At 34.0% G+C, this 72,089-nt stretch overlaps 2 protein-coding genes and 1 long non-coding RNA gene across 3 annotated transcripts; 1 reads left to right on the plus strand and 2 right to left on the minus strand.

The window, feature by feature from the left end:
- Nucleotides 1-10,896: 10,896 nt before the first annotated feature.
- On the minus strand, nt 10,897-13,137 carry LOC127852150 (uncharacterized). The gene is made up of 4 exons (XM_052385982.1): nt 12,875-13,137; nt 12,488-12,544; nt 11,720-11,840; nt 10,897-11,604 (listed from the first exon to the last, which is right to left on the minus strand). Exons 1-4 carry the CDS (start codon nt 13,122-13,124, stop codon nt 11,211-11,213), a joined length of 822 nt encoding a protein of 273 aa, XP_052241942.1. The 5' UTR covers nt 13,125-13,137; the 3' UTR covers nt 10,897-11,210.
- Nucleotides 13,138-15,488: 2,351 nt separating this feature from the next.
- LOC127852513 (octapeptide-repeat protein T2-like) lies at nt 15,489-15,839 on the minus strand. Its single transcript, XM_052386471.1, has one exon. The coding sequence runs from the start codon at nt 15,837-15,839 to the stop codon at nt 15,489-15,491; it is 351 nt and encodes a 116-aa protein (XP_052242431.1).
- A 6,378-nt stretch (nt 15,840-22,217) lies between these two features.
- LOC127852922 (uncharacterized) lies at nt 22,218-26,180 on the plus strand. The gene is made up of 3 exons (XR_008036361.1): nt 22,218-22,327; nt 25,196-25,355; nt 25,579-26,180. It is a non-coding gene; the product is annotated as an uncharacterized LOC127852922 (long non-coding RNA).
- Nucleotides 26,181-72,089: the final 45,909 nt, after the last annotated feature.

Here is a 72,089-nt window from a genome sequence, read left to right on the forward strand (position 1 = left end):
TTAATTTAATTGGCAAAATAAAGTATCGAATAGTCTTTTAAGAAACTCACAGTCACATTCAGCAAAACGTTTTTATAAGTTTTAATGATAAAACTTGACAGCGGCGAATTTCCTATTGTTGTTGAGGTAGTTTTCTTTGAAATATATACTTTTGCGAGTTTGAGATGACAAACCACTATAAGGGGTCACATCTTTCCAAATAAATAATGTCTTTGCTGTACATTTGTGTTGAGTTTCATTGAACACACTTGTATGAAACAAAAAAGACAATAATCGCTACATGTTACAACTAATGATTTCGATTAATCAGCCATCTGTAAATCACACATGTGACACATACTAGTAGCGAGAAACCAAAGGCAGACAACCAAATCGTATACGTATACGAGTTTAAGGGTTGCGAAATCATTTTCCTTGCATTTGGTTTTTCTTGTATTAAAAAGTCTTTCGCACACACCAGCGCACGTTGTTCCTGAAATACCGGTTTAACTAACTGCCCAGTGCGTTTTATTTTCACGAACTGATCTTTAACACCGAAATCGCCAAATTCCGAAATGTTTATTCGAACATTGTAACACATTTTGTCAATTGACATTTGCAATTCTGATTTACCTTCCGTGATGTTGTTCAACTTAAACGGTCGTACATTTGTATATCTTTTCATAAAACGCATATCCGGAAATGTGTAAATGGTTTCACTTACAACTTTTGTTCGCTCATTATTTACAAACACATACATAATGTAAAGGTTTTGGTACATGCGATTGGCAAGATGAAGAGCCTTTTGGTATGTGATGGATCGAGTCCTGCTGGAAAAACGCCAATCCATCAGAACAACGCCGATTACCTTATCGATCCAGATACCATAATCGATATCAACTTTGTATTCATCTTGAAGATGAAAGGCTACGTCCTCTGCCGCATTAAGGTACTCGTACATATGTTCACGAAATGAAGTTTTTGAGACTGATTGAACATTGAACATTATACTGACAAAAACATTCTCCATCTGTCGGAAGATTGGTGTACAACCTTGATCCGTTGCGATTGTTAACGTGGGACAAATCAGCTCTCGGCAGATTCGCTGAAAGAAAGTTACTTAATATAATTTTTAATCACGTGAAATGATATTAATTGTGAATTAAACAAACTAAAATCGAAACACATAGGCGCATCTCATTTTACGTTTCAGAATTGCACATACGATATATTCTTCTACGTTTAATGGAAAAATGCACATAAAGGTAATTTCCCGAGATTTTATTCTTCGAACGAAGAAGTTTAGAGTGACCTAGACATCATGATGGTGTCGTTTTCGATCTAATTATTGTTTAGAAGTTTTACTTGCCAAGTCTTTTATACGGTTTCTCGGTAGGTTATCAGTGTACCCACTTAAAACATTTTAAAACTTGTTGCTTATACAACGTTTTCTTCATAATTATACATTAATAACTGTTCCTCAAACATATTGTATTGAAAAAAATCGTGATAACGCGAAGGTTTGCATTTTCAGTAGAAAATAAAAAAACATGCACAGTGCAAAGAAATAACCCTGGTTTTGCAGAAATTATGGGAATTGTTTCTAATATACATAAATGCTAACGGTGTGTCCGATATATCGAATTTTAAAGAAATTGGAACACGCAATTTTAACATCAGCAAATAGCAAAGAAATAATACTTTCAAGCACGTTATTAAAAAGCGGATCGAAACACGTATGTTTGAATTATCTTACATCAACGATGTCGTATACATAATTGTTGGGGCATTTCACACTAGTCGTTATGTTCAAAAATTCATTTAACGTTGCTGTTGTTTCCAGTGTGCCCGTCTCTTCAAGATTGAGTTCCAAAATGAATTCAGGCCTATTGGGGTAAAACCTGTGACATTCTCTCACAAATTCACTCGCGTTGTCATGGTAACACCTGTAACAACCGGCGTTCCAAACAGTCTTAAAAACGAGCTTCTGCTGGTCTCGAATTCGAACCGGTAAAGGATATGCGTCACAAATTGTGTTGCAATTTGGCAAGCTAACACTTGGTTGCTTACAAATAGGAATGTCTGCAAAGTTATTTGGTGGTCGGTACAGTATGTTAAAGTACGGAAGCTTTTCGGCAATAATTAGAAGAAATAGGTCTTGAATTGAGGCGGTAAATTCGAAACCAGACCAATTATCAGTCATTGTACCTATCACATGAATAGTAAAAGATTCAAAATCGTCGATGTTCTCATTGCACGATAAATACATTTTATTTTTGTAAACGAGTCCGGTTTGGTTCGAAACCACTGGAATAAATCTATTCATTCCATTAATCGAGTCTTCGTTTGGTGATGTAAGTACTGCCTCGTCAGGACATGTCGCAGCCATCCAATATGAGTTAATGGAAAACCCCGGATCATATACAAGCGAGTCAGAAATGTGTCTTTCTGAAATGCATTGTTCGTTTTCTTTAATAGACTTTGCCAGTAGTGAATATTCATAAGTCAAAACATTGTGAAGACGTATGGACGTTAGTACTTTGCGAAGTTCTGAGATGTTTTGAAAAGTAGAATTGAAGTCGACGTAACCTCGAAACCAATAATCCGGGCAGCACGATCCTTTCAAAGTACATATATCTTCGCAAGAGCATTTGTAACAGCAATTAACCTGAACCTTTTCATTTAACACGTCCGCCGAAGTGAGACAAAATTCGGCATATCCACACAGTGAAACATGCAGCTCCATTAAATCTAAAAGAGTATCGACGCTAACCAAACTTCTCTTTTTTTCCAAGTAACTTTTATCCTCTATAGTCTGCAATGTTGAAAACGCATTGTTCATGAAAAGAAAGGAAATACAAGTTGCTTTTATGAACATTAATGTTGTATTCATCTTTGAACGACGAAACCATTAAATGTGAATAGTTACAAATAACACTATCTTTTATATGTAATAATGATTTTCGATGGTTATCAAAACGCCATGTTCATGGTGTGAACAACCCGATATCTGTTTAGGCAACATTATTGGTTGTTAGGAGTTTCAAGTTACAGTGATATTCATTGGATATACCGAAAGTATTTTTAATATTGCATTCTCACATGTTCTTTTAAACGTACTGTTTGCGGAGTATAATGTTGCCAACACTTCTGATACGAATCTCCATTGTCTCGAAGAACAAAGCCATGTATAAATGTTAAACATGGAATGAAGCTTCATGTATCAATATCTCATACATAACTTCATTTGCAAACCAACATGTGTATACATGCGATATTTATTGCTTAAGGATAAAAATATCGCGTATCATTTCATTAATAAGACCTTAATGTTCCGTAGCAGACATATAGATGCACTAAACGCAACATTCCATGCATCATTTTAATACTGAAACCTTATTTTACCCATCCAATTAATAATTTTAGAGATGAATGCTTTGCACGGACAGTTCCTAGTCGGTGATCCCTTTTTATATTATGTTTATAGATGGGTTTCTCTTATAAAAGTAGTAGATAAGAAAAATGATTTCTTTTCTGATAGAATATCTTGACTTTCATTTTTTGCTATTTATACTTAATGTCATCAACACAATTTCACTTTTCAAACGTTTAAGACGACACCATGGAGACATGGCAAACTTGCTCCGCATTTCTGCATCACACATTTTCTTTACGGTGTTGCCAAATTAAAAACAAGAAGAAAAACAAAACTGAGGTGTTTATTTTTAGGCATATATATATATATATATATATATATATCTCAATTGCCTTTAAACACGTCTTAATACTTTTTACTCATCAACAACAGTGTTACATGTAGCAGCGCACAATGCTCATCCTCGTTTCGACTGTAATAAACTGATATCTTCATGTCAGGAAAACATACATGACGTATAGAGGTTCCGATTCAATGATTGCATTATGAAGTATTTACATTTAAGAACCAGTTTGAAAAAATATCATAAAATAGCATATATTTTTATACTTAATATTGAACATCGAACTGATATGCTATACTTGATCTGGTAATGGGAATTTGACTGTATGTTCTATGTGTTCAATGTTAGTAAGCAAATGTGTCAAATAACTTAACAAGTAAGAGAGGGCATACAAGTTAGAAAAACTATAAACAGATTTTTGAGTGAACACGTAAAGAAATTGTATTCTTGTTAGAAAATGCACATGCGTAAGAGAGAATACATACATGTTACAGAATGCACACGTGTTAGAGAGAGGGCATTCAGGATAGACAGTGCATATGGGTTAAAGGGAGTGCAAATAAAGTTAAACAGTGCATATATGTTAGAGAGAGCATAGCGGTAAGGCAGTGAATACATATTAATGAAAGTACATGTAGGTTAGATGTATTGTATTGGATACAACGTGTCAAATTCCATTGCATTTCAATTGTTGAATGAGGTTCGGTACGCTTCAAAATGAGTTCTGTCGAATGCTTAGCGTTACGATATTGTTGTACTTCTTTAATTTATTTTGAATTCATTAGACTATACAGTTATTGGTAAAGCTATTTATGCTACAAAAATATAGAGCCAATGACGTGTGCCATTTTCTTCATCAGTTATTTCATTAACATTGTTGTTAAAAATTAAATTAAAACAAAACTAAGATGGTCTTTCGCCTGCATGTAGATTATTCAACTTCCTGTAGATAAACATGTATGTAAGGACTTCGTTCTTACTCGGAAAAGTGGAAATGTTAACGTAGAGAAGTTCCAATTCCGACTCGATTAATGCGTTATCAATTATTAACATTGAAGAAAAATATTTAGTATTATTTCAAACATATTGAACATACTGATCGTCTATGGTTTTAATTTGGTCATGGTAATTTGGTTGTATGTTTTATTTTAATGCCAGTTAGCAAGTGTGTCAAATAACTTTCGAATATGTATTATGATAATGTTAAAATGTTAAAGAGTGAATACAAGTTAAAGAGAATACTTACAGGTTAATGATATGTATGCAGGTTAGAGAGAGTGCATACAACTCATAAAGTGCACAAGTGTTAACGATAATGCATTCAGATTAGGGAGTGCACATGTGTAAGTGTGAAAACATACAAGTAACTGAGTGCACACGTATTAATTTAATTGTGTGAGTAGCATGAGGGGAATAAGAGCGCATAAGGTAGAGAGAGAGTGCATTAAGGTTGGATTTATTGTTTGTGTAAAAACTCATTTGATTTCAATTACTAAGTATTGGAAGAGGATAGGTCCACTTCGAAATTAATTGTTGTTTTGTTTGCGTGACTGTTATAATTTGGTAATTGTATCATTTCATCTCTTGTTAAATTACTTTTAATTAATTAGACTTTACATTACCTACTTAATCTATTTATGTTACCCAATTATAGAACCAATATCTTGCGTAACTCGCTGTAATATTAATATTAACCTAATCATTCAACATATAACCAATCCTTGACAGATTTGAATGCTCATGTTCGCTACATATATCATATTGTCGTTATTTCCAATCCTAGTATATATAACATAAATATCATGGGTAGTTTAGTGGTATAGTATAAATTACAATACAATGAGCGTGGTGTCAATCGAGGCCTAACTATCGAGGGAGAAAATTAACTATACCTAGACACATGCGTACGACATTTATTTTTATGATAACGAACACAGATGTTTCATTTGTTAACATTAATTTGTGTAGAAATGTAGCGTGATTTTATTGGAAATAAAATCGATACAATCAGTGCTGATTGTGTTGACAATTTTAGCGCTAATATTCAATGTTATATTATACATTTGATTAAGCGTCTACCGACCCATATATATCTGTTCGACCGGATAAGGCCTGTATAATGTGATAGACTGGATAATATTTTTATTATTTAACTATAAGATTGTAAATAGCTTAGTACGGATGCGTATTAAGATGAGAACTTTAGTACCTTAAGTATAAATAAAAATCGCCCTTCAAATAGTTTGAACGAGTAAGAATCATAATCTGACCACTATATTTAAAAAAAAGTTTATGCATTACAGTACGTCTGTAGTAAATGCATTTAACAATAACACTACTGCTTTCTTTACGAAACAAGATTTTTAAATTTGACCATGGGACCTTGTTTTGATGCATCATAATCATAACTCGAACTTAAACAATGTATTATCAAGATAAACATTCCTACCACGTGTTATCAAGACTTATTCATTCGTGTTGTTTTCAGACGGATAAGACATATTTTCTATTAGGATTTGACTAGAAACCTCGTTTAAAGCTCCACTTGATCCAAATTTGAAACTGAAATGCATATTGTCAATATTGGAATTCGAATCAGTTTCCTCAATTATATCAAATTCATAAATGTGGCTTCTAGAGTCATAGCAATTTATGTTTTCTACGATTCGGCCAATATAACAAAAACTGAGTATCTCACTACATGATGCTTTGTCTTTTAAGCTTTTAAAAAAGGCTAGTTGTAGGTGATATTTTTTTTGTATACATTTCATCGTGACTTAGGGAGTTACAATTATGATTTCCGTGGTTTGCATCCATGTTTTGAGTGGTTGACTGTTAATTAAATTCTTGTATAGCTATTTGATTTTAATTGTTATGCTATAATGCTAATATGTATTCATAATGTGTTCTTAAGTTATTTCTGGGTCATTCGTGAAGTGTGAAGTTCTATAAAGCTAGTCAAAGTCCCCATAGCTTTTTATTTGCCGTGTTGGCGGTTCTCCAAGTTGTATTCATTTGTGAGTGTGTAACGTATTTTTGTTGTGTCTAGTGCTTCTGTGCTGTTTTACACCGTTTGACGATTTCGTCACTTGAAAAAAGACCATGTGCAGTGAAAAGGGTTTTCTCCTTCTGTCACTTTGCTAACAATTTACTTTGTGGCATAGGTTTTTAGTCCACATGATCCTTAGCACACATGCCGCCAATGGTGTCAATGTAAACATTCTGTCCAAGTTACATCAAGATTGAATCATAAATGTGGCATCTGAAGTTGTTACGAAGTTACCTTAACCGCTCATCTCATTTTCGCGCCTTGTTAATTTGATTTGAAATTTAGCCAATGTATTGTAAAGATTAAAATACGGATTATTATGTTTTTTATATCAAGATTGAGTCATAAATATGGTTTTAAGGGCGGGAGTCCAGGTTCTATATCGGGTGAACACGTTTTTAAACCAGCTTGACCAGTCAAAATGGGCATAGATATTGTCAGTATAAACATTCTAAGTTTCATAAAGATTAAATCATACATGTTGCTTCAAGACTGGTAACAATGTATTTCTTGTGACGTTGTGTTTACCATTCTTAATCACAATTCGAACTGCAAAGTGAATTGTTGTCAAAAGGGTGTTGACAAGTAGTTAAGTTTTTAGACAGCAATACTACCAGTATACATTACATCCGGAATTTAAGTTAGTTAAACCTATTTATTTTAGCTCGAAAGCCTAAGGCTTATTTAAGACGCTCTCGAGAACTTTCCTGGGGCTAGTACCAGAACTCGGTGTCTATGGAGGAGATCTAAAGAACTGTTCCAAAGTGGGGACCAAACACGTGACCTCCCGATTGCTAGGCTGACACCATATCCACATCACCAATATGAAAGCATGTTTTGAAACGGAAAATGTTGTTCTGTGTTTTGTGTTTTTGTGTGCGTGTCTTCGTGTGTTAAAAAATAATGTAACTAATTATAATATATTATAATTATACTAATTATACTTACTATTCAAACAATATGAATATATTAACATATAATACTAATAACTTTAAAATCTATACCATGCTCGTTTTAACAGATTTCCGATACTTACGACAATCGGACACTAAAATTATGTCTGTGGTGTTCGATGCACGCTTCTGGTTTTGGCATTGATGTTTTCATTTTCTGTCTGTATTCTGTGACGTGTGTGTTGTCTTTTGTTAGTGCTGGGGTAAGTGTAAGGTTTGGCTAGCCCTCAAACTGATTTAAACTCAAAGTGCTTTGCACTCAATTTTCTAAGACGGTTCTCTCATTTTTTATAATTATATATTTACAATTAGTGTTCTGTTGTAATAGTTATGCGGAAGAACATGAATAGCTCTCCAGATATATCTTCTGGATCCGAGTTACAATGGTTGCTATATTATATATACTTTAGTGAAAGCAAGTCGAAGGGCCGTAAATCTGAAAAAAAACGCCTGGTCGCAGCCAAAAGTCATATCTTTATGATCATCTAAACATTAAATTCATTTGTCTTTGAAATCTAAGGAAAAAGGTACATAAACTGACAAGCTAATTGCTTAATGTCTCTCACATTATGAGGGCATACAAAGCTCTAATGAAGGCAACGCTGGTTATAATAATTGCATATTTACAAAACGTACAATACTTAATACAATCTAGTTTTTTCATTAATCAATATTTAAAGTTCAAAAGTCGAAAGCTATACAATGTCCATTATATTTTGCATTTATATTTAAGTATGATCCTGACCTTTTAATAAGGGACGCGCTTTAAAAGCGATACGCCGTCTCTACATGATGAACATTTTGAAGCGGACACAATCGGACACATACACTCGAACATTGCAAAAGTTATATCGATATACTTCATTAATAGATTTATCAAATTTTGATCAATGGTTTCGACTTTTGAACTATCGTTCGGAGTCAAAAATTGTTAAAAAAAATTCTTATTTGCAATCAAAAACTGATCTCTCCCTTTGTAGTCGGATACGAATTATAGTACACTTCATTGTATTTTTGTTTGGATTTGAATTTTACTAAAGTTCTACATCTAGTAACTTTGTGATTTTATTGATTACGAAAAATATTATACAATACTTAAAATCACGATGTTCTGTGGTTGTTCTTGTTAATATGTTGTTTGAGTTATACAATCGTAAATATGATACTTTACGCCTTGCTTTAAACATATTTTAGTACCCCAAACTAATCGTGCAAAAGGCATAGATTTTTAAAATGTGTCACAATGAAATCTTTTAAAAATGGTCGTTGTAAACAAATAGTATAACAACGTTACACCTATGATAATAAAGCGCAAAAATAAATTTAATAACACTAAAACAATTTACTACCCGTAATTATACAAACTTTACTTAATACCTTCACGTATTGTTACATTTGGATTGCTAGTCTAATGACATTACTAACATACATGCCCGTTAATTCAGCAATATAATATAAAGGACTTTTTATCGTTATAAATCAATACTATGCATCATTTTAAGAAAGTACGATTTGAAGTTAAACGCGATGGTTTTGAAATCGAAAGTTATTTCGCTTTTGATTTGTATAAGTGGAATAAACCGTTCTTGAAAATTTCTACCTCAAATATATTAATCAATTAACGATAAAACAATAACTTAAAGATAAGCGACATCCTTATTACACTTACGAAGTAGAAAAAAGGGCAGTGAATTGTAAGGACAGCCAAGTGTGATACCCTCACATCACTCGAATATAGTCATTATATACATGGATACCTATATCAATCATTCGTAACTCGTGTCGATATTTTGAAAATATCTACAATGGATTATAAATGAAGCCCGAAGTGTTAAATTCAAAATTAATTTTACTGGATCTAAGGTGAGGAATTTAAATATTTTAATTTACCGATGTTGATTATGTTAACAACGAGCCTACACTGTTCATGCAGAACATGCCCATGACCCAGTTTTCTAACGTGTTTTTGTTATTTCCATGCATTACTACTTTCGATTTATTTAAAGTGAAATGCATAATGTAAAGTTATTATACATAGTGTTACATAATATTGTAATGACTTTACAGTTAGCATAATTATTGTCACAGGTAAGGAGTTTATTTTGTTAGCATATTTTGTATTGTGACGCATTTTCGTGTTTTTTTATTAGTCGTTGTTTGTACCTTTCGAAATCGAAACTACAAGAGTCATTATCTGTGCTTATTTCATCTATAACCGTATCGTTTAAATAAATAGTGTATAGCTGGAAATTCAACTCAGTGAATTTGAATATTCCGCATTGACATCAGCGGAAATTCCACTTGTGATTATCTTTGGGCAAAACCGAATTGATCGGCAAAACCCGTACCTAGTCAATCTTGCTCGAGTTACTTTTTGTTGTTGCACGGTATACATGTTTACTGTATGGTAACTTGGGTTGATTAATAACAGATAGGCCCCTAAAACATGAGTGTTTCGTCGTCGAATTACATTAGATAAAACACAAGACAAGCGAAAACCTCTTGCCTTGCAAGCATACGACATATTTAAATAAAACCGACTTAAAAAGAAATATCACACAACATGACAAAATATAGAGCAGATGAAATAATAATTACAGATTTGAACATAAAATATTAGTATCTATAATCTAATAATATTAAAAATGCATGCTAAAGTACATTCAATATATTTAACGCTTTTCGCATCCTACACATAAGTTTGTTCATTTTTTTTTATCCTTACAATATTGTTTCAAAAAGTTAACAGTTAATGGCTTTATTGATTATCGTCTGCTTGATACCCTTCACAACACACAACTCAAATAGCAAGTCACATAGCCTTACGTGTATGACGCAGAAATGTGTAAACTTTACACTATACTGTCATAATTGCGGGTTGGAGTAAAAGTAAATGTCAGTGCAAACAAGAACATTTGTTTCACACAAAGTTTATTAGCTTATCAAGGAACGACTGCTTTGAATGTTAAGGTCATATTCGGCCAGATTATGTTTAATGTATGATACGCAGTTTTACCGATGGGATTTCCAAGAGGCAGTTGGGAATTTTATAAGCTAAACTTTGCGTTTAATGCACTTTGTACAAATAACGATCGCAACTGAAGTCTTTCACATATTTTTAAGCCCAATGAGCATTTTATTTTAAACATATAATATGCACTATAATAATGAACAATCAAACGTATAAAGTATCGCTTTGCTTAATAACATGTTCGCCTATTTTCAAAAACAGTGATGTGACATCCTTTTTTATGCAAATTACACTCTTGACGTCAGTTATGCGAGACATGCTAGAACGCATAACAAGGAGCGCATTCAAATAACCGCGTCCTTTTGAAAATAATAAACTAAACATCGTGATTAGAAATGCTATGCACTTAAATATATACATGAATGTATTATGCATAATAAAAAAAACATTATTTTATCATTAACAAGTGTCAAAATACCTTATCTAGCGAAAGTTGGGATTTGTAAAAAGCACCCATCACTCTATAATCGTCAGCTGGTTTATGTAGGCTGTTTGTAGTAAGACGAACTTGTGCACAGCTTTCCAGGGTCCTGAGATTGTGGAGAAACAATGCATAACCGTTCATCGTGGCATTTTCCATCGTGTAGCTCAGTTGAACCAGAGGTGCCGGGTTGGTAAACGATATATGTTATTGAATTATCGCGGGGATCAGATCTAGCTTCTGTGGTGACGCCAGTATAATTACTATCGAACGGTTGCATCACAGGTGGTGTGCCCATGTCCGTTACTTTGTATAATTGTTCGGGTGAAATGTTGTTTTCTGTTTCATTTATTAATTCTGTCTTTTCTGTAGTTAGTTGAGTATCAGAATATACTGGAACAAGGGCAGTTGAAGACGACTTCGCACGTTCTTCTTTTTGTTTTCTATTACGTCTACAATAAACATAACGTAATAGTATAATAAAGATACACTATACTGACGTGTAAAACAACATGATATTAAAGTTCAGATATCTTTTTGGTGCAACATGTTAGTGTTGATACTTACTGATTCTCTCTGCGCATGCAGAAAGCCACCGCCATCATAACTATCAACGCAGCTAGACATACAAGGCCGGCGATGACTGCATGGTTTCTTTCCCGAAGCATTTGCTCGTTTTGGAGTGCTCCTAAAATTATTTACATTTAAACATTAAAATGTTATAAGCTTCAATTTAAATTAAATTGATACTTATACACACTTGCCATGCTTTAAAATCCTAATCCATTTTTTAAAAATGTAGTAAGTTTCATATTTAAGTACTTTCTGTTATATACTTGTGTTAATATGGTTTCTGTCAATTACACTATATATGAGAAAAAACAAGATTTTGGAACGAAACGTTTTGTCAGAAATAGTCAGCCAGGTGCTTTATATATTTGCATCGCTGAGTGGTCAATCACTGGTCTGAAACGGCCCTTTCTCGGGGCATTAGTATTTTTAATGAACGCAACGAGAAAAAATCTTATTTTTTTAAGTTACCAAATTTTGGCCTTCTTAGACTTTGATCTGAAACAACACGGTCTAATACTACGCGTGCTATATATCGATATGTCACAAGTTGTAATAAACTAGCTAAAACATAAGGTTGATCAATACTTTTTATCTGAAATGACAGTTTGGGGACCGACAAAAAGAGATTCTATTCCTCGAAAAAATTGACTGAAATGGCTTTTGACGGTTTCAGACCAACTTATTCTGCCACATATTTAGAAGATGTCCTTCTTTGAATAGTGTATATAACTGTTCACTTCTTAATCAATTCGTGCTACGTACGCGTAAAGATTTCTTGCGACTGGTCCCATGTTTTTCTTTGTTCTTCAAGTGCCTTATCTATAAAAAAATGTATCAACGTGTCTTTCGCTTTATAAAAACTAACATGGTAGACAAAACTTTTGTAACATTACATGAGCAGTGTGTTCGATAGAGACCTACTTAAAGTTTGCTTTGCGAAACCTCAAATAAACACACCTAAACGTTATTACGAAACGTGTTGATAGAAATAACTAATAAACCGGGAGGCATGAAGCTATACGTATATGAACAGCGGCTACGCTCGTGTGTGTCTTTATTTTTACACAGTATAACTTAAATATATGACTTTACAATAAACCACCGAAATCGAACCTCATTTGTGAGAAAAAAAAAGGTTTAAATATTTACCCGTGCAGTATTTCATGCACCCATGCCTCTTGCTCGCCGGGTCACAGGGGTTCAACTTCTCAATTTGGGCTAAAGCGTCACAAGAATAACAGTCCGAGTCGGCTTCCGTGCGTGCTTCCGGCGGACCAATGCATACCTCGTAACCTACGTTGTAACATCTTGTCAGTCCGCAGGGGATATATTCTGTTGCCCGATTGACGTTACATTGACTGCATACGAATAATAATAATACTAATAATAAATTATTCATCGCTTACAAGCAATAACTCTGTAACACTCTCTTGTAAAGTATTCATTTATCTCTTTCAAAGTATGTGTGTATTTATATTTATTATCTACCCCGTCAAGTTCGTCGGAAAACCCGGAAAAACATATTCTGCCGTTATTAAAAGTTATTGAAATAAACACGTTGAAATTAAAATAAGTTGCATAGTTGTTAATATAAACAAGTATTTCAGTTATATATACGCACAATCCAAATAACGTTTCTTCGTCACCTCAGGTAAATCCGTTGGAGTTTTCATCGGTATTTTTAACCCCTTAAATTTCGTCGGAAAACCCGGAAAAATATATTCTTCCGTCATTGAAAAGTTATTGCAGATGAAATTAAAATAATTTACATAGAAGTTATTATAAGCAATAATTTAAGTTATAATAACACACACTTCAAATAACATTTCTACTGAACTTCAGGTACACTCTGTCAAATACACATTACGATTACGTCTCTTTTTAATTTTGGGTAAACCCATTGGAGTTTTTATCGGACTTTTTCTGTAAGCGTGTTAAGCGAATTGTATTATCAAGAGGATTGTTTATTAAATAGCCTATATTGATATCACGATAACTAGATACATTTATTTCATAGGTGAAGAACATTTAACCGTTTCATTTAGCACAAACACCACTGCCTTAAACTATTCGTTCAATTAACAGAAAACAAGCTTTAGAGCATTCCGATCTACCAATATTGTTAAACTTCAAGTTGACATCGACCTAATTTTGAATTAGAATAATTCAAATCTGCTAGTGTATAATCTATTTCATGGTCAATTGGATTTAACGTTTTGGTCTCGCACCAACACCACTTGCTACATCATATTTGTACCAACACAGTCGTTGCGTATGACCGTCCCAAATCCTTCAATATCATCCGATAGTACTTCGATATTAACATTTGCCTAATTGGATCTAATTTCTAACAGTTCAACTTAAAGACTAATTGCTGAAGTAACCAATGTGCTAGTTGTAATTTATATTAAACGTACTAAAATGTGTATCGGACGGTAAAATGTTCTTTACAGATCAGTGATAGTGTTTTTTATATGTATTTTCTTAAATTTTCTCATTTTAAGAAATCAAACCAAACAATTACCGTCAGCGGTACACTAATTAATTTAAATTATTATATTTCCTCTAACCGATTACAAAGGTTACTGAGCGCATACACAATATCCTACTATTTGCACTATAATGGAGAGATATCACACTCAATGTGTATTTCCAATGTTGATAATTTGTATACATGGTACAAGGGAACGTTTTTAGCAATTTTGATAAGGAACGAGCAAACGGATCCTCTTCTTCTAAACAACAAAGACGCGTTTTCTTGTTTAAAACATATACTAGGCATTATATTAAGTAAGTGCCATGTGAAGTGAAACGCGAGGGCCGTTAGCTTTTGAAATCGAAAGTGATTTCTCTTTTTTTTTAATGCGGAATAAACCGTGCTTGATAATTTCAACCTTAAAGCTTTACAAGATAAAATGATAGAACAACGACATCAACGTCATTCTAATAACAATACTTAATAAAAAAAGTGCAGTTAATTTAAAAAAAAAAAACAACAACAGAGAGGTGTGATTTCTACAAATCACTCGAAAGAATGTAATAGATAGATACTGTTCGTAACTTTCGAAATCGAAATTACGCAAGCCACTACCAGTGCTTATTTCTTCAGCTGGAAATTTCACTGTGAATATGACGTACTGACCTGGGCCCGTATTCACCAACCAGTTCTTAGACTTTAGTCTAAGAATAAAGAATATTCTTTAAATTGGATATTCAAGTGTTGCTTTATTTCTGAGTCAAACTTGGCATTAATCACCTCTATCTACATCATTCTTCATGAAGAATGCTTTGCTTATGGCAAAGTCACCAGTGGTAGACTGTAAAGACTCAAACACTGAGCATGATTTTCTTGTTCTAAGTCTATTCTTTATTCTTATGTTTAAGAATCGGTTTGTGAATACAGGCACTGAATATATCAGTCTGTCCGACTATTTTCTGTCTGTCTGTCTGTCTGTCTGTCTGTCTGTCTGTCTGTCTGTCTGTCTGTCTGTCTGCATGTCTGTCTGTCTGTCTGTCTGATTGTCTGACTGTCTGTTCGTCCGTCCGTCTGTCTGTCTGTTTGCCTTCTGACTGCATGCCTGCCTGTCTCCATGCATACCAGCCTGCCTGCATGCCTGTCTGTCTTCCTGCTGCCTGCATGCATTCCTTCAATCCTGACCGTCCGTCTGTCGTACTTCTGTCTGCATGCCTTCAATCCTGACTGTCTATCTGTCTTCCTGCTGCCTGCATGCCTTCAATCCCATATGTCTTTTTGCATTATTGCCTACCTGCGGCCTGCCTGCCTGTCTTTTGTTCTTTTGTCCTTGATTCCCTGCCTGCTTGCATGCCTCCCTGTATCCCTACCTGCCTGCCTGTATTCCTTCCTGCCTGCATGCCTGCCTGTCACCATGACTGTCTGTCTCCCTGCCAGACTCCCAGCCTGCCTGAATCCCTTCTTCACAGCCTGCTTGCATACCTGCCTGTCGACCAGCCTGCCTGTCTTCCTCCTAGCATGTTTACCCACCAGCCTGCCTGCTTGCTTGCCTGCCTCGGAGCTTACCTGCATGCCTGCCTCTCTCCATTTCTCCCAGCCTTTCTGTCTACCTTGCTGTTTACCTCCCAGTCTGAGGAACATTGTTTTTATTACATATGTAAGTTACCATGTTGTGTATTACATTTATATAATTTGAACTGGTAGACGACAAAATGTAAAGGAACTAACCTAATTGCATACTATTTTAAGTCACTTTAAATGTACTACCTTTACAAACACTACTTCGTCAATTTAAAATTTTGTCAAATTGTGCAAGGCACTTTGGTTAATATAATCATAGTAGACATCTTTAAATTGAAAAACGCCCATAAATTAGAAACATGAATGTTTCGTACATTTCTTTGTCTGTTTGTATGTGTTAGATTGAACTTGTTTCTTAAATTTAGGGGACCTTCCCTAAGGGGGTCCCATCGATATCCTTTAGACTGACTAGCATATTATATACACTTCAAAGTTATCGAATGTATCTTGTTGATTTTAATATGGTGTTGACTATTAAAACATTGTTTTAAATATTTGTAACAATAAGTATTGATTCAACTTTTAATTGATCGCAAGGCAGAATAGAAACAATCCGTTTCACGCGAACATATGTCTTTAACAACACCTTAACACTTTAGTCATGGCATAACAGTTAAAACTAAAATATGCAAAATAGTACCCAAACGTTTCCAAATTCCTTAACTCAAGTTAACCTACACAAATTACATATGAAGCAAAGTGGAAAGCACTACTTAACTTAAATACTTTTAAAATCAAAACTTTTCTGTCAAGTCACATAACTTACTGCAGATGTAATCAAAGCGCTGAAGGCACTAAAGTTGTTCGCTGTTGCATAATCTTAGAAGCAACTCAATTTTCAAACTTATGTTATAGCTTTTTATATCGCAAGTTTGAAATGAACACAACCCATTCACATTTTAAAAGAGTGTGTCTTAAAGCACAGGTCGAGATGTTTGTGACTTTTTATCCTCATATTTATGTTATAGCCATAACTTCGACAAAATAACAACAATATGTCTCTTTTTTTCACAATTGGTTGCTGCACTGGCAACCATCTGTATAATTTTGGTTGCCTTGCTAAAGAATAACAAGCCTGTAATCATGTTCATGTTGTGTTATGTGTATCTAATACTTTATCTATTTTCTTTAAATTATTGAGAAACAATTTTGCCCACATGACAGACTTTTAATGCAGAATTAAGCCCCGTTTTCCCTGAAAGCAGCCAATATGTACAGAATTCAATGATAAACTGGCCAATGTCGTCACACAAGCTGTTATAAACACTAGACTGACCAATATGTCACACAAGCTCTTAAACCTATTGTTTACATAATTACAGGCTGTCTGCTGCAGTGTACCAGGGAAGTATAAACAGGCAGTGGTAATCGTTTCTAGCGTAGTGACTTGCAGTTACCGTTCTTATCGTAGTAAAAAACAGACTGACTTACAAAACTTGCTCTGTAAAATTAGTCGTGAGCTAACGCTCACAACTAAAAATGAGAACACAATCAGGATTCACAACAAATTTGTGTTGAAACGTCAAACGCATCTTACCTTTTACATATGTTTCTTTTGTAATCTTAAATGAACACACTTGCCAAATTGTAACGCTATTAATTGTTTTCAGACAAATATTTTATATTAAAATATAAATGCGAAATAATTATTATGGTAATATATGATTTTACCAAAAGGCTAAACATAGAGAAAATACTATCAAACATAATCACACGCACTAATTGTTCAGGCAAAGATGGAGAAAATTCTTAGCAAATACAGCCTTATGAACCCGCAAATCTCCACTTAATATAATACGTAATATAATACTATTTATAGATTTAACTTAACCAAGACTTCCTCTTTATATCTCTTTATTCCCTCTTAATCATAAGATTCCGAAACCATGTTTCTTTCAGTAACAGTTTTTTAAATGCAAATTATTGAATCTTCATGTTTGTTCTTATGACTGTAAATGTATGTTCTCAGAAATAAAAGCGTTATAAGAACACAAAAAGAAGACTTTTTACTCATATGTTCGTGAACTTGAAACTTTTGTCTTTGTTTTGCAAACGTCATGATTATCTTGTTATGCTCTTCATATAAGTGAAATTTTACTTTGTCGTACATTTGCTTTACTTAGAACAATGACGTTACTCGCATATATATATAGACTGTGCATGACTGTGCATGATAAGTGTGATGCTTATAGGCGCTCCTATAATAATAGGATATGTAATAATACATTGAACAATTAGTAAATATGTTCAGTTAATAAACACGTATAATCCCACAACATATTGGCATTCAAATAAACGCATACAATTATTGTTTTTGGCACATTTCGAAGTCAGTATATCTGTATACGTGCTCTCAAATATGACGCCATAGCCTAAAGTGTATCGTGGCGACACTGTTTAGTAAGTTCAATGGATTAAACCAATACTGCATATTTAATCGCTGAATGCGTGTTTGAATTAATAGTGCACGACATTTTATTCATACTATATAATCTCACTCTTCAAATACGATGCGCTTTATCTGGTTATAAACACATTGCGGTTTAAGCAAAAAGTTAGCGAAAATGTAAGCTGCAGATGTATTGAAAATGGTCCTGCATGCAACAATTTGTTGGGCTACGATAATATTGCAACTATGATTGTAAGTAATCGTAGCCATGACTTGTAATTTGTGTAGCAAAATTAGATTATCCATCTTTTTTTTTAATGAAACACCTATTTGTTTTCACTTTATTTAATGCAAACTGTAAATACTTATTCGCAATCACGAGTCACTACGTAACTAAAGTCAACCGCGGTTGTCTACTTAAAGCATAAATCGCTGTTATAGAATCCAATGCAACTAAGTGATCGCAATAACTGCTCGTTTGACATAGAAATGATTCTTTATCGTCTGAGTTTTGGGAAACTACAAATCCAACCGCAAGGTCTTCCACAATTTCGACATCACCGAAATTGTATAACTATTTGAACGTCGAAAAGTGTTTGTTATTAATGTAATTCATCAAATAACAGGCCAACTTAAGATTTAACTCTGCTTCATAGTTTTATGGGCTTATTATTTTATGTTTTTGAGTAAATGCATATAACACATGTGTTTGATTATATACCTCAATTATACAATAAATGACGGAGTGTGCATCTGGTAAATTGATTAAGAAAACGGAAGCTTCTCAAACTTATGGTACGGGCTTAAAACTACTAGCCGATGAAGTTTTTACTTAAACCTCTACCCGTTACGGTTGCCCTTCCCCGAACAAAGGCTTCCAAACCTTGATATGCAATACATATTTTTTCGCACGTATACAAAGGCATAACGACTTAATTAAGAGCCGGTCTGTTTCGGCGGTACAAATTTTGTATGGGTCGCGATTCAAAAGTTAGTATTTTCAAGTTCAATTATCATATTTCCAATGACCGGCGATCACGCACAAATGGGGAGCAATAATAAATATGCAAAAAGGTTACTGCAACCTCTGTTTAGCCTTGGGGTTTTATCGGTAACCTATTGGAATTGTCCTATACATTTTGAAAGGGAAGCTTAAACGATGCTTAGCCTCAGCTAAAAAGCGAGCTACGATTTCGGACAACTGATATGTGGTTGATTAAGATCGACAAAGAAACTAATGGAAATAGTATTTTCGGAGACGAGCGCAAAGTTATGTTGTTATATCACTGATTGTAGCGTCATTTTGCTATGTTCTAAATAATTAATATGTATTTTAATAAATAGTGTATAGTTTTTGGTTGTGAGCGTTAACTAATTTAGAGAGGCCGTTTTGCAAGTCCTTCTGCTTAAGCTACGCTAGAGACGATCACTACAAGTCAGTCTGCTGTTAACTACGCTAGGAACGATAACCACTGCCTGTTTATACTTCACCGGTACACTGCAGCAGACAGCCTGTATGTAAATAATAGGTGCAAGAGCTTGTGCGACGATATTTGCCAGTCTAGTGTTTATAACAGCTTGTGCGACGACATTTGTCAGTTTATCATTGAAATCTGTACATATTGGCTGCTTTCAGGTAAACGGGGCTTAATGCTGCATTAAAAGTATGTCATGTGGGCAAATTGTTGCTCAATAATTTAAAGAAAATAGATAAAGTATAAGATACACATAACACAACATGTACATGATTATAGGCTTGTTATTCTTTAGCAAGGCAACCAAAATTCTAAAGATTGTTGCCATGGCAGCAACCAATTGTGAAAAAAAGATACATATTGTTGTTATTTTGTCTAAGTTATCTCTATATTTGATATTTGTGAGGAAACAGTAATACTGAACATTTACCATGGTCTAATATAGCCATTATATGCATCTTTTGACGATTAAAAAACCTGAAAATTATAAAGCCTTGCAACGCGAAACGATTGAATAATTTGGAGAGTTCTGTTGTTTAATTTTGTGAAACTGCGAAGATTGCTTATATAAAGTATAAAATACGTCTTGCAGACGTACTTGGCAGGATGGTCGAGCGGTCTAATTGGTGTTTACTCCAGGACTCCGGCGGTCACTGGTTCGAGCCCAGCTGCGGGCTACTTGTTTTTCCTTTTTTAATTTTATTCTTGATTTTTTTACTGGAGCTTTTTAGATCCAATGTTTACATTTATCAATATGATGCATTTAATGACAAACTTCAAAACATGCCAAAATCTGTGAAAAGGCCCCTTTAAGACACACTCTTTATAAATTTGAATGGGTTGTGTTCATTTCAAATTTGCGATATAAAAAGCTATAACATAATTTTGAAAACTGAGTTGCATCTAATATTATGCAATAGCGAACACCTTTAGTGCCTTCACCGCTTTGATCGGTTAAGCAATAGTAAGAGAATATTTAAAATACAGCAGCATGTTTAGAAATAAATCCTACATGAATGTGTAATCCCCGGATCATACGAATTAAGGAAACCTAATATGCGAAGTAAAACATACACAGTAAAGTTATTAAATAAATTACGGTAACCATTTAAAAAAAATCCAGAATATTTTTAAATAAGACATTTAACGTTATACCTGTACACTTATGTTAATGTCACATTATTTTCTTAAATAATTTCTTAAAACTTTTTTTATTTCGAAAACATTATTATTTTATCTGTTTGTTTTAATGCTTAATATACACTCTGACCATGCCAACATCGAACATAGGACTTTACCATTGAAATTTATCCCCATTAGTAACTTGTCTTATTTCTGTACTATGCATAATTTTATTAAATGTTTTTAGGACGATGCATCATTACAAAGGTCAGACATGTGATAACCAGAAAGTATTATAATGCGTGGAATTTTGAAATATGTGTATATATGTAGATATAAATATTTAACATTAATGCAATTTTTCATCTTCACCACTGTCTGTGTTTCTGATTAAATAATACACGACAGCTTCAACATGCTATTTCAACCAGGCGAATGTACACCAACATTAGATACGATCTGAATACATGTTTGTTGTAAACATATAAAAAGGAAAGTTAAACTAGTATGCTGCTCTTATTTGATAAAACGTGGACCTTATACCCATTAAACAATATATACGCTAAAATCGTAAGAAAAAATATTTACCTCCACGATACAATAAGCACAATTTAATAATAAAGATATTAGCTGTTTAAAGTTGTGTTTGTTAAACAAAGATTAATTTACACAAGGTGTCAATCATTCACTCGGTTTATAAAACGTTTTATAAACAACAACACATTGCCTTATTAACAACTTATAATCATGTCTGGACGCATACAAATCTACGGCGAACAAAGTGACAACAAAAAGGTTTATTAACCCTATTTATGTGTACCATTCACAAAAGGTTTTGGATTGTATTTCCACACGTGAAAGCCATCTTTTGTGTACCCGCTTCACCCATACGTCGTTGATAGAATTGTAAAGGCTGTAAAATATAATTCGCAAGTATACTTTTTATTTGACAGGAAAATGTATAAATTTTAAAAGACGGGACAGATAAGGGGCACAGCTACAATTATGTATGCTAATAAAGTGCAGCGAAGACATGTTGCTTCAAGGTACTAGCAGCTTGAATCATGTAACCATCATATAAAAGTCTAAAATTCAATATATTTGTTTGGCAGTTAAAAACGGTGCAGCAATTGAATGACAAGTATGATGTTCACCATTACGCGATTAAAATAATGCATCCTCAACCACAGCCTAAAATAAGGCATATTTGATAAATACACGTACGTTTTGAATACTTCGTATTTCATGTCTTTATCTCATAAACCGTTAACACATTTACATTATTTGTGTTAATGTTGTTGTTGATTAAGAGGTTGATATTGATGAATTAACTGTTGTTACTGTTAAAGTAAATGATGAAAAGGAAGTTTATAGTAACGACGATAATTATGATAATGGGATAATGAGGATAATGATGATTGATAATTATAACAAATGTTTCAGTGATGATGATGCTTATTACGATGCAGATGTAGAAGAAAAAGATGATGATCAAGCATTAAACCCAGGGCGCCAAGATAGAAGCTCGAGTACTAATCACTCGATGCCGGTAACCATGTAAAGTACGATTATTTCGTTATTTTATTTACGCCATCTTCGTGCTTTGTCGTATGTATAAATAGCTTTATATAATCTAGTATCATACTTAGGAGCAGCGGGTCGCACAGTTTTGCGTAAGTAATAACTTTCTTCATCGCAATAATCTATATGAAACAATATATTTTAGATTAGATGCATGTATATCAGATACTGTTAACTTTATTTTATAAAATTATATTTTTCCTTTCATATTTGTTTGTTTATTAACAGAGATATAAAAAAAATCACGTATTCATGTTAACTTGTACATATAAATGGTGAATAAATGGTGAGTGACTGACTGGGATTCCTTGACATGTAGCTCATTTTAATCGTTTTTGGGATTCCACACTAAAGTTTCTCTACACGTCTCATAGCTGGTTTCCCTATGTTTAGTGATTAAATTCGAGAAAAAAAGTGAGAATTAGGTAGTGTCTTCGTGCAATTGAATGTATCAAACTATTCAAAAAAGGTTTATATGGCGAGGCGCTTCATTTAATTGCTAAAACAATTCTCAAAACGCATTTAACATTATGTTATTCTGCGTAATTATATGGAAGCTATTTCAAATGTTTTCGAAACTCGAAGTAGTCTTTAAAATGTTATGCCTTGCAAAACAGTGTAAACAGCAAAACGACACTAAATGGCTCGATTCCAATTTAATCCGCATGTTACAAAATCCTGTAGCGAAAAGAAGATTTGGTTCTAGTATACATTCAGGTTTGATAAAAAAAATGCAAAAAACAAAAGTAAAAAGACCAAATTAAAAAAGGCTAAGAATGACGTACATTCTTCTTAACTAACTTTTATAGTATAGACTTATTCAGTTAATCTTAACAAGTAATCTGTGCTTCATTCAATTGCTGTCAATATAGCGTATATTTATATATGTATAAGAATGCCCCATAGTAAAGGTATTAAACATATTATATGTGCAACAAAATATTCTCAAACAATGAATTTCTTAACTTTCGTGTCATTCAAATGACCTTGTATCATACGGTTTTATTCTTTTATAAGGTTTATTCGAACTCCTCCATTAAGCATTAGTCTATGATACATAGATACATATTTGGGGCATCTTATACAGTACATGTCGAACCCTAAAATACAAAACATTGTAATCAACTATTATTGAGCCTTTTTCTTAATTTGCTAGACTGCAAATAGTGATTTTGGTCGAAATCGTTTAAAGATGGGTTTGTTAACTGTCTGTTTTGATGTGGACATGCATCATAACATCATTTGATATTAAATATGAGGGTAGAACAATTGAGTCACTACCACAGCTGTCTGGTTGTTTTTTTATTAGGAATATTATTCAAAATGTATAAAAAAGTACTATGTCGATATTTAGGAAGGGCAAGATTTAAAGATTCACACTAAATGGGGTTTAAATATTATTTTACCCGAAGACAGGAAAAAGCAATTCAAAAAGAATAAATATTCCGATTTACCAACATGGACAGATTTTCGGTTTATTATTTTTTTAACGCAACTGAAACATTAGTAGAACATATATACAAATGCATTATTTTTTTAGGATCAACGAAATATATGAACTCGTTGTGAAACTATCTCTTATCCCCGAACTAACCTTGAGACAAAAACGACTCCATGAATGTTGCCGCCAACTTTCAAAAGAAGCCTTTTCCGGTCAAGCAAAACTGGTTTGTAAAGTAACATAAATGAAAATAATCCTGTTAAGTAATACAGGATATATTAAACAATATATGTTTGCTAATTTCTTAGCATATCAGTTTTTATTTTATTTAATTTGTCACATAGTGCACAAGAAAGTACACTAACGTTATTTTAATACCAGACATTATTGGTAAAGGCTGTCAACTAATACATGTATGTTACCTAACCAATACCTTTTTAATTGGTGTTTCATAACATGCATATGTTGTTCATGATAATTCATACTCGCTTAATACATGCAAAAGATTAGCTAACGTCAAATACACATTAAACCACACCGTATCAGGCAATTCAACTCGTGTTAAAGTTAACCATTACATCCGACTCCTAATGTGTGTGTCGATTTTGGTATACATTTGTACCTGCATTATATGCAAATATAGTAGAGATTCTAACACAGGAAGAACGGTTAATTTTATTGTTTAAGTCGTAATAGAGTATTTGCCGGCGATTCTGAAAATGTTATTAGTAAATTAGAAATACTGTGTGGACCCGAAAAAGGTTATGATCAGGACACAATCAAATGCAAAGAACTGTTCTGCGAGTTTTCGTAGATGTGTTATTATGCGAAAAAGTATAGTTTTTTCCCCCTTACTAAGTAAGATGATTACTGTACTTAATATGCATGCGGTACACCATAATATTTGATTAAATAATTCAAGCGATTCTAGAGGTAGATTTGACTGAAAAATTTCTAATTTACCGCGAAATTGCAATATTCCGACTGCGTTTATTTTTGTAATTAAGAAAACGTCTATAGTAATGGTTTATAAAAGGAACATAGAAACATGTTCATGAACTATGTCATATGATCGTATTATTAACATATCATCGGTTAAAAAAATGTAGATATTGATTTGAACTGTCTGATTCTTATTGGTCTATAATTTGAAAATGACTAACATAAAATGAAATCTGCAACAAGCAACATTTATATTATTAGTTTTTGACCTATATATAAGATATTTAATAGTTGTAATATTTCAAGTCACTAAAAGACAAATAAACAAATATATATGCATGTATTTAATGAGCAGTCATATACACTTTATCAACACCAAAGTCGCTCACGTCCACCATTTTATTTACAGGCTTTTAATCTCTCGTTTCATTGCAACGCTGAACTTTATTATGTACACATCTTTCAGTTATCAATTTGCTGTGGATGAACTTTGTTGAGTCGACAGTCGCTAGATTCCACTTGACAGGATTGTTAATCTGAACCATTATCATTCACAACTTATTTTCTTGAGCGTGGGTAAAGTCCTCCCCCCCCCGATGTACAAAACGAACCAGAACCATATTAAGGTACCTATTGTAAAACTTGAAAGTTGTTAGAAGTATAATTATAGAATATCAATGTGCTATACGTACATTTTTATCAGTCGTAGTTTAATGATGGTTGCACATTAGTTTTTGAAATATCAATATATATATATATATATATATATATATATATATATATATATATATATATATATATATATATATATATATATATATAGTAACACAGGCTATTTATATTGTCAAGGGAAATATATAATTGATAAAGGACAATGTCGGATTACCGGGATATCTTTCGCAAGCCGGAAACCAAGAACTGGTTTAAGGCGGCAATCGGTATGAAAATCACACGTGACTGTCTGCTTGACATTGTAAAGGAGGCTACTCAAGCATTTTATCATGCCATCCGTAAAGAGATCAACCGAAAACACGGTATTCTGGAGAACTCTGTCTGCAGTCAGTGTCACACTCCAAACGTGCTGCCTTGTGAAACCAATAATAAATGCTGCACGTATAGGAAGTGTGTATTTCATAAAATTCACAAGCCTCTAAATTGCCCCAGTAATAATTTATGCAATTCAATTTGTAAGGAAATTGTATCACACCACCGATTTCGGAATTGTTCAAACTCACACAGCTTTCAAGGCCCTACCTGGGTTTACACTGAAGCGAGTAAATGGTGCGTACAATCCTGGCAGATTGCCAGGTGTTATCTCTCAAACGACGGATACAAGGACGTTAACCAAGCGGAAGATGCTGACTTCAATGGCATAGTAAATGTCATATACAACTGTGAATTCTTTCAAAGGTATTTCAAGGACGACCTGACACAAAAGGAAAACATCTGCACCAAGGTAATACAAGTGTAGGAACATAAGTTATCAATAAATGAAAACGTTTTATAATTGCAATTGAAAATATTTGTGACAATTTTGTAGGCATTAAATTATGTACATTGCTTATACATATTCAGTTAACATGCAGCTGTATTATACAGACATTTTTTAGTTAAAACCTATTTATTTTAGCTCGATTGCATGGAAAGCTAAAGGCTCATTTGAAATGCTCTCGAGTCCGTTTCCTGGGACTAGAACCAGTACTTGGTATCTATTCGGGAGATCCAAAGAACACTCCCACTATAACAGATTAGTAATGGACTTTTTTGGTATTAGTTTTCATGTGTTGCAATATTAAAAAAAAAGATTATACACCAATATTAAAAAAGCACGCAAGTGCTCTTATTATTAGGCACAATACAGAACGGATAAACGCAAACTAGCATTTCAAGCTAGAGATGTGGGTCGTGACGTACGACATGCACCCTCAATGTCCATGACCAGCCAGAATAGTGACAGAGCCATCGACACTCTAGTAGCGCTGTTGCAGAGCCTAAAACATGTCGATCACCAGGCTGCGTCGAAAGCTGCAGTTGACAAGTTAACACAGGTTTGACACAAGGGTACCGTATAAGGTGCGCCTTTGCAAAATTGTAAAAATACGATGTATTTCTGAATTATGATTTACTTTTTTAGATTCATATAACTTTTATTGCATGTAAGTTTCGCATTTTGTCCTGTTTTTGTTTTATGTCATTAAAAAGGTGTAAATAGCGTTAATATTTATTCCGTGTACACGTGTAATTTAATTACAGCAATAATGACCTCAAATCAGTTTCTATATGCTTTGTGAAGTATTTTAATCCATTGTTCTACTAGTAAAGAAAACCACCGGTTTTCATCGAATAGTGCATCTATGTTTATTTAGTAGCATCTCTTTATAAGCTTCATGCTATTGGTATTTGGGATGATATTTTACTAAGGTGATTTTTAAACGGTGCTTTGCATCGAGGTCAACAACATACTTCTTGAAATCTTTGTAAATAGATTTTACATCACTATGGTGGCTTAGGAAGTTTCTTATACAACCGTCAACAACGGCGGCAGAATTAAATATAGAACAAATTGCCATTCATTGACGAGCAAATTACGCATACATGTGTTAAGGTAATATAATAATCTAATATAATATCTTGTAAAAATCTTGTCTGAAACTGCAAGGATCAGAGGTTTAATATTTGTTGTGTAACATCGTACAATGGTCATCAACTAAGTTCCTACAGGAGTAAAAACTGGCCACACCCCATGGGTTAGGTGATTTTTAAAAGATTATATTTTGGAACTTCAAGTCCGAGTGCTCGAATATTTAGTATATCAGAAAGTGGTCCTCTTCAAAGTTTGCTCAAATCGTTCCTCTGTGATCAAAACTGGCCACGCTTCAGAGGTCATACGATCTTTACAGAATTATTTATTGGACTTTTTTCGAATCTCTGAAACTACAAGGCAAGGAGTTGTAACATTTGACATGTAACATCACATACTGATCCTCTGCTACGTCCCTGGGGTAAAAATTGACCCTACCTTGGAGTGTGGTGATAGAATGTATTATAGTTTTTTATTAAGTATGATAACTTAAAAGAAATATTCTCTATAAGCACAGGACTGTAATTGGAATGTGGCATCACATTGTTATTCGTTACAAATATTGTTCATATTATGCCACTTGTTTTGAAATTGGCAACGCCCCATTTCACAGGCGAGCGATCTGGAGCTTGTTAAATAATTTTCAAAACGGCAAAACACAGCTTTTTTAAAACACGATTGCGCATGATTTAAAAAAAATCATTATTGGACACTTACTATTTCACAGCTAAAGAATGGAACGCTTGCAATTACTACTGAAGATGTCGCAACAACCCTTAAGAACTTTAAAGAAAATTTGAGAAATTCTTGAAAAAGAAAGGGATCAACTTGTAAAGGAAAGTGTAGATGCTTTAAATGAACACATCAGGGAAGCTCGAGATGATGCACTTGAAACAATACAAAGGAAACAAGATGACGCACTTAAAACAATGCAACAAAAAGAAGGTACTTTGTTTTTGCACAATGATATTTTAGATATTTATGTTATTATACATTCTTATTTTCTTCTGGCACATCAGACTAATGTCGGAGAATGTCTGAGAATATATTATTGATCAAAGATTTAGTTAATATATCGAAGAAATGTGCCAGTATATAATTTTCTGAATACGTATTTAACACATATATGCAGATTATTACTACATATTTATTATTATTTATATACTAAATACTGTTTCTAAAAGTGAAATTGCATAGTCCGTGTAAATTATACATAACATTATAGTATAATTCTCACTCTTTTGATTAGAGGCATATTGTCAGTAAATTATTTTTTATATTCTAACTAACTTACACACAGCAACACATTTTCACACGAATTGCATTAAAATTCAAACACACTCGCATTTAGTTTATGAACAAGTCACCTGAATAACATAGGCGTCATGCAATCTATAATTTTATAGGTCGATCTTAATTTAAATATAGTCAGACCCTAAATGATAAGACATTTTTATCAGCGTATTTTAGTGTCTTTCAAAGAAAAAAAAGACTAGAAATGTGAAGAATAAGTGAAATCGTGTTCAGGACACTCGGTTAAATGCAAGAGAAGTTAGGTTTGAAATAGGTCGTTAAGCAAATATAATTAGCAAACATTTTAATTAAGTGCCAATAAAATATAATATAGTACACGTTGTATAGCCATGACCTGCAATTTAGCAGATGTTTGCTCCCTTTTTGTACTTCGGTTTACGTAAACGTGCACCTCATTCAAATCGCTGTTTTTACCACATATATTCAATAAAAAAAATACACGCATGTATTTATTGTTATTGTGTGAGATAATGGACGAAGTTCCATAACTATGACTAGCAATTAAGCAGAACTATGTCTCCATTTGAAATTTGGGAAAGGTGAACGACCACTAAACGTGCAACATATTTAATTTTTTTCTTTCTTTCTACTACAGGTATTCATTTGAAATACATGTATTTAGGGCCACTGCTCAAGTTTCATTAGTCTGACCTGCAATATATCATAAATATGTCCCTTTTATACTAAAACAATTCTGGTTAATGTTTGCGTGCAGCATCTTACTATATTTATATTTACTACATATATTGAAATACAACGTAACGTATGTATTCTGGACCTTTATAAACATTCAATCACCAGACCTATTACTTTAACCAGAATAGAGTAAGGTTAAAAATATCAATAAAAATATCAATGGTTTATAGCCAAGAAACATGTTATTGAATACTTTAACTTAAATATGCATTTCTAAAATACAAAGGGTAATTTTGTCTGCAAAAGTGTGACTTTCAACTCTTGGATCAGTCATTTTCTATGATTAAATCAATTCAATCACCTTTACTGTTTAATCATAATATCATAAAACGAAACTATAAAAATCAGTTCATATTTTTGTCGATTATTAAATCGGCTCCAAATTACATATCTCAACATACATGCAATCGTTTATATAATCTGATCGAATTAAACTTAAAGATATTAATGTAAATTACAATTACAGAGCACATTGAATCGGTGGTAGTGGATGGTAGTGACGTTATCACTGGATTGATTAAGGCAAGCGAGCGGGAGATTTCAGCTCAAGTGGACGTTGCAAAAAGAGAATTCAGAGATTTAAAGAGAAAGCAGGACGACGAGGATAGCGAATCGCAATGTAAAAGTAAGCATGCATACATTTAAAATACACACATTATATATATATATATATATATATATATATATATATATATATATATATATACATATATATATATATATATACTGTCGTAGGAACACATGCATGAACTATCTGGCAACTTTTTGTGTTAAGTTATATTTAAACTGCATATTTACAGATTATGTATTATATTATAAACCATATGTATTGTTTCGAATATTAAAAGTTTAGTTTTCATCACATGAGGGTTTCTCAAAACATTTCACGAACGCAACAATTCTAACGTAAGGACTTTAAATTTCGCATTAACTATTTACACATATTTTATTGAACTTATATCTTAAAATTGACATTAATGATAACTAAGTCAAACATGAAAAAACGGATATTCATGAACTTCGAAAAAGTTATGCATATTCAATTCATGACATTGTTACCGCTAAATATCTTGTGAAAGACGTTTGCTATCATACTGACGCCGTCTCCAAAAATGGATGCCATCAACAACATAAAAAAACTCTTTGGGAAGAGGACCCGTAGATACTTGAAAATAAATGCGCTGTACAGCACATTTCAAACATGTTTTTTAATCCTTAGTTAAACGAGTCAGAGCGGAAACAAAACGATCGAATAATTATCCAACGTGATCAAATTTATGGGAAGACCAATATATATCAATTAAGAATCATAAAGCGTTACTTTATGTAATTTGAATTTCGATATAAATAGATGTCCGAAACGTTCGCATTAAGCCATTGAACAAATACTGAGTTTAAGACAGTTTTTAAAAGTTTCGAAAAGACTTCGCAAATAAGCTGCTTAGAGTACTTAGAGGAGAGCGCGTACTGTGACGTCGTAAAGGATCATTTCCGAATGACATACTTGGTGTATCGGGTGGTAAATATCCGGTTTCAACCATGCGAGGGCAACTATTTGATAACGGGAGATCATAATTTAAGACTTCTGGTTTTACATCACAATTATTGATTTTCTTGTAGAAATTAAGTCCTGGTTAATTGAACAGTACCGGGCAATCTGTGTTGTGCCGGTGTCGATGCTAGATCCTGACATAGATGTACCTTCAGAACGGATCTACGTTTGCCCGTCCATCAAGGAACTTAAGAGAGGAAAGAAGACGGACAAGAATTCAAATGAGGAAAAAGATTTGAGTTGCTACAAAGAGTTTTTGTATCGTGACGGGAATCAGGTTAATACAATTTATATTCAAGGCGATCCTGGTTGTGGTAAAACGACGTTTTCGACAAAGCTCGTGCTTGATTGGTGCAGAGCCCATTCGGAAAATGACTCAAGTACTAAGAACACAATCACGAGAAAGGCAACTACCAGCGAGGATACGTCAAATCTTACACATTTCTGCGATCTTGACACTTTGCGAGACTACACATATCTGTTTTTGTGTCATTACGTGATTATAGCGGATCCATGTGTAACGTCAGTCAGATGGTCGAAGATGCCATAACACGCAACAAACTAGATTGGGATGACAGTGTATGGGGACATAAATGTATTGTTCTTACAGACGCCGCAGACGAATGGTACCACCCCAAAATATCCTTTACTCAGCCATGTGACTCTGCGTGCAAATGCAGTAAAGACCGAGGTATGCCACTGTTTTTACAGCGAACAAACATCATCAACATTATAACCACACGACCATGGAAACTTGCCAACCGAAACATGAGCGATACTTTAACGCGTGTGTTCGACATTTTCGGCGTGATGAATTACAAAACCTTGGCGAAAAATGTCATCAATGTTTTAGCTGAGAAGATTGGTATTTCTATAGAGGAGCAACATCGCAAATGTATTGATTTATTTTCCAAAATTAAGACACAAAACTTGCATAATGTCATCACAATACCAGCTGTTTGTGTGCAGTTAGTTCAACAGTTTTACGTTGAGCGTTTAATGGAAGGTTCACTGTGTGCTGTATACAGTAATATGCTAGATATGTTCATAGCCAAGGGATTACAGAAACCTCAACTCGTCGAATTTGACACTGAGGAAACGAGTCTTGAGGAAATACCAAAACTACCAGGAACAGAACCGAGTATCTGCATGGTAATGTGTCGCTGGTTCGCTCTGCAAGTGCGCTTGCGTTTAACACACTATTAGACTTTAGTAAAGAATCGTCGATAGTCTTTTCGGAAGACAAAATCATGAAGCAGATGAAGAAAACAGAACTAGATGTTTTACTTCAAACAGGGATAATCACAAAAAGAAAATCTTGGGCGCTCAGTTCGCAAAAGAATGTTCCATACATGTTCTTGCACAAAATAATCCAGGAATTTCTAGCATCGTTGTATATTTCAATGAATCTAATTGCCATTGAAGAAATCATGAACGCAATACAGCTGGTGTATTGTGATGGTACGTCTATAATGGACATTCGTCAGTTATTTATCTTCACGTGTGGATTGTGTCATCCAGCGGCTGAAAGAATATCAAAGCACATCATGGATGTAATAACACGCGACATGGAAAGCAAGCTGCAGGGTAATCAAGCAAGACCTTGACGTTGTTTTATTTTCCCAAGGTAACGAAGCTCAAAGGATAATATTGGATGGCTTTATTGAAGGGGCGTCAAGTAATCAGCCGTGCTTGCAGCTGACTATCAGTCATGTAGCATATAATGAGGATTTTAAGTACAAGGATGCATTAAACAAGTTGATAGATATGAACATATCAAACATCGTAAGCATCTATACAGAGCTGTGTGACTCCGCATATCGTTTACAGGACATTATTTCGCAATCGAAAAAAACATTGTCGTATCTGAGGCTTTGGGTTAATGGTCCCTTTGACCTACAGGGTATAAAACTCAAGTACTTATTATGTCAGGAATATAACGACGTAAGTAATTTAGATTGCAGCTATATGCTTGCGTGTGAATTAATCAACCTATCGCAATCATCAGTCGCACATATTAAAATCGATGTCCGTCACTGGTACAAACATAAGAAGACTAGAGCACTATCGTTAAGAATCAGTTCTCTATACAATTCTTCCTAACCTGAGAAGTCTACACACGCTTGTAATACACTGGGCAATACTTGGGGATACACCTCTGCAGGACAACCTTCCTGAATCAATCAGAAATGTAGTGTATAATCAGGCTTGTGTTTCCTATCAAGCTGTGAAGTCTATGGTGGAGTGGTCCAAGTCACGGGACGTATGTGTGTGTTGCGAATTTCGTGAGTGCTCCATTGATTTTGAAGATGGGACGGACATTTGTCACTGGGTAAAGCAGCAGGACGACATTGATATAAGAGCATGTCAGGAAGTCGCATCAGTTGGCCGACGTTTATATATTTCCTGGAGCAACATTTTGTCAAAGTGAAAGTTATGAAACTTGTCTCATATTCAAGACATAAAAGAACACTGTTCATCAGAGAGCATCATTACACTAAAGACGTTACCTTTAGGTGTAATGTTTATTATTTTATAGAATTATAAAGCGTTATGAACTCAAAAAGAGGATCTGTTAACAATTTGAAGTGTCTGTTTTGGCGTATACATTCCGTGACAATGCGCAGATCGCTGGTACAAAGTATAACATGCTAGACGCTCAAACTTCAAAAATGCAAACAAAGACTGTAAACAAGTCCGTTTGATGTAAAATTACAACGGGTCTTTTCTTTTCTGTGTAATTATTTTTATTAGTTTAAAAAACCGAATGATAAATACGAAAAGGAGAAAAGGAGAATAATTAACTGTTAAAAATTTCGTGTTATCTGGTGTATTGCATCTCACGCAACACCGATTTGTCCTAGTTCGCCTTTCCATTTAAAACGCCACGGAAGTACGACATTATGTATTTTAATATCAACTTTTCAGTTATTTATTCGATTCGAATATATCTTGTACAGTTTTTGCAGTATGTGCAACATAGATTCATAATAATCTTTTCTTTGGTTGTACAAACAACTATTTTCTGATTACATATGGAATCATGTGTCGTTTACGAAGGAAATGAACGTACTATACACTTGAAGGCTTTTCTTACTGTACCCGATCTAAATACAATCGTTTCAGAAACAGCAGATGCTATCAGAGTGCATTGTTCAGTAGGCCCATTTAAAAGATTGTCAATGACATGTATGTTAAATCTTGCGTAAAGTTATTATTTTTATATACACGTGCTCACACTTGTACACGTGCTCACACTTGTCATTTTTTAATAAATGCATGTGGAATTCGTTACTCTTTACGAAATCACTTAAACGTATATTTGCTTTCCTTAGAGTCGATAATTCTGCCAAGTAATTGGAGGTGTTGGCACTCTGTGTGCCGATTGCGACCCTTCTACAAATGTCTCTTCCACTTATTAGTTATTGTGTTTTCATAATGTATAATTTTTGTCTTTGTTGTGAGAATACTGAAAGTTAAATTCATCAATGTATTATACATCATCATAGTGTGAAAATAAAATTTACCCAGAATGTTGTGTCGGAAATTGTAACAATCTATTTCACTCCCGCGAAGAAGAAGTACAGAATGTATAACGTAAATTCTCGAAGAAATAGTTACATAGAAATATTGTCACTGCGCGAGTACAGGATCTGATGCGGCTGCGGCATACCTGTTAAGTTGTTGTTTTCTATGCATTTTTATAAACAAGTGACCATTTCTATAAGATTGTGTAGATGGTTAAATTCAAATTGACATTATCCACATATCAACTGCTTTAATAAGTCTCTCCAGAGACACTGTTTTTGACGATGCTGCTTCAGCAGCTCGTCTAAGTTATCATACCATGAAACAATTCTTCAAAATGGCGAGCTATGTAAAAGACCGAGCCAGTCCGATTGAGATAGCTCGATTTTTTCTAATCGGCATACCTAGCTGATAAGCATTGATAACATTCTCTAGCAGAGTTGTCGTTAGTGCCTCAACATACAACAATGGCCGCGCCCATGAGAGAATGTTCACACTCGTGTCAAAACTTTCTTACAGCATACATTGGCTTGTTTGGCTATTTAGAAACTGTCACTTAGGATATATGAGTTATTTATTAACTAAATCTCCGCTAATGTCAACAATGGATTGAATTCGAAGAATATATTCGATGTGAATGAACGACTTTCTGGATTTTGACAGCTTTGCGCGGTAACATTTTGTTTTGTAAATTGTTTTCGAGCATTTTGCGACATATTCAATGACTATGATACCCGATATCAACATATCATAGGGGATTTGCAGATCACTAAGCTGTCCTGAAAACATTGATAACAAAGTCTTTACTCAAATTACTGATTTGTATTCTTTTTTCTTTCTATTTTAGTATTTGACATCATTTTAAAGTAAAATGAACTGTGTCACAGTTAGATCCAGATCAACCTGCAGTCGCTTGAAAGCTGTTTGCTTAAAAGCGGTATTCTGACAATAACAAATAGTTTAATTGGATACTGCATGCATGATTAAACTGCCCTTTTAATGTGACCTGGCTCGAATAATAGTATTGCTATCAATCAAATGATTTTATTTCGAACATTAATCAAGTGTTTTTTCTGGTCCCTCGAATCAATGACTCCAGCACTTTCGTGTTGAGAATTGAATATTGCTTAAGGCGATGTTAGGGGGCGTGAGAGATTTCGCATCTTCCATTATCTCTCATGAACGGACTCAATAATACCAAGTTGGCAATATTTGACTTAATTTTTGGTTTGGTTGCTCTCGAGGGATCGAAAAATTTCAGAATCTTCCTAAAAGCCTAGTGGTGGAGTGTTGTCTTTGATTGCAGGAGGTTGTGCTGCGGGTTTGATCCCCAGAAGCGACACTGAAAACAAGCCAACTTTGTTATCTAAAAGGCTGCTAAACCTGATATACTAAGATAATATGAATTTTCTCTCACATGATGGTCATCAGTTATATTATATAAACACTCACAGCAGTAGTAAACAATGGGACAATAATTAATGAACGCATCTTTCATTTGTCTTTGACACTTTGAGTTTGACATGGCCTAGATTGAAATATGTGACTTGACTTTACCAGCACTCTTGTGACAGAGCTAAAGTGTAAATGTACCATTGAAGATCACCTAAATCCAGATTTGCTATTATAGAAGTGTGGAAAGTTTTAAGGTTGTGACAAGTAAGCAAAAACTGGTCATTACCAAGAGGCCACACCTGATCTATGACTGTTTTAAGACAAGAAAAACCAGTGCCCGATTTAGATTTCATTACATAGTTCAATAAAAATTAATTTCAGAAGACTGTTAACAGTTAAATGTTAAGGTTACCAATGTGTCAGATCAGGGCCTTGATTTTGAAATCTAAGACATGCATGGTCAAATGATGTCATTAAAGATTATACATTTTTTCAAATACATACAAATGTAAACATGTATCTGCAACTAATGTTACAAATGTAGATGTTATAAATAGTAAAATGCACTAAGTCAGAAGGCATTTGACTTGTCTGCTGGTGCGTTGGCACACTAGGTGGCTCTGTTGCAATGGTTTGATGGACTGCTTGGATATGTTATTACATTATATACAGTATATCAAACTGTATTATTTCAAATATGTTTGCATCTAGTATACTTATATTGATAATATTTACAAAATTAATGTATATGAATGATAAACTTGACTGAAATCATTTAAATGATACTGAAATCGTGTCAGTAATTTATACTGATAATTTATTAATATATGTTGCTTGATACACTCATGTTCATCTATATCAAATGAGATCATACTGTAACTTCAGGGATGAATTTCAGTTATTAAATTAAATCCAAAATGTAAGTCACTCCCATCTCTCTCATCCGCAGCGCGCATACCTTAAGGTCCTGCTGTGTACCAATCCAGATCCAGATCCAAAGATATTATACATACTTATGTATCTTGTTGTTTAGAGTTGATGATTTTCCCTTTGTTGTATCATTGTATTGTTTTACTTCTTTGATCAGTGTGTTTAAAGATTTTTAAACATAAATCCAGTGTCAGAGCTTCAGGCAATTACTATTTCACCCCTGATCTTTTTTCTAATGGATATTTTATCTAGTTCCTACATTCAATACAGTCAAATATACATGTATGTTAAGTAGTATCTGTACACATTGGTAGATTAAATTTGTACATTAAATATTATTTTTAGTGTTAAAAAGATATAGTACACATGTTCATGCTAGATGAATTAAGAGCCTTAGTCAAGCGGTATTTAAACATTTTTAAATGGTAAAATTTTCTGAAATGTACACATTTTCTCTTTATACCATTTAACCACTTTATATGAAACCCTGACCAGATCTCAAATGGTTATCCTTTTTCTCTGGCACCCTGGTCATCTCCTGTTGATCTCCTAACAAACACCTATCAAAATGGCAAATTATATGCAGAACAGTTCATTATATTCAATGGTTGAATTAAATACTTTAGAAAAAACTGACATCCTTTTCACATGAAAATTTATTTGCAGATCACCCCATATCTTGATACTCTATGTGCATAAATATATCAATTCTTCATGAAATCAGGACAAAAAATTGTATTTTATGTACTTAATTGACCTGGCTATAGTTATCAGATTATTATAAGCTCAATCAGTATATTTATATCATTATTTATGCTTTGTGTATTGTAAACATATACACAATAACGCAGTTACATAATAGCAAAAAATAATAACAAAGCCACCCATACTATAAAGGTCATTGGCAAAGCATATGGTAAAAAATGAACACATTGAGTGTAATCGCCCTCTCGTGCCAGCAAAATCAACACATTGACAGGTTGTCATTTTTGACAGTTCAACTTTCACTTTCATTTTGTGATATCAAACTATCAACAATTATGTGGCTGAAAAAATATCGCCATTGCTTATTCTAATATATTTTCTGTACATTTCTTCAATAAACTTACATCATTACACGATTTGCTTCATAAATTCAAACATGCATGACAGGCTACCACTTTGTTTACATATTTCGCTTACATTTTGGCGCGCATAGGTAGGACCGCATTACCGCTTACGATGTGTATGGCGTACCATTTGGGTCGAAAGTCAACAAGACCTACTAGGTCACAAGAGAAATGTACTTTGACGTACACTATGTATGTCGAAGTAAAAAAATTGTACTTCGACGTACAAATATGAAATACACTTTTAAGTATATATTTGTACGTCGAAGTACAATTTGTACTTCGACGTACAAATTTTCTGAACAGTCAATCAAAACACTTGTCTCTTGAGAAGCCACTTTTCCTTCAGATGTATTCATAATAAATGTTTAAAATATCTTTTTTAATTGAGGACAACATAACTAAAAAATATCAAAATTGAAAGAAACAAAAACATTTTACAAAGAAGTTTCGAGTATTTAATGAATTGATATAGAATATATACCCATTTAAGGAAGATTCAAGGTAACCTTTTTTAAAATTAAAATTATCAAGCATATTGTGACTATTTATTGACCATGCGGGGAGGAATATCACGGTCCAGCGCATTGCTGTGTAGGAAATTCCCGAGGGTAACCAAACAGTTACCAAACGATTACGGGATTAAAAATGTATAATAACCACCCTGGTTTGGTCGTATTTTGTGTTAACCATTATTTGCATAAGTCAGAGGTTAATAACGCCACGCCAGGTCAATAAATACGCACAATATCTATCAGTTAGCGGTCGATAGTCGCACAATTGGTTTAAATAATAATAATAATGTTCAATATACAATGATATTTTTAAATTGTTCAACGTTTGACAAATGGATTTACAATTGAAAACAACATATAACGCACACATGTAATTTCAATATTTGCAGTATTTTAAGTATGGCATTGAGTGGTAATATCAATGAGCAATATGTGTTTTGACATATATGGATTATCTTTTATCTTCTCTATAGTGTTGTCGAAACGGATATAAAGAACTTGGTTCTGCGTGGTCTGTCGATTGTCGACTTCATCGATTGCAGGGTAGCTGTGACACACAAACAGAAAATATATCAAGCATAGCCTAATAAAATCTTCACTGTTACAGTACCCTCCCTCTATACGAAACAAGTACAAGTATATATATATAATGCACTCTCACAATACAACTGATTTGCGAATAACTAGATTGTTTCATTTAAAAGAATCTTTAAAATTACACAAACACTCACATATAAGTTGAGATCAATTACAGTTTGCACATATCAATTTTCGATAAGTCCTCATAAGTGGTCTCATTGTTTTAAAAAAGTTACCTTTTTGTACATAACTATCAAGCGATTCTTGAAATGAACCGTTATCTTTGGAAGCTTCTACTTGCCATAGAGTATCAGCGATATATCATTGCAACGAAACGTTTTGCGACATACGTGTAATCGGCTCTTTACCGCTCTTAAATAACCGTTTACCAGGAAATTTGTGAGATTGTCATTTATCGAAATAGTAACATATATAATAAGTTGTTTTTATCTGGTTGATATTTCTATAAATATCACTACCCTCTTCACATGTAAATTTAAAAAATGCAGTTCGACTTCTGACCACGCTGCTACAGTTGCAACTCCATACAAAAGGAGACTACATCAATTGTGTTTTCCAAGCAAAGGTGTATTGACTTTTAGCATCCGTATATTTCGGATAATGTTTACATGTGTACATGCTTTCATATTATATTTTCGTGAAATAAAGTTAAAAATAAGTAACCTGAGCATAAAAGGAGATCCGAATACTTCACTAAACGCAATTACCCCTATTTTTATAACACTATTTTAATAATCGTATATTTTGACTTTAATCTGTATATTAGAAATATTCGTCAGTACCTTATCACCTTGCTGATGCTAGAATAGTGGCCGAGTTGTCCACTTAGGGTCTCTTGTTTGGCTAAATGATTACTTTATTCCCGATAATTTACGGTTATTGACTTCAAGTCTTCAATCTACCGATTAAACAGTGTACAAACAGTGTTTTCTTCCGAAAGGATTGAGAACAGTGAGACAACAGTTACTAGAGGGTTGCATGGACGACGTCCCACGTTGGCGTAAATAAATCTTTTCAACACGTCATTAAGTGATGTTCTACGTGCGCAATATATGTTGTACAATAGTATTTAGTACAGGTAACATATTCCATGAACGGAATCTCACACGTAACTCATCGTCTCAATTGAAAAAACATCGGTGTAAAACTGATATTCAAACGAGATTGTATGACATAATTCCATGGCTGAAAAAATCCTGATTATTCGAAAGTTTTGGATTTTTTAAGCTCTACAGTTCAATTTAACAATTTCTCCAGAATCGATGAGAAAATGTAGAATGATTAGCGACATTTATCAATCCATCTCTGCAGAATCTTTTGAACATGTTCATACTCAAAAACATAGCCGAGGTCACAATAAGGCCAGTAAAACAATTTGTTTAACATATAAGAAATAACTTTTTCGTCTGCAACTTAGGCTAGTGTAAGCGCCTGTTTTGAAGAAATTCTGTTTAAAGGCATTCTGCGTAAAATTACGGAAATTAATTAACGATAGGCTGTGGTAGTTCATAACAAAAAATCAGGCTCGGGTGGTCACCATACGTATTATTATATTTACTTATGAACTCAAATTTTAATAAATGCTATTGCATTATTTTGCCATCTTGAATGCTATTTTCCAAGAGCGTTCGGGGCCTTCTAGCTCCCCTGGCCCCCAGGTTAATATTTCCATGATATTTAGACTGTCGGCACGTAGCAAACTAGCGTTTTGAGAGTGGACAATCTTTGCGTTCCGATTACAATGCGAATGTTAGGCAAACATGTAATTACGCCAACTGGTCGGTGCAGTATTGTTATGAGTATACGCCGAATTTAACTTTTTTTTCTGATATGCTAGACGTTTGTGCAAACGTTTGTTTTTTACTTAGAGACATTAGTTCCCCAAAGATCTCTCCGTAGTTCTTGTTTTGAAAATAGTAAGTTAATATTTATCATAACTGTTTTATTCACTTATTTAAATCTAACGAATATTCATATGAAAACGCCGGCGAGTATTTGAAAAATTGATGTTACCTGTTCTCTGAAGCCAACATTACTCTACATTATAGCTTGGGACGTTATATTGTAAACACGTGTGGAGTGTTGTATAGCTCTTAGTATCTTAAAAGCATTGCAATCTTAGGTAGTATTGTAATTATTAGTTTACGCTCATGTTTAATATATTATATTTGGCATAAATATAACACAATTATCTTGTGTATGGAATTAATCGACAAAAGAGGTATATAATGCAAGCACGGTCAAATCCCTGATGCATATTGTCAATTTAGTGTGTGTTTTATGTATGTATACTTTCTATTTCATAATGTTTTATTTAAAATGTTTTATAGTGGCCATAAAGATATTTTTAAAGCAATATTTAATTCCAAGTCTTCTGTGAAAAAAAAGAAAAATATTAAATCTTAAACATGTTTATTGCCGTGATCAGATCCGAAATAATAATACCGGGCTTCAGAGACGGAAGTGTGCTGTAAAAATAAGGACCGCTTATTCTATCAGTCTAAATTCTTCTTGTTATGGAACTGAGTTTATTTGCGTCTTAAACTAACTTCCACCGATAACCACTTTCTTCCAAGTTAAGTATTCATTCCTTCCATCGGTCACAATTTGTGTCCGCGTTAGATCTCAGACATCGTAACTGTAATTTCGTTTGCTGCTATATTTTCTTCAAAAATGCATAAGCCGGAACTGGAACATACTGTGATATTGCAGTATTAAAACAACATATTTAAGGTGGCAGTCTGTCACTGGACCCTTGTAATGTATATTCACGAACTTTGCGCCCTTGCGAATTTGATATTTTCGGTTGGCGACATAATAAGGTAAATGGATTTCTATTGAAATCATAACTTCTTGTCATATTAGGTATGAGTAATACTGAGTTTACCATTATGATGTTTTAAGTAGAGGGGCAGTTTTGCAAATCAGTATGCTTTAACTACGCTAGGGACGACAACTGCAGCTAGTAACGATAACCACTGCCTCTTTATACTTAACCACTGGAACACTGTAGCAGACAGCATGTATAATGTTAAAGAGCTTTTCAACGATATTGGCCAGTCTAGTGTTTATAACAGCCTGTGCGGCGACATTTGCCAGTTTATCATTGAAATCTGTAAATATTGGCTGCTTTCAGGGAAAACGGGGCCTAATGCTGCATTAAAAGTATGTCATGTTTGCGAAATTGTTGCTCAATCATTCAAAGAAAATAGATACAGTATTAGATACAAATAGCACAACATGTACATGATTATAGGCTTGTTATTTTTTAGCAAGGAAACCCAATTCTAAAGATGGTTGTCAGTGCAGCAACCAATTGTGAAAAAAGACAAATATTGTTGTTACTTTGTTATCTCTATAACATAAATATGAGGATAAACAATGCACACACATCAAGACCTGTGCTTTAAGACACACTCTTTATAAATTTGAATTGGTTGTGTTCATTTCAAACTTGCGATATAAAAAGCTATAACATAATTTTGAAAACTGAAGTGCGTCTAAGATTATGCAATAGCGAACAACTTCAGTGCCTTCAGTGCTTTGATTTAGTATGCTGAAGCTCCGGTAGACACAAACAATTTCATACATGAAGGTGTTGGCGGCGGTGTTAAAGTGAACGAGCTTCTGACAAATGACAACACACGGAACTCTGTTGCAAGCGACATTTTGAGTGCAATCATTCCTGGCGAGGATGTCGAGGCCTACATTATGCACAGTTTGCTCGTCAATCTGCGTCAGTTCGTGGGAACACTGTTGACTTGTTTCTGTGAAATTAACCTGGAGGTTAAACTGTTGTGGAGGTTGGGAAGTGGATGAATCGCAAAGTATGTATTGCTATTTGCTTATGAATGTTTGCAACCTGCCTTCATAAACAGCTTCAACGTACAATTTCTGTTTTTGGACACACACGTATTGAATGTGGTACTCATTTGATTTCAATAATACATTATGTTGTATGCACATGGGAATTCCCTGATTCAAAATATAATATGAATTTACGAACAAGTCCCTTAAATATTATCAGTAACCGTTGGTATAAATTATTAGTAAATGACTTCAACCAATCTGATTCTTATAGTTTGAGAAAAAAAATCCAAGTTAGTGTGAATGAATGAGTTCAGAAGCAAGTCACGTCACTTTTGCATTGAGTCAACATTCTCAAACAAAATATTCTTATTCCTAGAACCATTATCAAAGGTCAACACCTACCTGCTTCTTAGTACATACTTATATATAGGATATGTCGTCTGCAATCACCACTTAAATTGTCATTTATTTTTGCTTTTATATCCTTGTTTGTAGAATTGTTTACTCTTTCAAAGTGATCAATGTCGTTGGCTAAAATCTGCTTACCCAATTTAACAAACTATAAATGTAATTAAACACACTCACGTCATGTATAAATGTTGTTAATGTCCGAACGACGAACACCCTCTTGAGACTCAGACTGTCAGCTGTATATGATTGTTTACATACATTCAATCTGTTCACAATTTATTGGAAAGGTGTGGTTATAAAAGATTTCTTTTTGAATTCTATAGCTATTTATATTACTAGTTGTTAACACGTAAATATACATATGTTCTCAGACAGAATATCTATATCATCCCTTTAAGGGCATTGTATTACTTTGAGTTCTTTCCAATATCACACCCTTGATGTTTAGCGCTAGTACACAGCTGTATACACACATCTCCCTAGGTATGGTTGTCTGATCAAGTTATTGTCAAAATGTGAATATACTGGCAGTGCTTCATCTGCTCAATTATAGAGTTGTTTAATATCTATATTTTTAATTGTTATCGTTAACAATCGTTATTATCATTTATTTTTATTATGCCACGACAGCGCATTTACGTTGGAGACGCTGACATGATATTTTAAAGTGTTATCGGATACCCATCCGATAACAGTTTTAAGCTCCGCCCATCAATATCCGTTTTAAAACTCCGCCCATATTTGGTTTACTCAATGATTTTTTTTTAGCGTTCCATTTAGCCCCGCCCATTCTGAGAACTACTTTTTGTAGGCGTGGTATGTCTCTTCTTTGATTTAAATGGAAACAAACAGCGATTCATATTTTATTCAGAAGTTAGAACATTAATAAACAATAAGTTGTTTTTTTTTTAAACAAAACTAACACTTTATTAAGTATATATCTATAGGGAAATATAAATTAAATGAGCATTAATCAATGGAAAAAAATTTAACAAATACAAAGGTGCACCGCTACCATTCATTGGCTGCAGTTAAACACAATTTTAAACAGTAATGATAAACATTTAAAACGTAACACAAATATACTTAACACGTTTTAAATAAAATATGACAGATTTGATCAGTTAAAGAAGAATTTATGACAAATATTCACTAAACATCTCGTCAAAGATTATGTTAAAAAAATTAACTAATTCTTTACAAATGCTTTCCTTTTTTGTGTCATTCATATAAAAAGCAAGGCAAACAGGTGAATAGCATACACAATTAATTAACGTTGACAAAGTAAAATAATTAATACTTGATTGAGATGCTTTGCTAATGCCTGCCATGCCTAATAATACATGACAATTTCAATTTTTAAGTGTCTGAAATCAAACTTTCACAAAAAAAGATTCTATCTCCACAACCAAACAGGAAATTTGTGTGGTCAACCTGAAAATAAAATAAAGATTCCTTTAGAAAAAAAAACATCATCAAACATTCATTGCATAACTGCTTTAACCCTTTCAGTGCTGGAACCGAATTTTGAAGGCCTTTGCAAACAGTTTGGATCCAGATGAGACGCCACAAAACGTGGCGTCTCATCTGGATCCAAACTGTTTGCTATTCTGATAGTAATCTTTGAAACAAATGAAGAAAATGCTTATTTTACAAATTCAGCAGACGACATTTTAGCAGACGACAAATTTCCCAGCATGCAAAGGGTTAAAAATAAAATCCAGATATATAATTTGTATTAAAATTGAAACTTTATAAATATAGTGACATATAGATTTATAACATGTTCAGATAAAACAATTACATAAATACTCTCAAAAATAAATTTGTCGACAAAAAAGTATTACCTTTCCGACAAATTAATTAGATGGGTTGATGTGAAGCTGTGCCGAGATGCAGTTGGGGGGGGGGGGAATATCTCGAGTTGGTTGAGAGGCAGAGAAAGACTCGGACAAGTGAATCTGACGAGGGTAGAACTGTGCCGCCAAGAATTTTGGTAGATTTCATCACCCATGGAATGTGTGGTCGCAACTTTCTGCCATTAAAAGAAAAACATTTCATATTATAATAAAATAAAACAAATCCAACAGGAGATAACATTTCAAAATAGAGTGTTTTAATAACATTTTTATGGCACAACTTGAACAAATTACAACTTTAATAGACACAATATTATTAATACAAAATGATATAAAAATAATTAAGAATTTCTTTTAACTTAAAATATTTTTATTATGGACTCGGGCTTTTTTTGCTTATTAATGAAATAGGTGTTTGTTTTCCTAATTTGAGAAATTTGCGACTCAAATTTTCACAATTTAAAGAAGTTCGGGACTCAAATTTTCACAATTTAAAAAAAGTTTGCAACTCATTTTTTCACAATGTTGATCTGTGGGCGACACAATTTTGAACGGTTTTCGACACATGTTTTCAAAAAAGTTGCACAGCGCGCAACTCATATGTTCACAGTTTTCAACAGTGAATTTTTTTATGAACAGTGCGTGACTCAATTTGTTCACAATTTTGAAAAGTGTGCAACTCATTTTTTAAAATTGTGAACAGTGCGCGACTCATTTTTCCACCATGTTGAATAAACAGTGCGCGACTCCTTTTTTTTCCAAATTTTGAACAGTGCGCGACTCATTTTTACAAATATTGAACAATGCGCAACTCATGTGTTTTCACAATTTGAAGAGTTTGTGACTTATTTTTTTGTAATTTTGAATGAACAGTGCCCCACAAAATTGTCCCCCATTTTTGAACAGTGCGCAAGTGATTGTTCCAAATTTTGTACAGCGCGTGACATGATTTTTTCACAATTTTGAACAGTGCGCAACTCATTTTTCCACAATTTTGAATGAACAGTGCATGACTTATTTTTTTGCAAAAATTTGAACAGTGAGAAACTCATTTTACAAATTTTGTACAGCGCGTGACTCATTTTTTTTAAATTTTATTTATGAAAAGTGTGCGACTCATTTTTCCACAATTTTGAAATCATAATAACAGTGGGCAACTAATGTTTCCCACAATTTTGAACAGTGCGCGACTCATTTTTTCAAATTTTGGTACAGTGCGTGTCCCATTTTTTCACAATTTCGAACAGTGCGCAACTCATTTTTCCACAATTTTGAATAAACAGTTCGCGACAGTAAAACAACTGGCACTGATCATTGGTTCATCAGCGTGAGAATGGTTGTTAAAAAATGGCACAAATAATGAAACATGTGTGTTTAAGCATGCATACATAACAATGAAACTTACCAACCATTCGGCCAGGAAACATATGGTGCAGAAGCTGCGGGATTCAGCATGCTCTCCCACTGATATTATGCAGATCAGTAGTCAAACTGGCAGTCAACTTATGTTGGGATTTCCCAATTGTGAAGATATTAACCTCAGCAATCTCCAAACACAAACATGTTCATTTATTGTCACTCAAACAGCAATTAATCCATCATGTCACCCTGACAGTCTCAAAACACGATGCAAAACCAAAGCATTTTCGTTTCGTCTAACACACAGCTGGTAACGTCGCTGAATATTGCACAAAAGCAGCTTCATTATGAAGTTCCAGCGACTCGAAATACACGTTCCCCACCCACTTTGAATTCGCACGTGAAACCCTGTTTTGTGGGGATCTCACAACTAAACGTATATTACGGAGATGGACAAGTTGAAAAATAAATCACTCTTATCACTTCCAAATTGCGCACTACGTTAAAATCCCGTTCCATTTGATTATTGTGTTTATTGTTTGAAATTTTCACTCTACACATTCGCTTTGAAAATAGCGGTTGGTGTGTACTCTTGGAAGTACATGTCGAATGTGTTATTGTAAAAAATATTGGTATTGTGATTTTAGTGCAGAAATTGTTCTTTTAAGTTTCGATTTCTCGCTTCAGTTTTTGTATTATGTGCGTTTAATTTTGATTGATTGTTGCTTACTTTCGAACTATTTTTTATGTGTAAATATATATGCATAGACGCTAGCGGATGTAATCAGGTTGCTACTAATTTGCATATTTATCAATGAATTTAGCGGTTGTTTGTTTTTGTTTGTTTTGTGAATATTTTCTTCTTTACTTTAAAATGTGGTATAATAAATAGAATATATGGTTGGTGACTTTTGATATCATGTGATATAAGACTCATCCGATATGGCATGTGAAAAGGCTCGGCAAGCCTCGCCTTTTCCTACGCCATATCAGACTCGTCTTATATCACATGATATCAAAAGTCACCAACCATATATTCTCTATATATCAATTATTTATTTCTTTGGGTAATCGGAGCTCTGTTAAGCCGAGACCTATCGCGTCAAACATCGCTAAGAATTTCAGTAGAAACACATAGAAACAGTTCGTCGGGTTCAGTAGCAAGAGATGTGTATATTTAAACACATGGGGATTGAAAAAGCAACAAAAAAACAATAAAGAATTGTTATACAAACGCATACAGAACAATGATGTCCCACAACACCTTTCAATCGTTTTTGTATTAGACACTATTTTCTTTCATTTGTTTGTTTACATTATTTGTTATTGGCTGTTGAGAAGTTTACTTGCATGGTGACGTTTACATGCATGATTTTTCCATGGACAATGTAGGATAATGTTCATTGGAGTTTTTTCTTCAAATAGAGGGCTGTTTACGAAATACACACATATTCGAGAACATTTTGTATATAATTAACTGGCATCCCACTTTGAGAAAACTTTATCGTAAAAAACTTTTTTAACAGGTAATATACCTACAAATAAACATCATGTGTTAAAAAATTGCAAAGGCGATGTAGTACATATTTCAAGTAAAACATGACACACATGGTGTTTTTTTGACAGCCCTCATCTCTAGTATAAGACAATTGACATGAATGTTAGAAGTGTAGTTTTCACAGAAAGGCATGAAAATCATTGAAAACAAGAATGTAGGTCACCGTTATAAAATACAAGTAATCACATTCAATGTCCATGAATATTGTTAATTGGGAAATCGTTGATATTAATGTAGATTCTTACCTAAAACCAGTTCTTAACTGTAAAACATAAAAAAAACATTAAAGTTACCATGACTGTACAAGACATTTTTAAATAGTTCTTTTAATTTTTGTTGTTGAAATGCTGTATGAACGCGCAGGTCTGCACATGTGACGAATGCACAAAGAGCACATCATACCTACAAAATATTTTAATTTTCAAACAACTGTTGTATTAAATATTCCATTGCATGTTTGAAAAGTTACATTTATTTATGCGTTCATATCAAAATGTAATTATCTGAAATGAACAGGCCAATCATGGACGTCACTTTACGCACATGCATTAAACCCCCTTTTCTCAGAGCGCTACTCATTTGCGAACTGCACATGCTAATCTGTGACGTCACTTTACGCACATGCATTAAACCCCCTTTTCTCAGAGCGCGACTCATTTGTGAAAAGTTAAATGCTTGTTATATAACCCAAGTGCGGTAAAGAACTCAACACTCTTACCTCCTTCAACTTCTGTGACCCATGGAAAATCTTGCTTCCAACTACTATCGAACCCACTGGCACGCTGCTTGGACCGCTTTGTTGGTGGTTGGGAAGTCTCATGATCACTTGCTACGTCCTGGACACTTTCACGTTCACTAATTGAACTCTCTGACAGCGACGGTTCATTATTAATCCTGACCAAGAAATAAGTTATCACAGATTTGCCAGAGACAGGGACTGGTCCAAAAACTAAAGAAAAATGTGTTGCAGGTATTTAGCTGTTATTAGCGTATACCGTAAATACGAAAGAAACTATTTGATCTGAATAAATTAAGTGTCAGTACTGTAAAGTTATAGTCGCCGATGAAAAAAATAGTGTGAAAACATTTGTAGTGGGCGGGAGCAATCAAATGAGACTTCTAATTCCAGTTAATTGTAATTATACCTTAAATTACCCACAACCGCAACAAACAAAAGTAACTGTTTATTTTTGAAGTACCGCTAAAATCGTCGTTAACAATTAAAATAAAACAAACAAACCAATTGAGCATAACTTTAACTGCTCTTACGCCACTAGTACCGGTAGTAATCGATCATTATCGCCCATAATTAGGGAACAAACACCATAATTGACCCCCATAAACGACCCGTAAATCGTTCGCACATCTTATCAAAGCCCATTATGCACACACCGCTGATTAGCGCGTGCGCGTTTTATCTGGTCGTCGGCCGAATGCAGACAACATTCGGATCAGAGCTTGCGAGCGCTTGTGAAATTTTCAAGCGTCGCGGCGACATGATCGGAAAAACAAGCGCCGCGGGGAGATTGATTTTGAACTCCAAGCACCGCGCACCCGCTGTTCTAAAACCGCCTGGGGAAATGCCTGGATATGCTTAATGGGCAAGACTGATATATTACTTTGTATGATTTTGATGCCTAAGTAAAGACATTTCATATTCTATTCTGTAATTAAAAAGGTATTACTTGGTAAGATGGCAACAATACATGCATTCATGTATTTATTATAGGGAAAAACACATTCATCTTTCACTTATAATGTCAGTGTCTGTCTATAAGTATTATGTAAGTGTTTGAACATGTATAAATATACTTATTGAAACACATAATATTAATATATATGTTATTATAATATATTTGTCAAATCTTCTTTTTGCATGGTACTGATTTTGAGGTGTGTTTTGTCTGCCTTTCTGTTGTCGTTTGTAACTTTGTTTATACTCTTACCAGAATGCATTCTATATTATCTTAAATAAGTGATTTAGATAACTTAATACTGACTAATTTTATTTACATATATACAATGTGAACAAATCTTTCTGCGAATACATTATTTGTACTGTCTGTATGTGTTTAAATTTTGTAGAATATTACATTAAGATAGAATGCAGTTAGGTAGGGAACTTAAACTAACCTGTAATATAAATCAGTATGTACATAATTGCGGCTTACTAGATGGTGTTTTTGTTTTAAGGACCATTAAGAGGAAATGTCTGTCTATAAGTATTATGTATGCGTTTTTGAACATGTATTATATACTATCAATAAGTATTATGTATGCGTTTTTGAACATGTATTATATACTTATTAAAATACTTATATGTTAGTATAATACACTTGTTAAATCTCCTTTTTGCATGGCACTGATTTTGTGGTGTTTTTTGTATGCTTTTCTGTTGTCGTTTTGTTACTTTGTTTATACTCTTACCAGAATGCATTATATATTATCTGAAAAAAATTGATTTAGATAACTAAATACTGACTACTTTTATTTACATATTAACAATGTGAACAAATCTTTCTGCGAATACATCAGTCGTACTGTCTGTATGTGTTTACATTTTGTATAATATTTTATCAAGATAGTATGCAGTTAGTTAGGGTTTTTAAACTAACCTGTAATATAAATCAACATATACATAATCGTGTCTTACTAGATGTTTTTTGTTTTATTTAAAGACCATTAAGAGGAAAATGTAAATTCTTATAAGGTCACTTTTCTTTTTTGTTGTAAAATTCATGTATTTTAATGTAAATATATTACTCAGTGGGTGATTGTAACCACATCAACTGGGATCTACATACCTTGAAACTTCTTGTGTACATTGTTCCATTCTGATTATCTGTTCCTCTTTTTATTTTCTTTCTTTTTTTCCAATGCTTGTGATTATTTCTTTTTACTTCTTCAGTGGTATTGAATATTCATCTTTTTGTATCCCTAATTTGTGTTTTCTGGTTTTGTTTGTTTGTATGGACATCTTATGTCTTAAATAGAAACAAACTGGACATGTTTAATAATAGAAACTAACTGGGCAGCTCGCACAAATATCATTTACACATCATTTACACATCCTACACCTCTTTAAATGATTAAATTATGTACTTTAAATGTAAAAGGGCTAAACAATAAAGACAAACGCATAAAAATCTTCAAATGGTTAGACGAAAAAATTATAGTATATGCCTATAACAAGAAAGTCACTTGACACTTACTTTAGCACAAACATTAAAAGATGCATGGGGCGGAGACATCTATCTCAGTGGACAACATATTAATAAACAAGGCATTGCCTTTCTGATAAAAAAATAATATAGGGATCACAGTCGATAACTTTAACGAAGTAATAATTGGCAGACAAGCAAGTATAGATATAAAAATACACGAAACACAAATAACATTAATCAACGTTTACGGCCCTAACATAGATGATTCCACTTTTTACGAAACATTACAATCCTTTATAATTAATAACCAAGATAAAAACATTTTAGTCGGTGGTGACTTCAAAACTGTTCTTATACCATTATTAGATACAAATATATATACTCATCCTAAAAATAGAAACATTTTAAATTACATAATTGAAAACTACAATATGATAGACATCTGGCGTACAATATATCCAAACGAAAGCAAATTCACCTGCACTCAAACACAAAACTAACAATATTTTGTAGATTAGACTATTTTTTAATATCTGAGTCACTTTGCAACATTATTGACACATGTAGCATAAAACCAGGATTTATGACTGACCACTCTCTAGTTGAACTTAAACTACACAAAATGCAACCTGAAAGAGGCCTAGGATACTATAACATCAATAACAACATCTTATTAGATACACAATATCAAACGCAAAGAAATAATCAATACAGTTCAAATTAATAAAGATGCAAACCCAAAAACCTTATGGGAAGTAATTAAAGGAAATATACGGAACACAACAATTAGATACACATTCTTCAAACAAAAAGAAAACACACAAACTTGAAACTGAAACCATTAAAATCATTGAAACACTTGAAAAACAGTTACATGAAACAAACACAAACGATACCGAAGCCATTGAAAATGAAATAACATCAAAAAACAAGTATTAGAAGGAATTTATCATACACATCTCAATGGAATACTACTACGAGCACGTGCTAAGCCTGTTGAAAAAAATACAAAATACATCGCAAACATCGAAAAACGTAGAAGTGAACAAAAACAACGTACACAAACTAGTAGTCAATGGCGAAAAAAAAAAAAAAACCATAACTCTAATACTAGAAGAACAGCGTTCATTTTTCGGAACTCTCTTTAAACGAAAACATGTTGAAAATAACACCCTTTTAAAAAATATACATCATGCTTTAAATCAAGAGGAAAAACTACTGTACGACGGATTACTTAATGAATACGAATGTGGAATAGCACTAAAAGAAATGCAAAATAACAAAAGTCCAGGATCTGATGGCATCACACTCGAATTTTATTAAATATTCTGGAATGATATTAATATACATTTCATTAATTCATTTAACTATTCATTTAATAACGAAAACTCAACTACGCTACATAAACAAAGTATTATATCACTCATTCCAAAACCTGGAAAAAACATAGACTCCTTATCAAACTGGCGCCCGATTAGTTTACTGAACAATGATTATAAAATTGCAACTAAAAGTATATCAAACAGAATTAAAAAAATATTACCATCAATCATTTCAAGATCTCAATCTGGTTTCATTAAAAGACGTTACATTGGTGAAAACATACGTCTTATACAAGAATGCATAAATTATTTCAACCAACCAAACAATTCTGGCCTCATTCTCTTTGCAGACTTCGAAAAAGCTCTCGATTCACTAGACCATTCGTTTATGTTCTCTGGCTTAAAAAATATGAATTTCGGTGAAAGTCTAATTAAATAGGTTAAACTATTTTATACCGATATTAACAGTATAATAATTAACAATGGCTTTTTTCTCAAACAGTTTTTAGATCAAACGAGGGGTAAGACAAGGATGTCCACTTTCATCCTCGCTATTTATTATATGCATTGGGTATCTATCACACTATATCCAATCAAATAAACATATAAAAGGAATATCGCTAGAACCTGACGAAGAAATTAAACAGTCTCTATTAGCTGACGATGCAACTAATTTTCAAATGACAGTAGTGACTCATTCAATAATCTTATAGAATCGCTAACCCTTTTTGGAATGACATCGGGTCTTAAACTGCACAAAAGTAAATGCACTGTGCTACGAGTAGGCAAATTTAAACAAAGTTATATTCATCTTAAAAAAGAAATGAAATTCAACTGGACATAAGATGAAGCAACAACGCTAGGAATAACTTTTACAAACAATGAAAATAAAACAATACTAAAAAACATACTGCCTAAATTACAAAAATTCAAAAATTGTTTAAAATCATGGCAGCATGGCAAACTTACACTTATTGGAAAAAACACCGTGCTGAAAACGTTTGCACTCCCTAAATTAATTTTTACACTAACAGTTCTCCCAAATCAACCAAATGATATTGAAGATATAAAATCAGAAATATTTAATTTCATATGGGACGGAAAACCTGATAAAATTAAGCGAACTCAATTTATTCAACCAGTAGAATATGGAAGTATCTGACTAACAGATATAGATTCTTTCCTGAATGCAATCAAATGCAGTTGGGTTAAAATATATTTAGATAATACCAATACGAGTAAGTGGAAATTATTCTACCGGAAAATTCTTAAAACATATGAAGACTCCTTACTTTTTTAATGTAATATCGACAATAATATCTTAAATGAAATTTCAAACAAAAACATATTTCTATAGAATATTCTATCGGCATGATGTAAAGTTACTCATAATTTAGAAATCAAAATAAACAGTAAAATCATTCTGTGGAACAATAAAGATATAACCTCTAACAATAAAACATTTTTCTATAAACATTGGTTCGAACAAAACATAAAATATGTAGATCAATTGTACGACTACAGAATAAACGACTTCTATACTTTTGATAACTTATGCTACATATTCGGAATACCTACAAGTAACTTCCTGATGTACTACACACTGATCAAAAGTATAACCATACATATTAAAGCTGTAACCAATACAAATAATACACCATGTACTCAAAAAACATTCGTAGAAAACATAATTGCAAAACAAAACAAAACGGACAAAATATTTTAAACACTTCAAATAAAAAAAAACACCCGAAATCTCAAAAGCTCAAAGTAAATGGCAAAACCTTCTTGGAGAAAAAAAAAGGAAACAAATATGTGTCATGCCATATAAATCAACTACTGAAAGCACACTAAGAAACTTTCAATATAAATACATCCAGAGAATCATAGCTACAAATGAACATCTTTTTAAATGCAATATATCCAACACAAATGTGATATGTGTAGTGAACATATTGAAACAATAGAACACCTTTTCTGGGAGTGTAAACATATTTAATCTCTATGGAATCAATTGACAACCTTTCTTGAGAAACAAAAATTAAATGTTAAACTATCTCTCTTAGACATCAGTTTAGGGGTAAATACCTTCAAAATACAAGAGGTTAATAACGCTGTGAATTACATAATTATATTAATTAAATATTTTATATTCAGCATGAAATGCAGAAAACAAAGACCTACCATGAACTGTCTAATTAATTATTTAAAACTGAAGATTCAAATTGAAAAAGAAATTGCCCTAAACAATGATACACGTCACTTTTTTGAACAAAAATGGAAACACATTAAACTTTCATAAACAAGTCCAGTATGCTTTCTACCCACGTTATGCAACCCATCCTTATTCATAAGTATTCTGTTGTTATACAAAAATGTATATATTAGCTTATTTTGTATAACATGTTTGAACATTATAGCTGCTACATGGTATCACTTTGTTTATGAGTATATACATGTATACATTGTATGCTTTATATTGAATAAATTAAGAGAGGTGTCCTTGTCTTTGAACTGCGGTCCGTGCGTTCAGAGGGACCAAGAAGTGCCCTGCGTTCAAAGGGGCTAAGGAGTGCGAGAGACAGCAGCGGTTTTCGCTTATGTTGTCGCTGCGTTTAAAGGGTACCACGAAGTGCGAGAGACAGCAGTGGTCTTCGCGGATTAAGAATATCGAGCGACAGCATTGGTCTTCGCATATAAGAAGTGCGAGCGACAGCAGTGGTATACGCAAGGTAAGATCTATATGGACGAGTTTGACATGACATGTGCGAAATATTGGCTGTAATTGCCAAGAGACTATAATATCAACACATAACATAGTAGTTCCAAGGTACGGACATTTGAGTATTTGCACTTGACACAATCGGAATATGATATGAATAGATGTTATTGAGGGGGCATAAGTTCCAAAACGAAAGGAGTCAAAAGACCTGACGACTTGAGAGCCCCCGAAATAAAAGATTATTGTATTGACCTATTGTATTGAAAGTGTAATAACTCTGAACTTGTTGGAGGGTAACTCACAACTGACTTTATTCATAGATTCACATAGATATAAACCTCAATAGCAGTAACTCATTACTGCATGCTTTAACAAGACAAAACGAGTTGCGTCCCTTACATTACACTACATGACATGCCATTTTCTTTTTTTTCTTTTTTTCGGCATAGCTGTATACGCCAGCGTTTCACCTTACCTGACCTTTGAAACTGTCCAATAAAATTCAGATAAAATTTCTCGCGGCTAAATCAGAATGAATACACTTCATTTATCCCATAGGCTGATTTGAGCATACGACCAGAACATTGGAAATATGTCCGCGTCTTTGTAACACTGTTTTACTGCGTGTTCAGTTTGAAATAATGTAAACACATTGTATCTCTAATGAAAATGCTTAATAGATTGAACAGTTTAACTCTCAATCTCGACATCAGTACAGTTTGTGCGTGCATCTTTTTATTTTCAGAGGATTGCCCGCGCGAGAACGTTTTTATTTAAAGGCTATGTTCTCATATTCGTACTAACTTCCATATTCCTGTCAACATGTTAACATGTAAAAGTATAAAGAGCAGTGGAAGCGAGGCCTGTCTTAAATGCATTGCATTTCAACCCGCGAGGTATCGGGTCAATTAGCGGCCAGTTTGTGTGAATGTCAGAGTTTATAAACAGGTCATCGCTGCGCCTTTCTTCACGACTACCTTATGTGCTGACCGGAGTTTGCGGCCAGTAAAATAATCGTTATATAATAAAGACGCTATAGCGTGAACTAGGTGAACTGGAATTTTCTTTAGACCAGAAAGATGTTAAATGAAGATATCCAGCGATATAATTATGGTATATCAATAATAGATTCTTAATGTGTTTTCAACAATACCATGATAAATATTATTTTTAATTAATTTAAAAAGAATTATTCTATCATATTGACTAATGTATTAAGCATGAGCTCGATATGATTTTCGATACTGCTAATAATCGAATCAAATAGCAATGCTCGCCAAACCACTAAAACAGGTTTGTTCGAAGAACGCGCGTATAAATATTTAAATGTGTACGGATACTTCGCGTGTGGCCGGTTTACTCATATGTTTTAATTTGACTTCCATTCTTCTTTTGGTTTTCTGTTATGTATCTATAGGTTTATGGCCAGCAATATATAATAATGTAAAATAAGCCGCGAAAACTCCGCGTAACATCCCGTATTGCGTGTGATGCAGCTAAAAACTGCACATAAAAAGACATTCGCTATCCTTGATCTCATTGATTAAACTCTTTACCTTTCATAAACTCCAACTACAATCAACGCCGTATATCTTTTTTAAAGATATTTCTTGTTAATTATAAATACATGATTCATCAACAGCTCTATCGTTACATGTGCGAATAGGTATATGAAAGAAAGAAAATAATATAACCTGTCGAAAAACATAAAATACTTTTCTGTTCATAAAATCATAGTGAGACTTTGTCTTTTAAACCTCTGTGTTTAAAATTATTATTGAGAATAGAACATTCAATATGAACAGAATTCACTTTGATTAATGAAGAACTTCTATTAAATTAAATATTCAAATGAAATTCATATACTCATGTTAACAATGTTAACTTATAAGACAAAATTATTCACTAAAATACAGGACATCATGAGTAATTTGACAGCGCTGCCTTTTCAAATTTTGCTGTGATTTTCAAACACCCCGCAAAATGACATGAAGCTTATGAAGTTCGCTAAGATTGAAAAGTGGAGACGTAACTTTGTGTTTCAAATAATTGCACCTTATTCCTGCTAAGTAAAGCATAATTGTACTGTATTTGAATTTCATTTCTGCATAAAAAGCCACAAAATAAACGAGACACTCTTCACATTAATTTGGCGGAGCCAGCGATGTCCTGTGCCACAAAGAGTTCTGTTCACAGAATTGTTTCAAAAGCTTATAACCATTGGCATATATTTGAATGGAGCTTGGTTCATGCACTTAATTCCAGAGACTATTTAGGTCTGTGTTAACCAAGGGATATGTCCTTTAAAGGCGGTACTGGTGTTGGATGTGAATCTGCTGTTGTTGCTAATTTTTTTAACTTCTTCACCTGAAATCGAGATAATAGGTCACTTAAAACGTTTGTTTTACCTGGTAACCATCGACTTAGTACAATAAAGTTCCCATGTGGTAAGTCTCCCCATTAATTTCACAATGAGGGGTGATTTGATGCGCCACTTAGCAATACTACCTACAGTAGATTTATTGCGACAATTAAATCTAATACGTTTCTTGGCCAACTGTCCTGCCATAATAAAACACAATCCACTATTGGAAATAACTCCATAAAAGCTATTGACATTTCTGTTTCTTCTCGTTTGGGTAATTCACCAATGCCCAGAGATCCATTGGCCTTGATAATAAGCACCATGGCCACAGCTACCACTGGCGTCTGTGAACAATTCAATGTCTGCGGCTTCTGTAATAAAATCCTCATGAAAAAATGAAACTCGATTTCAATCGTGCAAAAAGTCACATTTGTAATTCATATAGGCAGTCTGTACTTAGTTTAACATGATGGTGTAGCTTCTTAACTGATGAAGACAGTTTCAACAGATAAGATACGAAACTCCTGCCTGGTATAACTACTTCTGTAGCATAACTTAGGTGTTCCAATACGGAACGAAGCTTGCGTTTTGTTATTGACTTTTTCTGACAGACCTTTTTCCGTGCGAGAATCTGCCCGAAAACAAGTGACCGATCTCCCCGCGCATTCTCTTTGAGTCGTTCTGCTATTTCTTGAAGCTATCATGTCATTTTAAGTTCATAATTAGTCCAATAATCCAAACTATAGAAATTTTACACCAAGTTTTTAAAGTCCAAATGTCAGTTTATTTTAGAATAATGCTTATTTATTAATAATTTAGATACAAAATTAAAGTTGAAATATTCCTTTTAAGATTATAAGATAACAATGAGAACTAAAAATGTGCTGTAGCAGCATCATCCAATAAATGAATGAATGAAATTGCAAAGTGGTTACTGATAATCCACTTATGCAGTTCAAACGCCCTCTATTGTCGATAAGTAACTAATAAATGCAATTAGGTTTCTGCATGTATCTCCCTTTAACTGTTATCTTTGATGTGAGTTGTAAAAGTATGGTTTGTTGGTCCCATTTAAAATGTGGTTGATATCATTAAAACTTACTTTAAGCAACGAGGCAAGACCAATAAATACGTTAAAATCATGCACGATCAATTTTCGTGAAAATAGTACGGGATCATTATAAGATCATTGTGAATATACAACAAAACACACAAGTCCAGTATGCTTTCTTCCGACTTTATACAACTCATCATTTTTCATAACTATTCTTCTGTTGTTTTTTTTTTCTCTTTTAAAAAAATATATATTAGCATATCTTGTATAACATGTCTAAACTTAATTGCTTTGTACAACCACTATGTTGTATGATAATATACATGTATACATTGTATGTATTATATTGAATAAAAAAAAAACAACAAAAAAAAAAAAAAAAAAAAAAATAGTACGGGAGAAAATTACATAGACCTTATATCTTGGTGTATAGCAACTATTAAAGTGTTTTTTGTTACGGAACATGTTACTGATAAAGAACAGCACTTGTGCCGGGCTGGTATCTTTGTTTTTTTTTTAGAATCCAAGATAACGTTTAAGATTGCCGCCATTTTTCTGTATCTATATGTTGGATCATTTCAGCTTAAAATAAAATGATGTAATGGTGGTTAATGTTTTCAAAGTGAATAGATCGAAATCAAAGTCCATAATATACGCAAGATAGCTGTCTATATGCCATATAATTGAAGTTAAAATTCCATTACACTGAATGAATCGAAACGCCATGCTATACAGATTGAAATAATTGTTTTTCCAAAAGGAATAATGTAAAAAAAACTATTTAATATTATCCAATAAACTCTCTTAACTATTTCATATATATATGCATGAAGGGTTTACAGACAATTAAACTAAGAAACCATAATACGCATACTGTACAGTAACAAAGTACTGCGTGAATACGGTAAAACACTAGGTGCGAACATCAAGTACATATACAACACGTATTCGTTAAGCTCAAATGATTGACACAAGTTTTATTTACATCGGGTCAGTATGGCATGCACAAATTAATTAATTATAATGTTTCTTATGTTCCTTATTCAGTAAATAACAGTTTATACAAGTTATTTCCATTTGATTAGTAACACGTGTTTAAATAGTACTTTTTTGTTCAGTTGGAACGCTGATGATACTCATGATATTTTCGAAAGTTACTCATGAAATTAAAAGATTTTATTATTTGATTATATATACAATTTCCATACGCATTTTTTTGTATAGTAAATTAAATAATTACAGAAAAATCATTGTTTTATTGAAAAAAATCATTGTTCAAATTCTAATACCTTGAAAACCATATTAATAAAATGGTATTACGGGACACAAATTTATTGCTTGTATGTGTAGAATTAAGTAAAAGATGCTTGTATGGAATAAAATAGCATCTGTTGCTGCATATTGTTAATTTCCTAGTGTTTGTCTTATGTTTATTTTTCGGAAGCATATTTGCAGCAAATGAGTCATTTTGCACTAAACAGTGGTCTTACGTTAATGCCAATATCTCGAAAACTAACAATGATAGCAACCTATTTTTTGCATTTTGTTTATTAAAGATAGCGGAAATAAAAAATGTGTAAATGTGATGTTTGAACCATAATACCCATTTTTGCAGCGACTGTCACATATAATTAATTGTCTTTTCTATCTATTTCGGAATGTCAACATACTCTATCCATCATGCACTCAAGCACTTTTGCTTAAAAATAACGGTGACCCGTATATAATACTAGAGGAGCATAGTCCAATGTTTTATATCATATGCGTACAACTGTTTACTTTAGTAGTCTAATCTTGCTATAAACTGATATCGAAATCTAACCATCACATCACCTAACCATAACTTATCATCAGTTATATGAGTTAGTATCAGTTATATGTGTATGTTAATACGAAATGGTATTACAAAAGTTGTCAATATACCTTCATATTTGAACAGGACATCGTGTCATTTTAAACGCGAACGTCGGGTAAGTTTTTTTTAATTTTCAATTCTTTATATTTATAGTTATATTTTATATTGTAAAACAAATACTGAAAAGCCGTTGGGATAGTGATTTTGAAAATGATGACAATGACGATGACAATAATGATGATTATAATGATGATGATTTTGATGCTGATGCTGCTGCTGATGATGATGATGATGATGATTTTGATGACTATGATGATGATGATGAGGAGGAGGAGGAGTGCTATGAACATACTAAGAACAAAAAAACTGCAACCGTGACAGCGAAAAAAAATGACCTATTGCGTGTTTGATTTCTGGTCGGACAGTTGTGTTCTACTGGGTACAAGATATATATTTGAAAAACATAAATACATAAAATAAACATAGTTAAGGTATAATGTAGGTAATGCGTAATTACAATAGCACATACTACTCAAATATCTTTTATGAAGATTAACGCTCTTGAAACAACAGTATATACTATTGACATTACATTATAGTCGACTAGTTTTCAAAAGAAAAAACAACAAAAAACACTTTGAAGATTTCTGAAGAAAAAGTTGGAAAAGTAGGCAGAATTTCGATAGAAAAAAAGGATTTGTAGAAAGGATGTCCCCATCTGCTTTATCTGTGCAAACCAATTTTTACCTTTAGTGATGTTTATTGTAAAAATTCAGAAAGCATAATGTGTTATTGCTATATATGTTGTTATGACATTTCAAGCTTTCTGAGGTTGAAATTTTCAGCCATTAGATCCTCACAGCCTTAAATTGATTTTATTTATTTATTAGAAACATACTGAAGAAAGTTGACTCAATTATAACGCATGCTGGACAATGGTTGTTATTAGTTTATACACAATACTCGAGGTAAATAATATCAAAGTAATAAACAAAAACTATGAGTTGGTTAACCCCAGAAGCATATTACAAGCAGTGGACAGGTATTTATAACATCTACATTGTATTTGTACCGTATAAAACGGGCCTATAAAGATGTATCATCTAGTTAGAGATATATAAAAACAATTTAACATAAACACACAATACAAAGATTGCACATATCAATATCACAATAAAACTTAATGGGACGCGCTGCGGAAAACAATACATATATATTAATAATATAAAGTATAATATAAAATAGCTTACCACAGTGTCCAATTAATTAATAATACTAAATATCCTTCATAGTTTATATAAAGAGTTACAGATTTCTAACCCTCTTTACTTGTGAAAGTTCTGAAGGGTTGTGAAAGACGAAGGAATTTGGCGGGGAAGGAAAAAAAAGGAGAACGAACAACTCAATCAGAACCCTTCTCTCAATCTTTCATTCATTCAAACATAAAACATAAAGAACATTTGAACGGATACTGTAAACAGTGCTCACACAAAAGCACGTGCAGCAGTTGGATAGCCTCGGCCGACTTCGTAGATATACATTGTTAAATGTATAAATCCGAAGTATTCCGATTCACCCAACAACAGAAGACGACACAATGACAAATCACCTTGACAAAAACAAACGAGGACAAACGGAAAAGTCGGCGCATGCGCGATGACAATTACATGTTCGCGCGCACTTTAACTATGGAACGGCGCATTCAAATTCAATATAGGTAAAAACTGACATATAGAAAATTTCAAACTGTGACATTCTCCTCTGCTAAGAGAAAAATGTCTGCTGAAATTTTATTACTTTTCAACTAATGAAATACCTACAATATCTACAAAACATACAACTATACAGTACCCAGTATGACTTAATGATACAATAATCAACTTGATATTATGACAAACTGAATTACATGTAAAACTATATCTAAAAAAGTATTGGCATTTGAAAATAGTTTCTTCCAGTGGTTACAAATATCAAGTATACGTATATGCGAAACATTGCGAAATAACATGTGGAAAAGAATTGAACACTATCAGTTGATGCTGTTAAGTTCCACATTCATCAGCTTAGTACTGACTTATGTTAACAACCAAGGGAAGTAACTGCAATAGACATAATCACCATGTATGAATGTTAACATACTGTCTCTGTATTAGACACTCATCTTAGATGTCTGAAAATAATCAGTAGAATGAGAATTTCAAACTGAAACAAAATAATTGTATTTAATCTGAAACTTAATAAAGATCAGACCTACAAAATTAGACATCTGAAAACATTTTACAACTTTTCAAGATTAAAATGAAATGAAAATACATTTTCAACTTATTGAAACGGTGACATTTTACATTTTACAATTTGTCAAGAATACAATGAAATGAAAATACATTTTCAAATTATTGAAACTGTGACATTCTCCTCTGTCACACACAATAAATTTCACACTGGGGGAAAGTTTCTACATGAGCTATTATTGGTTGAACCCAATCTTCATACCAATTTGGCTTTCTCCTTGGTCTCTGTGGTCGTTGTGGTAACACCGGCTATGCAGCATGTGGTCATTGTGGAAACACCGGCTCTGCAGAGTGCGGTCTTTTGAGTAACACCGGCGTCGGAGCCTGTGGTGTATTATTTCTGCTCTGGTCTGCAATCTGAGACTCGGACCTATGACCTAAGGATACAGATTGGTTCTGATTAGACATATTATTACCTGAAAAATTATAATCAGTATAACTGTGAGGTTGAGACCTAGAGAAACTTGCGTTATTAGAGCTAGGTGTGTCCCGCTGAAAATTAAACGCTAGGTTGGATCTACCAGTAGAGTTATTACTGGATTTACCGTCACATGTAGCACGTGAGATGCTAGATGGTAACACTGGTCGGGAAAAAATGACACAGGGCTGTGGTTACGGCCTTCTCCTATGTGGTATGATATACCTCGGGCTTGCCTCACTTGTCTCAGAACCGCTGTCTGACTCCGACTCTGATGGAAAGTTGATTTCCTTGGTCGTGTTGACTTTCGTTGTTGTTCTCTTCTGTTGTGGTATGGGTGGTTTTGCCATATCCGGGATAGTGTCTTCATAAGGGATAGAGTGCAGGGGAAGTTAAAGATGCCTATGTAAAGTTTTCACTGGTCTCTTGCCACTCTCCTTCTTCACTCTGTAGACTGGTATCTTCTGGTCGGGGATGTCCATCACAAGGTTTGGTTCTCGTTGCCATTTGTCGTCCAGCTTCCCTTTTGGCGTCACATTCTTGATGAATACCCTGTCACCAATCTCGAGCGTGGAATGGCGTACCTTGTTGTCAAATATCTTCTTGTGGCGCCGAGACTGTTTCTCGGAGTTCTGTTTGACTGTTTGGTAGGCGAAGTCCAGTCTTTTCTTCAACTTGGCTGCATAGTTGTCCTTGCTGGTGGATGGAGCTGTAGAGTCCTTTACCCCAAGGAACGCATCTATGGCCAGTCTCGGTTGCCATCCAAAGAGAAGATAGTGCAATGAAAAGCCTGTGGACTCATGTCTTGTGGAGTTGTAGGCGTGAACCATGGGCTTGACATAATCCTACCAGTTGGACTTCTCGGCTGGATTCAAAGTGCCTAACATCCCAAATAGTGTCGCATTGAAGCGCTCAGTGACTGGATTCCCCAAAGGATGGTAGGGTGTAGTCCTAGTCTTCTGCACTCCTGCTATGTTTCATAACTCCTTAATGACCTTGCTCTCGAAGTTTCTTTCCTAGTCGCTATGCAGTCTTGCTGGAAATGAGTAGTGGGAGAAGAAATTCTCAAACAGGACTCTAGCCGTGGTCTGTGCAATCTGGTTGCGTGTTGGTATAGCTTGGGCGTAGCGAGTGAAGTGGTCTGTGATGACGAGGATGTTCTCGTATCCAAACTTGGACTTCTCAATCGAAAGGTAGTCTATGCATACCAGCTACATGGGATGAGCGCTTGTAAATGGTACTAGGTGTGCTTGAGCTTTGGTAGGTGATTTTCTCCTCAGGCAGTTGGGACAGATTTGAGCCTTCCGCACTACATCCATCTCCAGGCCTGGCCAGAAGAACCGCTACTTCACCAACAAAAGTGTCTTGTCTCGTCCTTGGTGACCGAAATCATCATGGAGTCCTTTCATGGCCCAGTCTCTGTAGCTCTCTGGTAGAACTAGCTGTTACATATCCTGACCGTTTATCTGACACTTTCTGTATAAAAAAACCGTCTTTGCTCCTATGTCTTAAGTACTTTTGTTTGTCCTTGGATTCCTTTTTCAGTTGGTCCTTCGGTAGTAGAAGTCTGTTGTCGATGATATGGTAAATCCTGGAAATGGTAGGGTCTTTCTTTTGTTCCTCCTTCCAGTTGACCACACTTATGTCAGTAGCTTGGTAGGTAGGATCCTCTGTGTCTGTCCCAAGGTTACCATTGACTGTAATAACAAAAGACTCTGCCAGTGGATGTCCGTCTGTCCCGGCTATGGCTTCGGAGCACAGGGCTTTGATGACATCAGTAAACATCACCTCTTCTTCTTGCTGCTGTGGTCGTCTGCTTAATCCATCTGCATCACGGTCAAACACGCCTGCCTTGTACACAGCCTTGAAGTTGTAGTTGCCCAGTGCCCAGTGCAGTTAACCATCTGTGTCCCGTCGCATCTAACTTGGCTGTTGAAGATACATAGGTGAGCGGGTTGTTGTCGGTTCTCACGGCGAAGGTGTTTCCATACAGGTAGTCGTGGAACTTTTCCGAGATGGCCCACTCCAGACACAGAAACTCCAGCTTGTGCGCAGGGTAGTTCCTCTCGCTGGCACGAAGACCTCTGCTGGCGTAGCTGATGACACGCTCCAAACCGTCCTGTTCCTGATATAAGACGGCGCCCTCTGTAGACGCATCTACAGAAACAATGAACTGTTTAGTGAAATCAGCATATCCAAGTACAGGTGGATTGGTATGACTATGTATTATAGTCTCAAAGGCCTTCTGCTGGTCGTCTCCCCGTATCCATGGAGTTTTCTTCTTCTTGGTCTTCTTGGAAGCCTTGTTAGTGGGATGACCAGCAAGAAGGTCATTCAACGGCTTGACAATCTTTGCATAGTCCTTTAAAAAGCGTCTGTAATACCCTGTAAAACCAAGGAAACTTCTCAAGGACTTTATACCTTGTGGAACTGGCAAAGTTGTCAAAGATGCTGTTTTCTCAGGGTCTGTATGAATTCCGTCAGAGGATACCACATGACCTAGATAAGAAACGGAAGTGCTGAAAAAGTCACACTTTGAAGCTTTAAGTTTCAGACCATGAAGATGAAGACGTTCAAAGCAAGCTTCTAACCTGGTGACATGATCTTCGAAATTTTGTAAAAATATAAGGACATCATCTAAAAAGATAAGACATTTTCTAAGGTCTAGATCACCCATACACTTTCCATCAGTCTCTGAAAGGTACTGGGTGCATTTGTTAACCCAAATGGCATCTGCGCACATTGGTAGAACCCCAATCCTCCTACTGCAAAGGCTGTCTTTTCTTTGTCATCCTCTGCTATTTTCACCTGCCAGTACCTAAGTACTTAGTCTAATTTTGATAAGAATTTGGAATTAGCAAGTGAATCTAGCATATCTCCAACTCTGGGTAGATTGAATGCATCTTTGATGATTCTCTTATTCAATTCCCTCTGATCTAAACAAAAGCGTAAACTGTTATCTTTCTTTCTTACTAAAACAACATTGCTACAATATGGTGAACTGCTTTCTTTGATTGCTCCGCAATCAATCATCTCCCGCAAGTGCTGTCTAACCTCTTCGAACATGGATGGTGGTATTCTCCTGTAAGGTTGTTTAAATGGTGTTTCATTACTGAGTTTGATATGATGCTTAACTAAGTCTGTCTTGCCAATATCAGTGGTTGATTTTGAAAAGATAGTCACCCAATTTCCTAACACTTGTTGTGCTCGAACATACTGTTCTTCTGTAAAGTTCTCTTTATAGACTTTTATACCTAATTCCTGTAAATTTTCAAAAGTTTTATTAACAGGTGTAGGAGAAGTCACTGGTTTAGATTTCCATGAGTCAACAACTTTGACTTCTGAAAGAGAACATATATTTGTATTTGGTAATATTCTAATAGGTTTACAAGTACTGTTGCAAACACGAACAGGAACTCTGGCGGTATTACCTTCACCTTCAAGGGAAACAACTCTTGGACATACAGTCAATCCAGATAATTGAGATTTGTCAAATGCCTCTGTAAGAACTGTTTTGACACCCTTCTGTTTCCTAACAAAACCTGAAATTGTCGAAACTTCATTCGGATGAATGACTATTGGAAACTTGTTGGTTGTCTTCACTGATACAGAATTTGTACAATTTAGAGCATCTAAAGCAATGCTGTAAGGATCTTCTGAAATGTTATCCCTGTTGCAAAAACGCAAAACATTAGTACCAATAATACCGGGTACACTCTGTCGGTATTCTGTATCTGGAACAATCAAAATAGGTACAGTAATGCTGGGTTCTAAAATATAAGGAATCAACATGTTACCCTCAATGTAATCTTAACATGGTAAACTTGAACCACACACTCCAACGAGATCTAAATTGAAACATGACAAACTGCATAAATCTGGTTTCGGTTCAAGAAAACCGTAGAACGACTCTGAAACTAATGTCACCATTGACCCACTATCAACAAGTACATTTGTCGTAACACCACAAATTACTGCTGAGCCCTCATTGGCTTAACCTACCATCCTGTCTGCTAACAAATTCGTCTTTGCTTTAGGGCGATTTCCAATATTGACTTCCCCAGTTTGCCCAACAACTGAGGAGTCTATGCTTTTGGGTTATTTTGAAACTTGTTACTACCGGTACTCTCTCTCTGGCTGTTTCCAACACGGTATCTACCACGATTTCCACCACGGTAACTATCACGATTTGCACCATGATAATTACCACAATTTGGTGTATATCCACCTTGTCTATTCTGGTTATTGTCCCTACAATACAATTCATTATTACTGGAACCTGAAGCATCTTCTGGTGTCTCTTTCATCTGTTTTTCAAGAGAAAGCATTTTGTTCATGAGTAAGTCAATTTTACTTGTAAGATCATCAACGGTTTTCTTGTCTACTGTTGTGGACTGTTTAGCTGTATTAACTGTTGCTGAAATACTACTAGAAGCTGACAACTCGTGCTCCACTGACCGGGCCTCTTTTAATAAACTATGATAATCAAAAGTAGAGTGATATTTATTTCTGGTTAGTATCTTAAGCTTCTCGTCACGTAAACCTGTCCAACATTTTGAACATAACATATTATTTCTAGCAACAAAAGAAACATGACCGCTTTCTACTGCAACTTGTAGTAAAGCTTCCAGACGACATCCATACTCTGTAACATGCTCTGAAACTTTCTGAGATGCATTGTAAACAGTTTGCATAACAGATTCATTAGTTGAAACTTCACCAAAAAGAATCTAAAGTTTATCTAATATCTGTTGACTGGTTGCATATTCACCAAGTGAAATAAGAGCACGTCTGGCAGTACCACGTAAAGACCTGTGGATAACCTGTAAAACAACATGTTCCTGTAAATTCTCTGAAATCAAATATTTGGTTTCAAACCGCCATACATCGAATGTCTCATCGCCCTTCATAGGTTGTTAATCACCTGAAAATAAGGAAGCTTTGGCGTTTCGTACCTGGGCACCTGTAAATGTGAACCATTTTGAGAATTATTAAAAGAATGTGATGGTAACTCATCCCTCTAATAAACTCTGTAAGTGGCTTCCTAGGTCCTGCATGACCATGTGTCGAAATTCTGTAAAGAAGCATATTCTTCTTAAGTTAAAACAACATAATCACCACATTTCTTAAATGCCTCTAAAATCTGCTTTAACTGTGCCTCTGACAAAGAGGTATCAGCATCTGCTCCGGATCCATCGTATCCTTTCTTGCCTGCCATTGTTTATACCTTCAATGACTCAAAGAGTACGAACTGTTTAACACGAAATACACTAAAAATAAAAATAAACAATTCAAAGTACATGTGTGAATACTTAAGACATAGCTGCAATAGGAAAAATATGACCTGACCACCACTATAGAATATACTCCTTGAAGAATTCCTCAACAATTTATATATCTATAGAAATTATATAATATCCCTGACTCAAAATTCCACTGCAATAACTATCTTCAAATGCAGTACCCTATAAAAATACACAGACACACTGACTGACTGAACTGTATCAACAATCCAGTAACATGGTGTTCAGTCACCAACTAACTGCAATAATACCACAATAAAACAACTTTAAAATACTACCAAAATTTCAGAGGTGTTATGGTATTCTTGCCAAGTACAACAAATACAAAGACAATCTGCTATGATATTTATATCAGACCTTCGTTGCAACACGAAATATTATCACGCGATAATATTTTCAGGCGCAAAAGCCAAATAATGGAGCCCCACAAACGATGTGCTAAAAAAATACGGACAATATATAAAATTATACTCTCGTCTGATTTAAACGTAGCTTTAACACAAATAGAAGCACAAATGGACACCAAAACACAGAACATATATCACTTACCTCACTCGCTCCTCTTCTCAATTATACATCTATGGGGTAGGTGCAGTGCAAAGGTAATGTATAGAAAGATTGCTTGATAGTGGGGCAAGAATAACTCAAGCCAGTTACTGGAACACTCAATAAATAAACACTCCCTAACGTTTGCAAAAAAATTAAGGCAAAATCTTAAGAAAACTTCTCACAATTTACCCAAAGACACTGTGATTTCAAAAATATCAAAACGATCCATTTTTTTATTCAAAATATCTTCTAAATCACACTAAATTTTTACAAGAAAAACAAATAATTTTCAACTTTGAAATTGTTTCAACTCAAAATTTTACCACGAAAACATGTGACAAAACAACAAATTACGTGACAACATGAAAAATACACAAAGTACACAACTCACCGTCAATATACACAATAATCAATTAAAATCACACATGTTTACACCGATAATCTACAGGAGTTACCTGCAAATATCTATAAAGTTCAGATATTCACAGTTCCATGAGTTTACCTGTCCTCTGCTATTCCTCCGAAAGAATAACACGTCGTGATAATCGCTCCAGTGTTACCGTAGTTATTCAATTACCAGTGCGCGCACTTTAAGAAATCACTAGCTAGCTTTCAAAAATTCAACAAACTCTGATGCATCATGGAAAATCCATATGGATCCAAAATTCCAACGAAGAAAGATATTGCAACGAACCTGACTTCGTGAAATCTCGAACTCGCTCTTCCGTATCTCCAAATACGGACTTCTATCTTGCGCCGATTTCTGCTCAAGCCTGCGTACGCCTATGGATCTGCATCCGCTGGTACCCAGATCAAAGTCCAGAAAAACGCCACAAAAACCTTAGCCTGGATTCTTCAGCCTCAGCCTTGAGGCTTCCTCCGGACCGACGTCTGTCCGTCCCGATGCTCGGCGGCGGCGATCTTGCCTGTACCTGACTCTATGGCCAAACGGAAACCCCAATGGCAACCAATGTCACAGGGTTACTTTATATGATCAAAAAAGTCCTGGCGTAGGTTCTTAATTGTATTTGTACCGTATAAAACGGGCCTATAAAGATATATCATCTAGTTAGAAATATATAAAAACAATGTAACATAAACACACAATACAAAGATTACACATATCAATATCACAATAAAACTTAATGGGACGCGCATTAATAATATAAAGTATAAAGAATAATATAAAATAGCTTACCACAGTGTCCAATTAATTAACAATAATAAATATCCTTTATAGTTTATAATAAGAGTTACAGATTTCTAACCCTCTTAACTTGTGAAAGTTCTGAAGGGTTGTGAAGGACGAAGGAATTTGGCTGGGAAGGAAGAAAAGGGTGAACGAACAACCCAATAAGAACCCTTCTCTCAATATGTCTTTCATTCAAACATAAAACGTAAAGAACAATTGGACGGATACGGTAAATAGTGCTCACACGAAAGAACGTGCAGAAGTTGGATAGCCTCGGCCGACTTCGTAGATATACATTGTTAAATGTATAAATCCGAAGTATTCCGATTCACCCAACAACAGCAGACGACACAATGACAAACCGCCTTGACAAAGACAAACGAGGACAAACGGAAAACGTGTTCAACAAAAGTTCATGTAAATCAATTCCGTTTTGATTGTAGCAAAACCCGATAATAAAAGATATGTAAAGACTTAAACAACAAAATAAACGCATAAGACCCGGAGGTGTAATATTTGGTAAATATCTGGGTAAAGAGTTTTTCTTCTTTTAATATCATAAACATGGTTTCAAAACAGGCCACACTAATTATATTTTTATTTAATCTGCAAACATAAGACTATCGTATTTATCTTTCTAGATTAATGTACGAAGGACACAGAATATTGTTTCGTTAAATTTTTTTTTTCAGAATTGTCCGTGCAGTTATAGTCGCACTACGTTGTCAAAGTCCCTTTTAATAATACGGAAAATATATGCATAAAACACAAACAATGTATGGGATCTTTCTTTGATGTACCTTTACAGATATAAATTCTCCTGGGCCTTCGTTTTCGAATGTTCGAATATAATGATCGACTTTATCATTTCATTTACCCCTAGTGTAAATCGACGTTTAAGTAGTCTATTCATCATATGAAACACACGCGCTAATTGCTTCATACCTTCATACGAAAAACAACAAATGGCCGATTCAGATAAATGACAGTAGGTATGATTTACAAGAAATAAATCCAGCTCATGTTCACGGGACCTAAAACAAGTACACTTATTGGTATGCCTTAAATTAAAACTTTCGACACAATTACTGGTTGTGCTTGACTATTATTGCCATTAAGTCAAAATTGTAAAAATGAGGCGATGCATGCAAATGGCCAAAGTGAACTTGTTTAAGGTCCCGTGAACACGAGCTATATTTATTTCTTGTAAATCATACCTACTGTTTTTGTATCTGAATTGGAATCCCTGACCTATAACACAGTTGAAGCCCCGCCAACTTAGAGAGTATTAAGCTACTTTATATTTTTCATGACGTCTACTTGTAACTGCATTTTGTAGGAAAGTCGATCTTGGTCAGATTTTTAGATAGCGCTCCTTTACGGTAAATGATTACAATATGTATTGCGTGCAAATAACTAATTAGCTCACATTACGTGGGAAAGTTTTCAAAATTGAACATTGTTTACAAACAATCCAACAATACAATGTTGGTATCATTCATTATTTCATCGTGGTTTCGTCCATGCCACGGCCATATAATCTCTCTATTTCCCTTGGTTTTGATATATAAATAGGTTTCTCTTACGCCTTGAGTTTAATTTCGGTGTGATAGGACTATACGTAGAACAGTTTGAACACAAATGGTGTCATAGTGTTGTTTATTTATTTAGATTAACGTGAATAATTTTTAGTTTACAGGAGTAAATAAATATATATATATATAGCAATTGTTATAAAAATATCCAAAATCTCGTTATTTCTCAGTATTTTACCAAGTCCCGCGCTTTTGAATTGAAAATGTTAAAGGGTTTGTTCTAGGTCCCTTAAACTGAAGTAAGACAATACGTATATCCATTATTTCGTTTTCTCATATATCCGTTGAAAAGCACTGGTATTGTAATTGAGCA

The sequence above is a fragment of the Dreissena polymorpha genome, chromosome 12, assembly GCF_020536995.1.
Source record: "Dreissena polymorpha isolate Duluth1 chromosome 12, UMN_Dpol_1.0, whole genome shotgun sequence".
Classification (NCBI taxonomy): Eukaryota; Metazoa; Mollusca; class Bivalvia; order Myida; family Dreissenidae; genus Dreissena; species Dreissena polymorpha.

Bases quoted from the DNA above. Each gene is read 5' to 3' on its own strand.
- LOC127852513 (XM_052386471.1), bottom strand. From the start codon at position 15,839: ATGTTCCTCAGACTGGGAGGTAAACAGCAAGGTAGACAGAAAGGCTGG.
- LOC127852150 (XM_052385982.1), bottom strand. From the start codon at position 13,124: ATGAATAATTTATTATTAGTATTATTATTATTCGTATGCAGTCAATGT. The intron at 12,545-12,874 runs GTAAATATTTAA...ATTTTTTTATAG, and splicing joins GTGCATGAAATACTGCACGG to ATAAGGCACTTGAAGAACAA. The intron at 11,605-11,719 runs GTAAGTATCAAC...TGTTTATTGTAG, and splicing joins TGCATGCGCAGAGAGAATCA to ACGTAATAGAAAACAAAAAG.